The 72,089-nt window shown below is 41.9% G+C and overlaps 3 protein-coding genes and 1 long non-coding RNA gene across 10 annotated transcripts in view; 3 read left to right on the forward strand and 1 right to left on the reverse strand.

Annotated features, from left to right (window-relative positions):
• The window catches only part of LOC115156547 (uncharacterized), a 2,047-nt gene extending 1,823 nt beyond the window's left edge, over nucleotides 1-224 (reverse strand). Inside the window, exon 1 of the mRNA XM_029703994.1 lies at nucleotides 134-224. Coding sequence (XP_029559854.1) covers nucleotides 134-204 — 71 coding nt within the window. The 5' untranslated portion in view covers nucleotides 205-224. The remainder of the gene's footprint in view (nucleotides 1-133) is intronic.
• Nucleotides 225-3,425: 3,201 nt separating this feature from the next.
• Nucleotides 3,426-7,671, forward strand: LOC115156549 (uncharacterized). Of its 7 annotated transcripts, none has more exons than XR_003868282.1 (4): nucleotides 3,426-4,540; nucleotides 5,425-6,389; nucleotides 6,688-6,958; nucleotides 7,223-7,671. It is a non-coding gene; the product is annotated as an uncharacterized LOC115156549 (long non-coding RNA). The 7 variants fall into 7 exon arrangements; XR_003868278.1 differs by having other exon boundaries at nucleotides 5,425-6,152; nucleotides 6,251-6,958; XR_003868281.1 differs by having other exon boundaries at nucleotides 5,425-6,084; nucleotides 6,251-6,958.
• A 14,825-nt stretch (nucleotides 7,672-22,496) lies between these two features.
• LOC115157704 (uncharacterized) lies at nucleotides 22,497-25,763 on the forward strand. The gene is made up of 6 exons (XM_029706159.1): nucleotides 22,497-22,668; nucleotides 23,729-24,169; nucleotides 24,890-25,107; nucleotides 25,214-25,270; nucleotides 25,375-25,474; nucleotides 25,564-25,763. The coding sequence occupies exons 1-6, from the start codon at nucleotides 22,497-22,499 to the stop codon at nucleotides 25,734-25,736; spliced, it is 1,161 nt and encodes a 386-aa protein (XP_029562019.1). The 3' UTR covers nucleotides 25,737-25,763.
• A 4,294-nt stretch (nucleotides 25,764-30,057) lies between these two features.
• crfb16 (cytokine receptor family member B16) lies at nucleotides 30,058-43,200 on the forward strand. Its single transcript, XM_029703998.1, has 7 exons — nucleotides 30,058-30,635; nucleotides 31,981-32,104; nucleotides 32,956-33,146; nucleotides 34,015-34,139; nucleotides 38,583-38,736; nucleotides 41,341-41,492; nucleotides 41,664-43,200. The coding sequence occupies exons 1-7, from the start codon at nucleotides 30,572-30,574 to the stop codon at nucleotides 41,844-41,846; spliced, it is 993 nt and encodes a 330-aa protein (XP_029559858.1). The 5' UTR covers nucleotides 30,058-30,571; the 3' UTR covers nucleotides 41,847-43,200.
• Nucleotides 43,201-72,089: the final 28,889 nt, after the last annotated feature.

Below are 72,089 nucleotides of genomic sequence, written 5' to 3' on the forward strand. Positions count from 1 at the left end.
ACAAAAAGGAGAAGACAAAGCTAAACGATGTGCAATGTGCTCACAGAGAACACTGTCTTAGTCTGTTTCTGCGTAGTTCCAGATGTGTAGATAAATGGATCAAGTCATATGCAGGGCAGTACATGGAACTCACATGTCAGCTGGCGAGGTGGAGTGCATGGAGCGGCGGAGCTTGCAGAAAGCCTCGTGCTCTATGTCCATCATTTTTAGGCAAGTGTTTACTGCCCAGGCCTGCAGAATGAAACAGTAAGTCCCATTAGTGTAATTTCACAACAGATCTATCCTGCTGTGCTAACTCGTTGTTGAAAGGCTAGTAAAGAGCTCACTAACTTGTAGTATGTCTCTAACTCTCATTCTCTTACCAGCCGAGCGAGGTCGTTTCCCTCCTCCAGGGTTTCCTTCCACACCCTTCAAATAAAACACAGAGCAATTCAACTTTCCTGGCTTGTGATTTTTCTGTTGTTTATTTTACCCACACCTCCTTTAGTGCTGCTGGTGGCAGGGAATGGCAGTGAAGGTGAGTGCTGACGTGGTGCTCACCTCTCCCTAAGGGATTTTTTGCCCTGAGACACCAGCCAGTTGCTCATGTGCTCCGTGGTGACATGGGGCGGGACCTGGCCTTGACTCTGGAGCAGCAGATAATGGACCATGAGCTTCTTCTGCAAGATGAGGTAAGGTGTGAGACCATGCCACGAAATACCATATCATGTGCTTTCAGAAGGGCCTCTCGCAACATTTCACCACTACTCATGCCTGACAATTTGCAAGTTATATTAAGAACTCTTATGACCAACTTCTCTAAACTGTCTTGAAATACAACTCTCTTTCTGTTGTTTATGTTTTTGTGGGATGAATCTTACCTGTTTATTGTAATATGTTTCCTCCCAGCAGGCCTGCAGAGTCTGAAAATAAAGGCTGCTTCTACAGAATTCATTTGAAGATAATGAAAATAATGATGCTTTGTTATGCACATTATGCACAGGCATTTACACTATGCTAAAATGAATTTGTCCTAAGATTACCTTTGTGGGACCATAAGTGAACTCCGGAATGCACCAAACCCTATCCATGGTAAGATGGGAAAGAAATGCAGCGCTGTAGATATACGGGATGCTCTAGAGATAACAGGAATGACTTAAAGTCGCGAATGATCAATGACTGTGGCGTCGTCCAATATGCTGCACTTAGAATTGAGTTGTAGGCGATGTTTGGCGCAAAATAGAATGTTTACATTCTATTGCCATGGAGAAATGGAATGTGTAGAACCTGTATAATTGGGTATGCTTCTATGTCTTTATTTCGTGAAAGATTAAGCTCTTTATTATGTCATAATGTGTATATGAGGACGTAGGAGCCCGTCCTGATTCATGACGTGATTATCCAGGTGCATGTTTCAGGTCTGGGGAACGGGCGGGCCAGTCCATAGCATCAATTCCTTCCTCTTGCAGGAACTGCTGACACACTCCAGCCACATGAGGTCTAGCATTGTCTTGCATTAGGAGGAACCCAGGGCCAACCGCACCAGCATATGGTCTCACAAGGGGTCTGAGGATCTCATCTCGGTACCTAATGGCAGTCAGGCTACCTCTGGCGAGCACATGGAGGGTTGTGCGGCCCCCCAAAGAAATGCCACCCCACACCATGACTGACCCACCGCCAAACCGGTCATGCTGGAGGATGTTGCAGGCAGCAGAACGTTCTCCACGGCGTCTCCAGACTCTGTCACGTCTGTCACATGTGCTCAGTGTGAACCTGCTTTCATCTGTGAAGAGCACAGGGCGCCAGTGGCGAATTTGCCAATCTTGGTGTTCTCTGGCAAATGCCAAACGTCCTGCACGGTGTTGGGCTGTAAGCACATCCCCCACCTGTGGACGTCGGGCCCTCATACCACCCTCATGGAGTCTGTTTCTGACCGTTTGAGCAGACACATGCACATTTGTGGCCTGCTGGAGGTCATTTTGCAGGGCTCTGGCAGTGCTTCTCCTGCTCCTCCTTGCACAAAGGCGGAGGTAGCGGTCCTGCTGCTGGGTTGTTGCCCTCCTACGGCCTCCTCCACGTCTCCTGATGTACTGGCCTGTCTCCTGGTAGCGCCTCCATGCTCTGGACACTACGCTGACAGACACAGCAAACCTTCTTGCAACAGCTCGCATTGATGTGCCATCCTGGATGAGCTGCACTACCTGAGCCACTTGTGTGGGTTGTAGACTCCGTCTCATGCTACCACTAGAGTGAAAGCACCGCCAGCATTCAAAAGTGACCAAAACATCAGCCAGGAAGCATAGGAACTGAGAAGTGGTCTGTGGTCCCCACCTGCAGAACCACTCCTTTATTGGGGGTGTCTTGCTAATTGCCTATAATTTCCACCTGTTGTCTATTCCATTTGCACAACAGCATGTGAAATGTATTGTCAATCAGTGTTGCTTCCTAAGTGGACAGTTTGATTTCACAGAAGTGTGATTGACTTGGAGTTACATTGTGTTGTTTAAGTGTTCCCTTTATTTTTTTGAGCAGTGTGTATGTATGTGTATATATATACACAATCTCGGCTATTTGCATATGTACGACCGTCCAAACTTGACTCCACACACATTAATGCTAATCCCTCACACGCTTTTGAACATTGCACAACCTGCAACAAGACACTGAAAGAGCATGTTATTCCAAGTGTGTTTGTGTTTGAATAAAGACCCGAAGAATGAAATCAATGTGTGGATGTTGATTAGACAATGTATATGTGCTTTGCAGAAGCCATTTTTTTTGCATTCCCTGTAGCATGTATTGTACGAGCGTGTATTTTACTTTATTTTACAGAATGAAGATTTGGTCTGAGAAACTATGCCGATTATAGCATGATAGCAATTTTTTTTTTAAATAAGGCATTGTTTATATGACCCTCTTTCAAAGAGTCGCTCATTTATCACTTTCTTGCAGATATACAGTGCCTTCAGAAAGTGTTCATACCCCTTAACTTATTCTTCATTTTGTTTTCTTACAGCCTGAATTCCAAATGGATTAAATTATAGTTTTTTTTTATCATCTCACCCAGCTACAGACAATACCCCATAATGACAAGGTGAATACATGTTTTTTGAATTTTTTTCAAATGTATTGAAAATGAAATACATAAATATCTCATTTACATAAGTATTCACAATACATGTTAGAATCACCTTTGGCAGCGATTAAAGCTGTGAGTCTTTCTGGGTAAGTCTCCAAGAGCTTTGCACCCCTGGATTGTACCATATTTGCAATATCACAATATATACAGTACCAGTCAAACGTCTGGGCATACCAACTCATTTAAAGGTTTTTCTTTATTTTTACAATTTTATACATTTTAGAATAATAGTGAAGACATCAAAACTATGAAATAGCACAATTGGAATCATGTAATAAGCAAAAAAGTGTTAAACAAATCCAAATATATTTTATATTTGAGATTCTTTGAAGTAGCCATGAAGTTCTTCATGGTCGAATTGCTGCATTGAAACCACTACTTATGGACGGACACCAATAATAAGAAGAGACTTGCTTGGGCCAAGAAACACGAGCAATGGACCTTAGACTGGTGGAAATCTATCCTTTGGTCTGATGAGTCCAAATTTGAGATTTTTGGCTTTCAATGTGTGTGTAAAGAATCAAGGGTGTTTAGTAGGGTCTACTCTTCATTATAAAACTATTTGTTGAATGGTTTAAAATCCGTCAGAAGCTGCTTTCAATTCATGGTGGCTCTGAATAAGTCTTGACGGAGACAGAGCTTGTTTTGCCAAGGAAAGTGAAAAGGACTGAGGGAAAGTAAAATGGAAAATACATGGAAAGGAACATGGAAGATCCTCAAAGAACATTGCATTTTCAAGATCATGTAACATCAAACATAACATCAAAATGCATCTTATATTCCAGCCCTTACAGAAAAACCACATGATTTCAACTGACATTTTATGTGAAATCATGTGAAAACCATGTGAAAATCATGCCAAAATCACATTTTCACATGTGTAGTTTAATGTAATCACATGTTGCTTTACATGTTATCACATTATCTTCACATAAGATTACATGAAAACATGTTTTTGGAACACTTCCCGTGTTCACATGTGAAATTGATGTGGTTTTTGCGTATCTGACTGGATAGGATGGGTGATTCAGCAGAGGACAGAGCGAAGCTGACCAGCCAACAGGAACTGTGTGTCCCTGACAAGCAGGCCACCAAACGCCCTGCAGTTCCACACTCAAGGTTCTTAATTATGCTTTAAAATGCACATGTACGCTTGTGTAATGGGTTGAAAACAAAGTCATTAAAAACGGACACTCCTTTATTATTTATTTCCCCCCCAATTTGTTTATGTATTTGTCTTAATTAATCTAAATTGTATTTTCTACATACTTTAGCGTTAGCAGTCCATCAGGCCAATAGATGGCGCTGTTGCACTGTTGTAGCAGGAGAAACAGCAAGTTCTGGCCAAGCGCTCACCATTCTGCTGAATAAGGATCAGAACTTTACTGAGCTAAACTGGGTCTGTTCTTTTTACTATTACAGGTATGTAACAGAACTTCCAAACGTTCAAATATATACACAATATGTAATAACATGCTATTTAACAACTCTGTCAAGGTATTATCACGTTAGGAAAGGTCTTGTTTTGGCTTTGTGTCGAACTGAGTGAGAGAAGAATGTGATTTACATTGAGTGAGAGTATATGTTAGCTTGATGCTAGCTGAGGTAAAAAACGATTTACGAGTCACAGAGACTATGTTTACTGAGTAGCTTACTTGTACTGGATTTTGTCTAGGAGATTTGTTATAAAGAATCCATTTGTTAGGGATTTCTGAGTTGGTTTTACATGTTATAGTTTTTTTTGTGTAAAATTGTGCTCACTAGCTGGTAAACTGGCCCGAGCACGCTCAGTCTGGTGGACTTTTAGTGCATACAGTGAGAGAGAGACGATTTTCTGGAGGTGCCACTATCTTAAAGCTGAATGTATTGTTGTCAGTTTTCTATAGAGGTAGCGGTATATAGAAAAACATTCAGTTATGTTTTCATATATAGGTGTTTCTATTGTATGAATGTGAAATACATTGTGGTTTTCATGTGAAACCATACACTAAGACAGGGTTATTTGTGGAACATTTTTGAGTTGTGCTTTAGGTAAAGTGCATTTATGTTGTGTAATTTAAAATGTGCACTTGTTTGATGTGAATATTTTCAAAGTACTAACAAGAAAATAGACAATTGAACAAGAGAAAAAAAACATTCTTCAGAATAAAGAAAGCGCCAGAACTTTGCAGACGTAAACTTGTGTCCGTTCTTTTTACTTTTGCAGGCCACCTCAGCTACACATGCACTCTGTCTGCACACGCATCCACGCATGGACATACACACGGACAAACACACACTAATGTTCTCTCTCTTGTGTTTGTCAGCAGTTCATTGTGGCCCTGTCGTTCGCCTCCTTCACCAAAGCTCTGTCAGGGACCTACATGAAGTGTGTCATCACTCAGAGAGACACTTTGACCTGTCCAGCTCTCTCATCGGACTCATAGACTGCAGCTTTGAGATGGGTATCAACAATAACATTGAGTTGCTTTAGAATTAATGTAGTAAAAACTAGATACAGACTACAGTATGATTCTTTTTTCTTGTGGTTCAGAGTCTGCTCTCAATATTGTCCAGTTTTCTAGTTGTTCCTATTAATTGATTGACTGGCGTTTGTCCATGACTCTACTGTCAAACCCCTAACATTGTTTTATGTGCTGCTATGTTGTTGCAGCCTAGTATCCAAACTGATATGCCATTTTTAGTAAAAAAAATAATAATTAAAACGCGCATGGGTGCAGTTTCTTGTCCTCCTCGTTCCGCTGTGAAAGGACCGCACCAGCTCCGGTGTCCGAGGCGTCCACCTCTACCACAAAGGGACGAGTAGGATCAGGATGAACGAGGATGGGTCCGGAGTTGAAACGTCCCTTGAGCTCTATGAATGCCCTGTCAGCCTCGAGATTCCAGCAAAAACCTGCTTGAGTGAGGTGGGACAGGGCCGAATGTGTTCCGGAAGGGTTTTTGGAGAAGATCAGGATGTCGTCGAGGTAAACAAAGACGAACACATTCAACATATCCCTAAGAGTGTCATTGATCAATGCTTGAAAGAATGCCGGTGAGTTCGATATTCCGAAGGTCATGACTAAATACTCAGTGACCACTAGGGGTGTTAAAAGCAGTTTTCCACTCATCTCCCTCCCTGATTCTCACCAGATTTTAAGCGTTGCGGAGGTCCAGTTTGGTGAAGAATTGGGCTCCTAGGGCCAACTCCAAGGTGGCGGACATCGGGTAGGGGATAACGATTCTTGATCGTAATCCTTTTCAGCCCTCTGTAATCGATGCAAGGACTGAGGTTTGGGTCAGAGACAGAGAGACAAGGGATGCGTTTAGACAGGCAGCCCAATTATGATATTTTTTCCACTAATTGATCTTTTGACCAATCACATTACATATTTTCGCATCAGCTCTTTTTCAGAGCATATCTGATTGGTCAAAATACCAATTACTCAAATAAACGACTGAATTGGGCTGCCTGTCTTAACGAAGCCATAGAAACATGGACATGCTCCAACTGAAATGTTCCATCCTGTCAGTATTGATGTTGAATGGCATTAAATTCTATTTTTTTTGTTTTCTCCCATCCCCTGTAGGTTTGTTGAACATGAGTGGAAATGAAACTCCAGCACACTGGCAGCACTAAAGACGTGTGAGTATAACTTTTCCAGGTGAGGTGAACCTGCCTGTGGGTGCGGTGGGGATATTCCTGGGAGGTCTACTGATGAAGAGGTATAAGCTTGGCGTTGTGTCTGGAACCCAGCTGTCTTTCGTCACCTCCTTCATGGCCTACCACCTCCTCCTTCTGCAGTCTGGCACTAAGTGTGACAACGTTAAGGTGGCTGGTCTGACCGTGTCCTACAACGGGTAAATATGACATCTGATTGGTTGGTTGGTTGGTTGGGGGGTGTGTGGGTTCATAAAAACAAAAGTTTTGATCAGTGGAATATGAGGGAGAGTTAGACCAAAACACACATGGGCCTCTTCCTGGGCTCCCTCTTGTGGGAATATACAGTATGGTTGTTACTGAGCCAGGATTCCTGGCTATTTTGTCACTGTGCCTATGTCAATGATAGTTCAGACACAATTATTTAAACATCATTATTACCAGCCATTTTCTCTGTCCCCCAGGTCCCCTGGTGTACGATGGCAGCCTGTTGACAGAGTGTAACAGAGACTGCTCCTGCTTGGCTGGGGAGTGGGACCCTGTGTGTTCAGACAATGACATCACCTACACCTCCCCCTGCCTCGCAGGCTGCTCCAGCTTTACAGGTTACGGCAAGAACACGGTACCAATACTATTAATGTACTGAGTGTACAACACATTCACAGGGATGCTGGCCCATGTTGACTCCAATGCTTCCCACAGTTGTGTCAAATTGTCTTTTGAGTGGTGAACCATTCTTCATACACACGGGAAACTGTTGAGCGTAAAAAACCCAGCAGCATTGCAGTTCTTGACACAAACTGGTACCCCTGGCACATACAACCATGCCCTGTTGAAAGGCATGTAAATATTTTGTCTTGCCCATTCACCCTTTAAATGGCACACATACACAATCCATGTCTCAATTGTCTCAAGCCTTACAATATTTTTTTAAACCTTTCTCCTCCTCTTTATCTATACTTATTTAAGTGGATTTAACTAGTGACATCCATAAGGGATTATAGCGTTAACCTGGATTCACCTGGTCAGCATATGTCATGGAAAGAGCAGGTGATCTTAATATTTTATACACTCAGTGTAACTCATTGGCACTGACATAAGTTATTTTCAACCATTAACTGGGGCCTTGTTGAGGCCTTATCTAAGTAAGTAATTGCTGATTGACAATAAAGTATTATTTTGATGTATGGGAAAAAATATGGTATGCAATTCTTATGTAGAGAAGGTTCTCTCTGGTAGTTGTTCAATATGACTTCAACTTTTACAGGGCACTCTTTTTTACTTTTCTTTATTAACAAATATCATCAAACAAAAGAGGAATAGTCACATGCAAACAAGCGTACTAACAAACTATTTACATTGCCAGGAATCCTAAACAAACAAATCATATTCATTAAGACTACAAGTTTTAATTGCCTTTTTGTTTTTCATTTTAGTTAGTGATGCCATATTGTTTAAACTCATTTATAAAGTGAAAAAGGTTAGGTTTTGAATTAGGCCATTTGCATTTGTGAATATGAAATGTACCTAGTATTATTAGCAGTTGAATTAAATATGCTACATCTTTATCTTCGTCAGAATTTCTGAAATAAATCATTATATCAAAACCATTAAATAGTGCAACCGGCCCTATTTATTTTGTAACAAAATTCTGTATGTCAATCCAAAACATTCTGCTATAAATACAGGTAAAAAACAAATGCAAAATGGTCTCCTTTTCCATTCGACAGAAATCACAGTTATATTCAATATTCAGCTTGTGTCACGCCCTGACCATAGAGAGCCCTCGGGGTTCTCTATGGTGTTTTAGGTCAGGGCGTGACTAGGGGGGTTTCTAGGTATTATATTTCTATGTTGGTGTGTGTATATGGTTCCCAATTGGAGGCAGATGATAATCGTTACCTCTCATTGGGGATCATACTTAGTGTGTCCTTTTTGTCCCACCTGCGATGTGGGATATTGTTTTGTGTGAGTGCCTATGTGCGCTACGTGTTTCACGATCGTTATAGCTTTGTTGTTTTTGGAAGTTTCACTATTATTAAAATGTGGAACTCTACTCACGCTGCGCCTTGGTCTAATTATTCATACGACGGTCGTGACAGCTTGAATCTTTCCAAAACATGTTTCACAGGATAAATTCTATGTAACATTTCAAATGAAACTTCCTTTACTTTGTTACTGATACAATATTTGTTAGCAATTTTCCATGCTTTCCCCCATTGTATATCACCATAGATATCTGACCAAAAGAATCTTGCTGAGAGAATTGTAGTATCATAAACAATATTCCTAATCTGTTTATTACTACATTTATTTTACATTTACATTTTAGTCATCTTATCCAGAGCGACTTACAGTAGTGAATGCATACATTTCATTTCATACATTTTTTATTTATTTTTTCTGTGCTGGCCCCCCGTGGGAATCGAACCAACAACCCTGGTGTTGCAAACACCATGCTCTACCAATACCAATGCCAATGAATATATTTTCATGTAAATCTGTTACATCAACCACAGAGGAATTTAAGAGAGACAACCCGCCCCTTGGAATCGCATCAAAAACAATTGCATATTCTTTCGGGGTAATTGGAATTTTAAACTTATCAAGAAATTCCCCATGTGAGAGTAGATATCCATCCTTATTCAGTAACTGACCAACCAAAATAATTGTATTCTCAAACCAGTTATAAAAAATACTTATTTTTAAATAATATATCTTTGTTCCATAAAAAGTATTTGTGTTTATACGCTAACATCCAATCTAGAATTGTCTGCTTATGGAATTTGGCCAACTTTACTGGGATTTTATCAATATCAAAATTACATCGAAGCAAAATTCTAAACCACCAACAGAGTCAAATAAATACTTAGGGAAAACATTCCAAATACTGTTCTGGTTCTTAACATACTTCAGAATCCATTTTTTTTTAAACATTTATTTTAAATTTATTTAAAAATATTATTTGGAGTATTGAAATCTAAAACCTCAAGACCTCCTTGTTCTTGGGTATTAGTGAGAATATATTTTCGTAGATAGTGAGGCTTGTTCCTCCAAATAAAATGATAAAGAATCTTATCTAAGGGGGTAAGCCAAGTGATAGCGAGACATAAACCAATATGGATAACCCTTCAGCTTTGGAAAATAAAACCCAACCGTATAACGAAATATCTCTCATCAACCAGAGGTTCAATTTCTTCTTTGTTTTCTCAATAATGGAGTTAAAGTTCAATTCACTCCTTTGTTTTTCATCCTTGGATATAACAACTTCAAAATAAGTAACCTTATCTTTAATTGGGATACCATATACTTCCTGTAAAACACAATCCATGAGTGGAAATAAGACTAACTTATTGATATTAATTTTCAAACCCGAAACTAAGGAAAAGTCTTCAATACAGGAAACTGCTTTAGAAACCTCATTCCTGTCTCTTAAAAATATGGTGGTATCATCAGCCAGTTGACATAGTTTAAATTCCTTGCCAAGTGCTGAAACACCATAAATTCCCTTTCTTGATATGAAAGGCCATAATTTGAATAACCAATAAAAATACAAATGGACTAATTGGGCAGCCCTGCCTAATGCCACGGCCAATATCAAATCTTTGGGATCTCCCGCGAGCTAATATTACAGAGCTAGTACAACCACTATATAAAGTTTGGACTGCTTTCAAAAAATAGTCACCAAACCCCAAAAAACATATTGCTTTGAACATAAACTCATTTTCTACAGTGTCAAAAGCTTTATAAAAATCAACAAACATAAGAAAACTATCATCAAGGATGAGGTCATTATAGTCAATCATATCTAAGATCAACCTGATGTTATTACTAATGTGTCGAGCATGCATAAAACCAGATTGTTCATCAATTATATGATGCAAGCCTCGTTTCAACCTCTTAGCAAATACAAGGGCAAATCATTTCCCATCATTATTCAACAGGCTAATGGGTCTCCAGTTGTCTATATAAAGAGTATCCTTATTATGTTTGGGAATCAAAGTAATTACACCTTGCTTTAAGGAAGCCGGTAACTCCCCTTTTTCTATTGATTCTTGAAACATAGCAAGAATGAAAGGAATCAATTTATCATTGAATGCTTTATAAAACTTTCTTATTAAACCATAATTTCCAGGGGACCTATTGTCCTTAAGGCTTTTAATACAGTCTTTTATCTCAATTTCAGATAACGCATCATCACAAAAATCCCTGAAATCATTATCTATCTTCTTAGCAATGTTTGCTACATTGTCTAAGAAAAGATCCATATTAGAAGTTGGCTGGGCTGATGTATACAGATTCTGATAAAACTGGGCAACATGCTGAGAGATTTCTTTTGGATTTTCATTGGGAGTATTATTAATCATTAATTTACATATGGAAGTCTTTTCGCCTGCCTTTTTTTCTAAATTAAAGAAATATTTTGTATTTTTCTCTCCCTCTTCCATCCATTTTCGTCTTGATCTTACAAACGCTCTCCGGGCCTTTTCCTCGTAGATACAGTCTAACTGCATTTGCAATGATGATAGCTCCAGAGCAATTTCTTTCCCCATTGAAATAGCTAAAAGCCTTAATCAAATTTCATTAGCTCCCAGTAACTTCCAAACGTATTGATAACACAGGCACAATTCCAGTATTTATCATTAATTCCTGCTACTTCCTTCTTAAATACTTAATTCTCTAGTAAAGTCTTGTTCATTTTCCAGTAACCTTTGCTAACTTTTTTTGTTGACAAACCATGCATATTTATCTTTATTGAGATCCCTTTGTGGTCTGTTAAAATCGATGGTTCAATCGAGACTGTATCAACCGTGTCAGCCATATCTTCAGATATCAGCCAGAAATCAATACGGGATGGTATAGATAAATCTTTAGTACACCATGTAAACATAATCTTATCTGGGTTCTTATGTCTCCAAATATCTAGAACACCTAACCTTAGACATATATTCCTTATCTCACAAACAGAATTGCTATCCTTAGGAGGCCATCTATCTAGATTATCATGTAATACTGTATTAAAATCTCCACCCCATATTACTTTAGCCAATGGGAATTTAGACATAATTGTACTTTATTTTCCTCTCAATGTCTCTAAATAAAATACAGTTACTTGACTTGTTATTGGCAGCATAAGTATTTGCAACAATGAATTGAACATGGTTGACATCTACCAATAGTATAATCCATCTCCCTGTATTATCTGCTTCATGACTCAATATATGACCCTTAAAGTTGCCTTTTAAAATAGCTTCACCTGCTGACCGATTAGTACCAAATGAAAACCAAATATCATTCCCCCATTGACACTCCCAAAACGCAGTATCTGTGGAACAGGCATGAGTTTCTTGAATGAAATAAAAGTCGGCACTCTTACCCTTACAATACAAAAATAAAGATTTCCTTTACAAAATATTACGGATTCCCCTGGCATTAATAGAAAAAACAGAAATGGACATTTACTATCACAGTGACTATATGAAGAATATTAAACTTGTATACGTTCACATGAATCAGGGTCTCACAAAAAGAAAAGTTCTTACTAGTTGCAAATAAAAACAGTCCTTTGAACCACGCAAGTGGTTGGCCTAAATTATATATATATATTTTTATATATATATTTTTTTATACAATTGCAAATAACATTGTACCATAGATTGGTAAAAACGAATAGCCATCCGTGAGGATGCGGACGATGTTGTCCTGTAGCTGGCTCATTGATGGTTCACTTCTCAGCTTCTTTGGAAGTTGCTCCTTGGTTGGGGTATTCGGGTATGAATCACATTCACCCCCCTTTTTTACACTGCAAGCGTATGAGTGAGTTTCAACAATGCCTCTTTTCTCCTTGGAAGTTTCAACATCCATTATCTCAGCAACAGTTTGGTCATGTCCTGATTACATGCTACTAGCTTAGAAGACGTTAGCAGGCTAACTTAACTACACACGCTGAAACTTTTCGATAGCTGAAGATGGCGGTCAGTGCTGATCATTTGTTTTGCGAGCTGAAGGAATTATTGGATTTCCTTACCCAATTATGACCATTGGATTATTTATATGGTCATAAAACCCTTTATGAATATGGTTTAGTTTATTTACCAAAGTAATTGATTACTTTCTGCAAGTTATTCACCTCTAAAACGAAGTTTGCGACAACACAACACTAGCCTGATAAGCTAGCTAGCTCAAAAACTAGCTTGTCGAACGTACATGGAAACTGCCACGACCGGAACCAAAAGGAAAGAAATGGAGAGATAGTCAGATGGACAATTAACCACTAAAGATAGTATGATTTTGGGTCCTCCTCTTCAGAATGTAACTGTGGGGGGAAATACTGCAATGGGTGATGAAAATGCGGTGAGCACGGACAACAATGCTCACATCTTGCGCCCCTCCAGTCCCCAGCTCAGGCCTTTACCTTATGACCCCGGCACTCCAGTCAAGCCCCAGGGGAAAAAGATGAGAGGCGAAGAGGGTATTTCACTTCTTGAGATGCAAAACAATATTGTAATGCTTTTGACAGCAACGATAGATGAAAGGGCAAATGGCTTGGAGGTCATGGTTAGGGTGAATACGATGAAAATTGAGGCCATTAAAAAATCTGTTGACTTTATCTTTGGAGAAGTGAAAACCCTCAAAAGTGACATGAAGAAAGTGGAAGTTATCTGCCAGGAAAATGAAAAGAAGGTGTCTGAACTCGAACAAAAGGTGAATGAGGCGGAGAGATACCAGCGCAGGTGGAACCTGAGGCTCCATGGAATTCCAGAGCAGGCAGGTGAGGACATCAAATGCAGAGTTGTTGACATCTGTGGAGCTGTCATTCCCAAATCAAAAGCCAAACTTCAGGAAAATGTAGACATCGTCCATCGTTTGGGAAGACTTAAGGATCATGACATGAGACCGAGGACAACCATCATCCGGTTCACCAAGAGATCTACGCGGGATCTTCTTTGGAGGGGAGCAAAGAATTGTGAATTCCTCATCAAACAAAAATTGAGGTTCACGGAGGATCTGACCTCAGCAGACAAAGTGACAAGAGAGAAACTGTGGCCGATGGTGGCTGCAGCTCAAAAGGCAGGGAAAACTGCATTTTTTATCGGTGCCAGAGTGATCATCGATGGGAAAGAAATGCGGCCAAATCAGAACATTTGAGTGAGAGCCAGAGTCTAACTCGGACAGAACTGTCAGGCCAAAAAACTGTTTACCAGGTGAAAAGCAGCCTTTTATTATAAAATGTACACAAACACTTGAATGAGAAAAGGCTGACCTGAGAACTGGTAAACTAAATACTAACTATAGGTGAATAACTGCTTATTGTAAAGTATACACAATGTGTCCCCCTTGTGGGAGTAACAATACTTTGGTAATTTTATGACCAATATTTTGGGGGGTTTGTTGTTATTGGAGAGGTTAATAATGGGATGGAAATCCTTTTGAGTTACATATCCTTAGGAAAAGCTTATATTAGCATAACAAGGTTGTTGGTTGAAGTTTATGTCTTTATCTCTTTGTTCAATTAATGTCAGGGGTATTCGTCATTTACTCAAGCGTAAGGCTATTTTCCTGTATTGCAAACGGTTTAATGCAGACTTTTACTTTTTACAAGAGACTCATGCTTGTTCTTCCGATCTATTTTTTGGGAAAAATCAATGGGGTAACGATATCTGGTTATCATATGGCAACAACCACTCTGCAGGTGTAGCAGTTTTAAGAGGTGCATTTAAAGGGAAGGTCATCAGTAGTAAGACTCACCACTCTGGACGTTGGTTAATGTTAACAGTAAATTTCAACAGTGAAATGTTTTTATTAGGGAGTATTTATGCATCCAACAACAAACCAAACAGGATATTATTTCAAGAATTTGAAGAAGAAATTAATAGAGTTATAGGTGTATTTCAGGATATCAAAATTATCTTAGGTGGAGATTTTAATTCTGTATCTAATGTGATGATTGACAGATATCCCCCTCCTAACAGATCCTGCATAGTTAATCCTGAGTTTAATAACCTATGTCTTGGTCTTGGATTAGTCGATATTTGGAGATCTAAATATCCTGATAAAAAGGAATTCACTTGGAGTAACAAGGACATGTCCAGACAGTCAAGAATTGACTTCTGGTTGATTTCTAATTCATTAGATAATTCTGTAATCAAGGTATCAATTGAACCATCAATTCTTACTGATCATAAAGTTATATTCTTATCTTTAAATATGAATGGATCTGAAGTTAAACCGAATCGGAGTTATTGGAAACTCAATAGTAGACTGTTGGAAGATGATCATTTCAAGATGGATGCCAAAGATATTATACAAGACAATTGGAGGAAAGCCCAACTATTTAAGTCTTTTGGTAAATATTGGGAATTAATGAAGTATGAAATAAGACAAACAGCCATGAAGAGAGGTAAAGAAATATGGACCGAATGTATGAAGAGAGAGCAAAAGGGGCATTTGTAAGATCAAGAAGGAGATGTTTGGAGGAAGGTGAAAAAAATACAAAATACTTTTACAACTTCTAGTGACATATCTGCCTTTCTAGACTCTGTCAAAGACTGTGCAAAATTCATAGATGAAGACTTCCAAAAGTCGTGTGATGAAATTATTTCTATTAATGAAATAAAAAAATGTATCAGCAAGTTAAAAGAGAACAAATCTCCAGGGAATGATAGCATTATCAGTGAATTCTATAAATATTTTCAGGAGGATATTATTGAATTTATACACACTGCTCAAAAAAATAAAGGGAACACTTAAACAACACAATGTAACTCCAAGTCAATCACACTTCTGTGAAATCAAACTGTCCACTTAGGAAGCAACACTGATTGACAATACATTTCACATTCTGTTGTGCAAATGGAATAGACAACAGGTGGAAATTATAGGCAATTAGCAAGACACCCCCAATAAAGGAGTGGTTCTGCAGGTGGGGACCACAGACCATTTCTCAGTTCCTATGCTTCCTGGCTGATGTTTTGGTCATTTTTGAATGTTGGCGGTGCTTTCAGTCTAGTGGTAGCATGAGACGGAGTCTACAACCCACACAAGTGGCTCAGGTAGTGCAGCTCATCCAGGATGGCACATCAATGCAAGCTGTGGCAAGAAGGTTTGCTGTGTCTGTCAGCGTAGTGTCCAGAGCATGGAGGCGCTACCAGGAGACAGGCCAGTACATCAGGAGACGTGGGGGAGGCCGTAGGAGGGCAACAACCCAGCAGCAGGACCGCTACCTCCGGCTTTGTGCAAGGAGGAGCAGGAGAAGCACTGCCAGAGCCCTGCAAAATGACCTCCAGCAGGCCACAAATGTGCATGTGTCTGCTCAAACGGTCAGAAACAGACTCCATGAGGGTGGTATGAGGGCCCGACGTCCACAGGTGGGGGTTGTGCTTACAGCCCAACACCGTGCAGGACAATTGCCATTTGCCAGAGAACACCAAGATTGGAAAATTCGCCACTGGCGCCCTGTGCTCTTCACAGATGAAAGCAGGTTCACACTGAGCACGTGACAGACGTGACAGAGTCTGGAGACGCCGTGGAGAACGTTCTGCTGCCTGCAACATCCTCCAGCATGACCGGTTTGGTGGTGGGTCAGTCATGGTGTGGGGTGGCATTTCTTTGGGGGGCCGCACAGCCCTCCATGGCTCGCCAGAGGTAGCCTGACTGCCATTAGGTACCGAGATGAGATCCTCAGACCCCTTGTGAGACCATATGCTGGTGCGGTTGGCCCTGGGTTCCTCCTAATGCAAGACAATGCTAGACCTCATGTGGCTGGAGTGTGTCAGCAGTTCCTGCAAGAGGAAGGCATTGATGCTATGGACTGGCCCACCCGTTCCAAAGACCTGAATCCAATTGAGCACATCTGGGACATCATGTCTCGCTCCATCCACCAACGCCACGTTGCACCACAGACTGTCCAGGAGAATGCTCACTTTATTATAATTAAATATTTAATGTTTTTAAGGAGGCAATTGATTTAGGGGTCCTGTCTGTTTCTATGACACAGGGCCTAATTTCTGTAATACCCAAAACAAACAAAGATTCTATGATAGAAAATTGGAGACCAATCACATTAATGAACAATGATGGAAAGATACTTGCATCCATCTTTGCAGAAAGACTTAAAAAATGTCTTGACCAAATCATTGACGATACCCAGTCTGGTTTTATGAAGGGCAGACATATATGTAATAATATTCGACTAGTATTGGACTTGATAGACTACAATGAGCACATTATGGAAGATAGCTTTATTTTATTTGTAGACTTTTACAAAGCATTTGATACAGTTGAACATAGTTTTTTTTGTTGAGACTCTTCATTTTTTTTGTTTTACAGTTAGCAAAGATCAGAATGAAAGGGCCAACTTAAATGTCTCTCCTATTGTAGAGAAAATTGGAAAGAGATTTAACTCCTGGTTATTAAGAGATCTTTCTTTATCTGGACGTGTACTTTTAACAAAATCTGAAGGTCTGTCCAGATTAGTTTATACCTCCCTTGCCTTGGATGTTCCTCTGTCAGTAACTAAAATAGTTGATACGAAATGATTTAACTTCATATAGAGGAATAAACCACATTATTTTAGAAAAGCGGTAATATGTAGCACCCAAGGTGAGGGAGGGTTGAATGCTCTGGATTTTTAAACCTCATAATATTTAAAATTAAATGGATGCAAAACTATTTAAGAAATAAGGATTGCATCTGGAATATCATCCCTAATTTAATATTCCAACAAATTGATGGTCTCGAATTCTTACTCAAATGTAACTTTGATGTGGGTAAAATCCCTATTAAGCTTGCAAACTTTCATAAACAAGTACTTCTAACTTCGAACCTCATGTACAAACACAATTTATCCCCTAATAGGTATACAATCTGGAATAATAAAGACATCAAATACAAAAACAAGTCTTTGTTTTTCCAGAACTGTTTTGACAACAACATCATTTGGGTTAAACAATTACTGAACAATGATGGACAACTATATGATTATCCAGAATTTATTAGAACACACAATGTTACATTCACTCCTGAGGAGTATCAAGTTGTTGTTAGAGCTGTCCCTAAAGGTGCTATTCTTCTTTTAGGAGAATATAACAATACTCCAAGTGCAACTGTTGAGGATTTTGTAGCCTCAATACAATTAGAAGGAATTGACATTGTAAACTATAAATGTAATAACATGTATATAAGGAAACTGTCAATATGTTACTATTCCCTCTGTTAAAATGTACTGGAATGCAGCCCGAGGACAAGTGAACTGGAACAAAGTTTCGTTGTTATCTGGTAAATATTGTATATCTAATAAGGTGAAAGAAGTATCATACAAACTCATTCATAGAATCTATTCTGTAAAGACCTTTATTATACACAGATTTAAAATAGCTATTGATAACAAATGTGTATTTTGTGATTGTGACCCAGAGACTCTTGACCATTTATTTTGGGACTGCTCTTATGTCAGAAGATTTTGGTGTTAGAAGATTTTAGTTTAAAAGAAACAACTATTAATGTAAATTTGAAAGACTATATTATGTTTTATTTTGAACCAAATGATATGGACCCTGATTTAACTTTCATTGTTAATTTGTTTATCTTTCATGGAAGATTCTTTGTCCATAAAATGAAGTGGGCAGAGAACAAACCCCTTTTCACATTATTTAAGATAGAATTGAAATATTATTTTGAAATGATCAGTAAATGTAAAAACAAAGCAATACGCACCATAAAGGTATTTAAGAAATTGAAAATGAATCTTGATATGTAATACCCCTGTCTTTTAGGTTTTGTACTCTTGTTTGTATATTTCATTTTTTTTTTTTGTATTTGTTGTGTTCATAATAAAAAATATATAATAAATAAAAAAAGAAGACGCATGCATATTGTCGGCCAGTCGGCCTACAAGTATTTTTGCAATAGAAATATAATCACTAAGATTGTGATTATAGCCAGTCCGTTTTACAAGTGTGTGCACAGTTAACAGGCATAGGCTGAATGCATTGCACTTCTCGTTGTGGCTGCACTTTGGATATTATTAATTTAATTTTGGACGTTGTGATAGCCATTTCATCCGAAACATTATTACCAATGCACAGTTGTCTGATTATGCATATGGAATAAATGCAGTTCTTGTTGGTTGTCGCATTTTGGATGTATTGTATTGTTATTGCTGAAAGACTTCAGTGCATGGGCGCTGCCCGATGCTGAAGTAAATCACCTTGGCACGTGAAAGGCGTTTTGTCATTGCCTTGTGGTCACTTGTATTAGGCTTATAGCTATTTTGTTGAATATTCTTTGGCCAAATTCAATTAAAAACGACATTTACATCGAAAAAGAACAACAACAAAAAAAACGTTATACTTTGTGAGAAAACACTAAAATTGTTCCTCAGCTAGAAATGTTCCACCCTCTCATGTCGCCATCTTGACCATGTCCCTGATTTCATGGAGCTCTCCTGCGCATCATTTACTTCACAAAATCCCGCAAACGTGAAAACGCCAGAAATAAACATCGCGAGAATGTAAATATGTGTGAGAGTCAGAGATTTGAAAGCAGACGCTTTCATCCCAAACGATGTACAGTAATGCGTACATACATTTTACTTTTGGGTGGCCCAGGGAAATGAGACTTTTTCGAGCTTTTCGGAGCAATTTTTGTATCTCTTTCTTTGTAATACTGTATGTATTCAATCATTTCGAATTGATCACTTCCCACTGGGCACATACATCAATTCAATGTTTATTCCACGTTGGTTCAACGTAATTTAATGGAAATTACATGGATATTGTGTCACGGTGAATTTTATAATCTGCAGTCAATTTAATGATGTTTTCATGTGCCATGATTCTGACATTTGACATATGATCCTCATAGGATTAGGCTACATAATTACAGTAAATGTAATCTCAATTCAATACGATGTGCATATACTGTACATATAGCCAATATAGCTATTAAACCCATGTTCAGTGACTGTACTGTGACGCAAGTGGCCTAATATGTTTGTGACGTTCCATGGAACCCACGGTATTGTTTAAACTAGATTCTGATTGGCTTGCAGGTCATTCTACAGTGTAAATTATAAATGAAAACGTGCTTTTATATCAGTGTTACAGATTCACATTACCGAGCGTGTCTCAACCCGTACCGCGCTTTTATCTGCCTAAAGGTATCTTCACGCACGACTGGATAGGCCTTTTGGATACGCTTGTCCAAGGTAAGGATATGCGTCAAGCTGTAGCATACTTTTAATGTTTTAGTTCCGAACTCAAGTTACTCCAGTCAAGTGATTAATCGTAAAAGTTAGTTGTTTTGACTGAGCAGTCCAATGGCCAATGCTGTTTTGGGACTATGAGATCCTCGGCTATATACTATGATGAGCAAATAACGTGCATAGATTATGCATAAGGCATTGCACAAGTCAGTGTTTAGGTCAGAATATAAAGTTGCTACTTCCGTCAACTCAAGTTACTCAAGTCAAGTGATTAATCGTAAGAGTTAGTTGTTTTGACTGTCAAAACAAATAACTTTGATGGAATATTCCAAATTTCAATGGCAATAATGCATCACAACTTCACAATATTACTTGTATTTATTTCAATGATTCATCCAGGCCCAAGACATAAAGTCGCCTGAAAGCTGTGTAGCAATCATTCCATTGCTGACCCATAGGATGGTAATCACATACATGATTGGCTTAATCTAGAATCATGGATACCTTTCATGTGAGTTCTCACACACCAGATTTTTTTACATACCTCAGAAGGAAGATACCTCAATATCTGGAAGCACTGTCTCATGTACAATTGTTAATGCTATCTCTGAAATGTCTAACAAAATGTTGACCTGATCATTTCATCAAGACCTTCTCATCAAAAGTTGGAACTAGTGGTCAACATTGGGGCAATGCAGCCCAAAATAACAGGGGCCAATATTTTCATGGAGGTAAGCACTACACTTCTGATGGGTTTAAAGATTGTATTACATTATCTAAAAGTGAGAAAGTAAACCCCAGCTGTTGTTATTCTTTTCACAGGGAAGGACAATCCCCATTATGACATGAACGTTTCATTGCTGAACAACCATAGATATTTTTCTTCTAATTTGGCTCCCGTTCCTCCAACAGGGAGCAAGACCTGCCAGCAGAGCTCACTGGAGCAGGGAGACATCCCGTCATCCTTTTGGCGCCTGACAAAGTACAATTTTTTTCTTCTAAATAACTCTATAGTATCATCTTCTGCACAAAGTTACATTCCTAATAAGATTGGTGTTAAGTGAGAAAGAATCCTATAGATGGTCCTATGGGCATGGTCTGAAGCCTCTCTTCATCTCAGTATGCTGAACCACCTGATTTCTTGCAGGCTTGAGATTCAGATCCTGCTGAACGATGTTAAGCAGTCGATTAACCACATGCAGGGGACACTGAACACCTTGCAGGGGCAGTGTATTGAGTTGCAGACTGCCATATCTAAGGTAGTGTCAGATGAGTCTCAGATACAGAAGAATAAGTCTATGATGTTATGGTGATAATGATTGAGATGGTGATTATAATAATGATGACTAGCGGTACCCCACCCTACGGGCGGTAAATCATTGGATCTGATTAATTCAATTCAATGCAATTCAATCTTAGAGGACTGCAACCATAGAAATACAATGTATTTACACTAATAATAAGCTATTGTCAACTTCCCGTCTATGCTTATCTTGCTCATTGCTCACTGTCAATTGCTGATTGTTACCCTATGTGTGCAACTATTATTGATTTCTCACAGACAAATTATTTGGTTGCAAATGTACCTGGGGCCATGTAAATAATTGTTAGGCTACTCATTTTGAATCCACCGGTGGCAACTTGTGTGACCATAAATGTCTGTGTGCGACTGGGCACAGTAAAATAATTTGGTTACTGACCTGCCCTACATCATAGAAGGCCCTTCAAGTCGGAACTAGGAAATTCTGACATTTCTGACTCTGTAACTCGTTATGGAATGATGATTTCAAGTTTCCCACTTGTGAAGTATGAGAATCAACCAGTAGGAAGCTCTACACTAATAACTTACATTCATTTCAAATCTGAGGTTCCAAGTTTCCGATGGCATGGGAATTTTTCAATAGTTGCCATGGTAATTTTGAATGTTCAGTCAGTGAGCATTATGGGTAATTGTCCTACATACTTACATGAAATGCTGTAGTAACAGTGCCATTCCAAACACAATAAATGTGAAAATTAACAAATATACAAAATATTGCTTAAGTGAAGAAAATCAGCTCAAAATTGTAGGAGGAAATGCCCCTGCAGCAGGGAAGCTTACGGTATTATAATATATTGTAGATAACGTTAATATAATTTGTGTATTTACATTATCAGTACACATACCAATTAAAGTATATGCTAGGGATACACTGAGTGAACAGTTCTTGCAGTTCTTGACATAAACTGGCACCTACTACCAGACTCTGTTCAAAGGGACTTAAATCTTTTGTCTTGCTCATTCACACTCTGAATGACACACATACACAATCCATGTCTCAATTGTCTGAAAATCATTCTTTAACCTGTCTCCTCCCCTTCATCTACACTGAGAAAAAGATTTAACAATTGACATCAATAATGGATTATAGCTTTCACCTGATTAATCTATGTCACGGAAAGAGGTGTTCTTAATGTTTAACACACTCAGTGTATGTGTCAATGATGTTATAGATTCCAAGTGGTTGATTTTTTAGGGAATTACTATATGCTCTATGTTATACCTGCAGATCATCACAGCAGCCGAAGTTGCTGTGCAGAGGGAGGAGATCGTCCAAGCATCAAGCCTCATCCCGTCACAGAGGGAGGGTATCCTACAAACAGCCAGTGTCCCTGCACAGAGGGAGGGGATCCTCCGAACAGCCAGTGTCCATGCGCAGAGGGAGGGTATCCTCCAAATAGCCAGTGTCCCTGCACAGAGGGAGGGAATCCCTCAAACAGCCAGTGTCCCTGCACAGAGGGAGGGGATTCTCTCAGCAGCTAGCATCACTGCACAGAGGGAAGAGGTCCTCCAAACAGCCAGTGTCCCTGCGCAGAGGGAGGAGATCCTCCGAACAGCCAGTCTCCCTGCGCAGATGGAGGGAATCCCTCAAACAGCCAGTGTCCCTGCACAGAGGGAGGGGCTTCTCTCAGCAGCTAGCATCAATGCACAGAGGGAAGAGATCCTCCAAACAGCCATTGTCCCTGCACAGAGGGAGGGGATCCTCCGAACAGCCAGTGTCCCTGCGCAGAGTGAGGGGATCCTCCAAACAGCCAGTGTCCCTGCACAGAGGGGAGGAGATCTTCCAAACAGCCAGTGTCCCTGCGCAGTGTGAGGGAATCCTCCGAACAGCCAGTGTCCCTGCACAGAGGGAGGAGATCCTCCAAACAGCCCAGTGTCCCTGCACAGAGGGAGGGATCCTCCAAACAGCCAGTGTCCCTGCACAGAGGGAGGGGATTCTCTCAGCAGCTGGATCAATGCACAGAGGGAGGAGATCCTCCGATCATCAGGCATCCTCCCTGCACAGAGGGAGGGGATACTCCAAACAGCCAGTTTCCCTGCACAGAGGGAGGGGATTCTCTCAGTAGCCAGCACTCAATGACACAGAGGAGGAGATCCTCCGATCATCAGGCCTCATCCCTGCACAGAGGGAGGGGATCCTCCAAACAGCCAGTGTCCCTGCGCAGAGGGAGGAGATCCTCCAAACAGCCAGTTTCCCTGCGCAGAGGGAGGGAATCCTCCGAACAGCCAGTGTCCCTGCACAGAGGGAGGAGATCCTCCGATCATCAGGCCTCATCCCTGCACAGAGGGAGGGGATCCTCCAAACAGCCAGTGTCCCTGCACAGAGGGAGGGAATCGTACCAATGGCCAGCGTCCCAGCGCACAGCGAGGGGATTGTCCTAAAGGCTAGTGGTCCCTGCTGAGAGGGAGGAGGTCTCCGAGCATCAGGCTATCCCTGCACATAAGGAGGGGATCCTCGAGCATCAGGCCTCATCCCTGCCACAAGGGAGGGGCATAAGGAGGGGATCCTCCGAGCATCAGGCCTCATCCCTGCACAGAGGGAGGGGATTCTTCCAGCAGCTTCTATCACTGCGCGGAAGAAGAAGATCCTCAGAGCATCACACGTCACCCATGCACAAAGGGAGTTGATCCTCCTGATGGCCAGTGTCACTGCGCAGAGGAAGGGAATCTTCCCAAAGGCCAGCGTCCCTGCGCACAGGGAGTGGATCGTCCCAAAGGCTAGTGTCCCTGCAGAGAGGGAGGAGATCTTCCTCACAACCAGTGTCCCTATGAAGAATGGAAACAATCATCCACAACCACCTCCCATCATCCCCATGGTGGCACCACTGTGGAAATGGGATGGTGGAGCGTGTACTCCACCTGTGGATTTCTATTCCAAGAGAAGAGGTCACTTAACCTTACCAAATTAGTAAAGAAATTACCATTGTGATAGCGTGAGAATAAGTTGTGATAGATTAAATGTATGGCTCATGTGAGTATATAGCTGTAATACTTTCATGCATTTTCTACATACAACAGGTTTAGCTCCATTTTACTTTTTCATTTTAGTCATTTAGCAGACGCTCTTATCCAGAGCGACTTACAGTAGTGAGTGTATACATTTTTTGGATATTAGCTGATAAATATGCTAGATTTTGCAGCGACAATTATGACATTTTGCATAGCAATATGCAATTGTTTTGTCCAATTTGTTGCAAAAATGCGCTGACATGGGAAAAAACTGTGTTGACGTCTGGCTTGATTGAACCATATTATGCAGTAAATGTGCGGTGATTGGTTGAAATTGCGAGCCCTCTTTTTGTACTGTGGTAATGGGTCAGTTCTATGCGATAATATTGTGATGACGTGACTATTTTATTCAGAAATAGTTTGGTGATTGGTCAAATTTGTAAGCCCTCACATAATTTGCAGGGAATTGTTGATTTTGCAACCAAAACAATGCGATCGCAGAGTCCTGGAGTAACCTCCCAGTAATCCCTGTGACTGAGTGTAGGTTAAGATTGGGTTGTAACAGAGTATCAGAGCGAGACGTTTCTACCTGTCAGCTAGTAATTGTTCTGTGTGGTGACATGAGCAGAGAGGCCTGACTTCTCCCACTTATTACAGATGTCCGACTTAGATATGTTGAGCATCCTGCTATGATGTCCATCACCAAGCCGGAACATTCCGATGCCAACCCTCAGTGCCAGACTGGCAGCCGGCCGGTGGCTGAGCCCGAGACCCCTGCTGTTCACAATAACAGTGGAGGCTGGCTCAGCTGGGTCTTTGGGAGTGGAAGAGTTAATAAGAAGGAGGTTCATCTACCTGAGGACAAAGACAGATCTGTAAGGAACTGGTTATTAACACTTTATTCTATGTAGAGACAATTGAGTGGATTAAAAAAAAGACAATTTGTGGCTTGCTTCACATTGCTAATATCTTCTTCCTCAGATTGTCTGGGATCCAACTCTGCACAGATGGGTTAACAAAACTGAGCCCAAGGCTGAGGTACACACTTAAATTCAAAGAAATTAAAAACAGTGAACAACCATTGTATTTCAACTGTGATAATATTACTAACAATTTGGAAAATGTGTTGATGTGTTTTACAGAACAAGTGTGTACCACCACCTCCACCGATGGGGACATATGGATATCAGGGGAACACTGGCAGTGTCCCCAAAGGAGTGAATCCTTACTCTATGAAAGCAGGTGAATATTGCTTTAGAATACATGTGGTTTAACCAAGACTGTGTCAGCCAATCATAGATGTCCCCTGCTAACACCTTTCCCACTACCAGCAGGTCTATGGGGCAGCAGATACCCTACAATGCATGACAATGATGGGACCAACTCAAAGCCTCCAAGCCATGGTCCTGGACTGCTTCCTAGACAGCTCTCTGGCTTGCTCCCTCCTTCACACTTTGACCTCATGGCACCAATGGTTGTGCCACCTGACACTCTACCCTACTGAGGTATGACTCTGGAAAATCCTTCCAAATTGTATCGATTTTGTAATTAATCAAACCATTGACATGTTTGTTGTGGTGCCATATTCTTTCCCTTTTTTAATAATGGATTTAATGGTGCTCCGTGGGATGTTCAAAGTTTCGGATTTTTTTTTATAACCCAACCTTGATCTGTACTTCTCCACAACTTTGTCTCTGACCTGTTTGGAGAGCTCCTTGGTCTTCATGCTGCCCCTTGCTTAGTGGTGTTGCAGACTCTGGGGCCTTCCAGAACAGGTGTATATATACACTGAGATCATGTGACAGATCATGTGACACTTAGGTTGCACACAGGTGGACTTTATTTAACTAATTATGTGACTTCTGAAGGTAATTGGTTGCACCAGATCTTATTTAGGGGTTTCATAGCAAAGGGGTGAATACATATGCACGCACAACTTTTATTTTTATTTTTTGTTCTTTTATGAAACAAGTCATTTTCTTCACTCCACCAATTTGGACTATTTTGTGTATGTCCATTACATGAAATCCAAATAAAAATCCATTTAAATTACAGGTTGTAATGCAACAAAATAGGAATAACGCCAAAGGGGGTGGAATACTGTTGTAAGGCACTGTACACACTGGATTTGCTTACCAAGACGACATTGAATGTTCCTAGTGACAGTTTTGACTTCAATCGGCTTGAAAATGTATGGCAAGACTTGAAAATGGCTGTCTGGCAATGATTGACAACCAACTTGACAGATCTTGAAGAATTTTTAAAGAATAATGTGCAAATATTGTACAACCCAGGTGTGAAAAGCTCTTAGAAATGTACTCAGAAATACCACAGCCATAATCTCTGCCAAAGGTGATTCTAATTCCCTGTGATTCTATTGACTCAGGGGTGTGAATATTTATGTAAATTAGATATTTCTGTATTTCATTTTCAATACATTTGCAAAAATGTCTAAAAACATGTTTTCACTTTGTCATCATCATCGTGTGTAGATGGGTGAGAATTCCATTTTGTATTCAGGCTGTAACACAACAAAATGTGGACTAAGTCAAGGGGTATGAATACTTTCTGAAGGCACTGTACATGACGCTACCTCTTCGTTTCCCCTGGCCAGAGGGGATCAGAGCGCATATGCTTCTCTAGGCTACCTGCAGCTGTGGTTGTTATCAGTAGGCTCCAGTTGATCAGACTGAAGCACAGATTAATTGTGCACGAGTTGACAAATCATGAGGCATAGTGTGATCACTGCATTATGTTTGTAATATAGTCATCGCATTGTCCATTGATCGTTCCTGTTGCGACCATAACATTACCACTGCAGACTGTTATACCAACCGTACTATGTACTAAGACCCCAACTGTAACTTAAACTTTCCCCAGACCGGAGTGGGACCGCTCCTATGACTGTGATTCTAGCACTCTTCTCGGTCCTTGTGATGGTTCCTCTGCCACACTCCCTTTGCTTCCCACTGTGTCTCCTATAAAAGACATGCAGTGTAATATGACCTCTGAATGTGTTACAAATGTGTGTTTTTATGTGAGAGACATATCAATTACATTTTATGATCCGTATCGTGTATGTGTGGGTGTGAGTAAGTGTCTATGTAGGTAAAGCTGTTTTATAAAAGTGTGTTAAAGAGAGGAAGGGTGTGATGTGCTCATGTGTCTAAAAGAATAACTGGTATGGCTTGAATGGATGCTGAATGTGAAATTATGGTTAAGCCTGTCAGACTGGTTATGATCACACCCTCCCATGACTGTACTGTGTGTGTGGTCTTGTTTTGCTGACCCAACGGGGACATTGAACTGTTTGTACACCTTCCGTATGGGGACGTCATGACTAACTGGGGACAAAATCTTGGTCCCCACAAGGCGGACCATTGGAACTGATAGAAAATGGTATGCTAATATGCCTACTCGTTATTTGGGTTTGGTCCCCAGAAGGTGGTTTTTTTCGGTCACAGTGTGTGTAAGTGTGTATCCGGACAGCGCCCCCTGTACCTGGGTTTTGGGACTGGAAGTGTGCATATTTAATGAGGCGCCGCCTTCATTTGCATAACATTAACATATTTGGGGGACTTGAGGAAGGGGTATCAAGGAGGACCTTTCTCACTCAACATTTTGAATTTCTTATTTTAGTGTTGATTTGTTTTATGCATGTCAGTTTTACATAAAAGTAAATTAGAAAAATATAAATTATACCTGACCAGAAGTGTTCTCTATATAAAATATGCTGACCAATCTAATCCTATCAGACAAACATATTATATTTTATTTTAGGTCTATATTATATAGTAAAACTAAAACACTAGCTAAATGCATTGTAAGACCAACCAAAGAATATCAGATAGATTTGCAAAACTCCCATTTATTGTTCGCAAGCATTATTGGAGTACTATACATACACTGAAAGCATTGTATCATGCCTAAAACGTATAGATTTATTGATAAAAACAAAAGTAGAAAGACAAGTCCCCTTTCCAATGATTCCACGACTACTACCTTAACCCCAAAACCACTTTTTTATTAATCTAGTCACTGGTGCTTCCTGCTTTAATTTTTGCTTGTAAACAGGAATCAGGAGGATGGAATTATGGTCAGATTTACCAAATGGAGGGCGAGGGAGAGCTTTGTATGCATCTCTGTGTGTGGAGGATAGGTGATCCAGAGTTATTTTTCCTCTGGTTTCACATTTAACATGCTGATAGAAATTTGGTAAAACGGATTTAAGTTTCCCTGCATTAAAGTTCTCGACTACTAGGAGCGCCACCTCTGGGTGAGCGTTTACTTGTTTGCTTATGGCGGAATACAGCTCATTCAATGCTATCTTAGTGCCAGCCTCTGACTGTGGTGGTATGAGAACAGTTACAAAGAATATAGATGAAAACTCTCTCGGTAGGTAATGTGGTCTGCAGCTTGTCATGAGAAACTCTACCTCAGGCGAGCAATAGCTTGAGACTTCCTTAGATATCGTGCACCAGCTGTTGTTTACAAAAATACATAGACCGCCGCCCCTTGTCTTGCCAGACGCTGCTGTTCTGTCCTGCTGGTAAAATCGTATAACCAGCCAGCTGTATGTTGATATTGTTGTTGTTCAGCCAGGACTCCGTGAAGCATAAGACGTTAAAGTTTTTAATGTCATGTTGGTAGTTTAATCTTCCCAGTAACTCGTCCATTTTATTGTCCAAAGATTGCATGCTTGCTAGCAGAATTGAGGGAAGTGGGGGTTTATTCGATCGCCTCCGACTTCTCAGAAGGCATCCCGCTCCCCGACCTCGCTTTCTCTGCCTCCTCTTCAAGCAGATCACTGCGGTCTGGGGGCCTGTTCCCGAGGGAGCTGTATATTAGTATGTCATACCTTCCTACTAGGGTCCGCAGTTTTGCCTGTTTAGGTTAGCCCAATGGTTCTCAAACCTCTCATCAGTGACCCCCAGACATTTCACAATTTTGTTTTAGCCCTGAAATAGTCCCCCTGTCTGTACAACACATATTGCAGGAAACTATGAAATGTGAGATGATGTATCCATGACTGTTTATTGAAATACCCACCCTCTCCCTCACCACATCTTGGACCTGTAGTGCCACCAATGAAATCACACAATGTTACAAATTAAGAAACGTATCCTATAAGTATGCTCTACTATCTAAAAATGTTGAGTTATTGTCTCAAAATTTTAACTTAGTATCTCCAAATTAGTATATTTTTATTACATTTATTTAACTAGGCAAGTCAGTTAAGAACGAATTCTTATTTTCAATGACAGCCTAGCAACAGTGCTTGTTCAGGAGCAGAACAACAGATTTTTACCTTGTCAGCTCAGGGATTCGATCTTGCAACCTTTCGGTTACTAGTCCAACGCTCTAACCACTAGGCTACCTGACACCCCAAAATCAAAATGTTTTGATAGTATCTTGAAATTCTGACTTAGTATCTCAGAATTCTTTAACATTTTTAGATAGTAAAAAAAAAGGTGGGAATGGGCTTCCATACATATCTTTTTAACTGTTTGGGCTAGAAACTAGCTGTTTCCTCTGTAGAAATGGTGCAACATTGACGCTAACGAATCTGTGTTTGTTTTTTCATTACAACAATCATTATCTGGGTGATTTTCTTTCTAGGTGCACTGCCCCCCCCCCAAAATTAGAATTTCAGGTCGCACCAAAAAAGTAATTAGGAGCATATGCGACCAAAATGGTCACACTTTATAGCCCTACGCGCACGCACACACTCACACACAGTTATGGGATCATAACCAGTCTGACAGGCTTAATCATATTTTCACCCTCAGCATCCAGCCAAGCCATACCAGTCATTCTTTTAGACTCGCATCAGCACATCACACCCTTCCTCTCTCAAACACACACACACTTTTATAAACAGCTTTACCTACATAACCACTCTCTCAGACGCACCCTAAAATGCAATTGATATGGCTTTCACATAAAAACACACATTTATAACAACACTATTTATGTATTTTCACAAACACATTCTGAGGTCATATTACACTGCGAGCCTTTTATAGGAGACACAGCGGGAAGCAAAGGGAGTATGGCAGAGGAACCATCACAAGGACCGAGAAGAGTGCTAGGATCACAGTCATAGGTCCGAGGAAAGTTTGAGTTACAGTTGGTATAACAGTCTGCAGTGATCATGTTACAGTCGCAACAAGAACGATCAATGGACAACGCGATGACTATATTGCAAACATAAAAGCAGTGATCACACTATTCCGGGATTGTTTGTATTACGATCAAATTAGTGGTGAGAGACGGGCAACACAGTGATTGCACACTTCATCACAGCAGTGCTCCTACTCTTCTCCATACAGAGGGGCTATGAGACTGAGAAGGAGCTTTTTTGACAGCCAGTTTTTACTTGTCCTCAACATCGTCACAAACTGTAAGTACTGCAGCAACACACACTGTCCTGCTGTTTAACAGCATAGGAAGAAGTTGCCCCAAACTGCTGATGTAGGATCAGATATTATTTTCATCCCCCAATGGTTAAGGTTAGCATTGGGGTAGTGTGATTTGATCCTAGATCTGTTAGATCACAGTTATCCTATTTACAGTATGTTCATTTCTAAATGTTATACTGTACATGGAACCAATGGAAAAGAAAGTAATAGACAGCAGAAGCAGAAAAGTGAAGTATAAGGTGTTGTATCCTGATATGGGTATGTCATCCAAGGTGGTGGACGATGACCATGGGAATACATTTATGTTCTCATGTGCCAGATTCATTATTTTGATTTTTTTAAAGTATCATTATTTAACTAGGCAAGTCTAGGCAAGTCAGTTAATAACAAATACCATTAGCATAAGTGAAACCAGAAACATAGGTGAGAACTGCTGTAGGGTATATCAGTGGAGGCTGCTGAGGGGAGGACAGCTCATGATAATGGCTGGAACGGAGTGAATGAATGCCATCAAATACCTGGAAACCATCTGTTTAATGTATTTTATACCATTCCACTAATTCTGCTCCAGTCATTACCACGAGCCACGTCCTCCCCAATTAAGGTGCCACCAACCTCCTGTGGTGTAAATATATATAACACGTCCATCAAAGGTAGATGACAATTAACATGTTCTGAAGGAGAAAAACTGAATTTTGCCTGAGGGAGAGGGTGCAGCACACAGTTAATGCCCTGGCTGACATAATTGGAAACTTGAGATTCCTCCGTGTGTGTGTCACAGGATATCTAACACTTTTTACCCTAGGCTAAACCACTTGCAAGTGGGTTTAGAATGCTGTGAATGTGTTTACATGTGTGCTAAAGCATTTGTGCACTTAAATCTACAGTATGTGTTTGTGAACAAGACAACAGGGCTTCTGTGTGCTTAGAACATGTATTCATCTAAAGACTGGATTCTGTCAAACTTGCACTGATCAAGGAAAGATAGACACATAGCACTCACTCATACCAAAGACTGTAAAAATGGGAGCTGATGCGTCTTTGCTTTGCACTCAGCATTCCCGTCCTGTCCAGGGGGTGTACTTGTACATCCAGCTGCCTCACGCTACAGAAACAGGAGATGGGTTTCTGCTACTACGAGCTGTTCCGGCTTGCACAAGCCAAAAGTTTGACACTTAATCAGCTTGGAATATTGCAGATCGTTATTTTTTAGCAAGGGGCTATGTATTAATAGTGGACTTGATCACTGTTGTAGGCATGTCTGTTTGTCAAACACCTAATCACATTGCATAGTTTTATATTTACTGTTTATCTGTTTAATTTCAGATGCCTGGCTGCTGCCATCCCCGTGGAGAATTTCCATGGAGTCTGTAAACATGAGGCACTTGCTCAAGTGGCGCCGTCAACAGTCTCCTTGCAGTTCTATCACCTACTCTGTGCAGTTCCAGGGGTGAGTCAATCACTTCTGAAACATCACAGGAATGTTCAGACACATTGACGAGAATACTGCTGTTCCCAATTCTGCTACATGGACTTTCTCGGACTTTTTCACTTTCATCCTTTTACTCTCGCTGATTGGCGGTGAACTGTACACTGAGAATGCAGCCCAGGCAGTGGGCTAAAAACCTGTAACAATTGAATTAGATGAGACACCGTCTCATCTAAATTACCACCCCCTGTTGCTAAATAGCACCAGTTGTGACATTTGTCTCTTCTTAAACCAGACGCAACGTCCTCTAAAATAGTCATAAATTGTGTGATGTCTCAAAAACGTCAGTTTTATCAATGCCCATGAGAAGGAGGCAATTATACAAATATTAGGTAAACAGCGCAATGTTACACTTGCTAATTGCGAGCTGCAGTATTTTTTTATTTACAAGACACTTTTATCCAGAGCGACTTATAGTTTAAGGTAGCTAGATGAGACAACCACATATCACATTCATAGTAAGAAAACCTTTTCCTCAATAAAGCAGCTTTCTTACTATGACTGTGCTATGTGGTTATCTCACCTAGCTCTGGATAACAGCATCTTCTAAATGACAAAAATGTCAAATGTAAATAAAAAGAATGGAGACGTCACACTATTTGTTATTACTTTTTTAGAGGACATTGCGTCTGGTTTACGAAGGGGGTGGTAACTGAGAAGACGTAAAGGGTAGTTAACCACAAGCATGTGAAAATATGAAACATTCCTGTCAAAAATATTTATCATGCAGACAAACAAAAGGACAATAAACACTGGCTCTGGGTATAATGTGTCAATATGAGCTGGCTAATGTATTTCCATGTGTTCTGTAGGGAATTTGAGCTGACGATCTTGAATGGAAGTTGGGAGGACGCGGTTGGTTGTCAGCAGGTCACACGGACGGAGTGCGACCTGACCTTTGACCTTGGTTCTGACTCAGACTACAGCATCCGCGTGCGGACAGAGTGCGGAAGGCGTGTGTCACCGTGGGCTGAGCTCGGGAGGCCATTCAACAGGAGAGAGAGTGAGTCATTGTGGGATATCTACGTCCATATACTCTCTTTTGATGCCATGGCAATAGTTGATTTTATGATTTTTACATTCATTTTTAGCATTCCTTCATCCATCCAAGGAAAATAAGACAAACTGGAGATATTATAAACATGAATTAATCTATACAGCATTTGTACTAACATTAGCTGAAGACAAAACACTTACCCAAGTGCACAACAGCCATACAAAATGCCAAAACATTTAAACAAGCGGCCTTCTGGTCATCATTATGACAATACAGTGTCCGATTAGTATGTGAAAATTAAAAAATGTTGTGCGTCTTAAATCCAGGATATAATACTTATTTCCAACCCTGTATCACAAATGATTGTGAATTAGACACAAATTGCTTATTGGAAATGGGTGTAATGTACACAAATGCTTTATGAAGAAAGAAAATTGCGTTGTGATGAAAATCCTGTAACACACACGAAAAAGTGGACTTTTTCATGTGCCTGTCACGAATTTCAAATAAGTAATTTGTGTCTATTTGTGATAGTGTGTTGCTTATTTCGGCTTTTCATCTAGGATAAATTTGCTGCACACTATTGAGGAAGAGAGTTGTCTTTTCAGACCAACATGTGTTTGACTACAGCTGATAATCAGATAAGGGAATGCTGACAGGCTGTACCAAAATGAAGGAATGGCGGGGAACAACCTAATTTCACATTAGATGAAGCCTTCTCAGTATGCATGAGCGTAGTATGTTTCTATTTCTTCCGTTTTTACTAAACAGTATGTTCTAGGTTGTATGGTTAGCACACAGTATGTATTAGGCAAGAACAATTTCAGACACAGCCTATGTTTGTAACGTACTATGACTTTCATCTTCCACACAGCAATCCTGACAGTGCCAGCTATAACTTTGACCACCATGGGTGATGCCCTTCAGGTGACTTTCAAAGGCCTCCCCCTGACCGTGGGAGTGACTGTGACTATCTGGAAGAGAGGCGAGTTGGTCAGGGTGAGGATATGACATGTACAGTATATTATAGTCTTGCAGGGATTTTTCTGCCATTGAAATCCTTTGGCGGGCCTCTAAGCGTTTTTTTGGGTCACCTAAGTTCAAACAGTGTAAAAAAAAAAAAGATACAAAATAAGATACAAAAAAATACAAATAATTACCAAAATAAAAGCTAGACAGTCAGGGAGAATTGAAAATTCAAAAAGCAATGAATCTTTTGATTTTGTTGTTATGTTTGTGCAAAAGAACACAATATCGGCCATGGAAAAATGCATAGAATTGCAGGAAATTAGCTTTAAAACAGCAAAAGAAAAATGCTTTCCTCTCCATGGCAGAATATGTAGTATTGCAGGAAATTAGATTTAAAACAAAAAAAAACTTATCTCAGCTCCATGGACAAATTTGTAGAGTTGCAGGAAATTGCCATAAAAATGTTCAAATGTATCTACACCACCAAGACGGAGACCTCAAAAATGTTCTCTAAAATTCATCCGCCCCTACGGGACAACAGTGGCCATTGCCACGCCCCCTGCCACACCTAACACCTAAGCCCCTTTTTGATCTAGAGCAGTGGTTCCCAAACTTTTTATAGTCCCGTATCCCTTCAAACATTCAACCTCCGCTGTGTATCCCTTCAAACATTCAACCTTTGCTGTGTATCCCTTCAAACATTCAACCTCCTCTGAGTATCCCTTCAAACATTCAACCTCCTCTGTGTATCCCTTCAAACATTCAACCTCCTCTGTGTATCCCTTCAAACATTCAACCTCCGCTGTGTATCCCTTCAAACATTCAACCTCCGCTGTGTATCCCTTCAAACATTCAACCTCCGCTGTGTATCCCTTCAAACATTCAACCTCCGCTGTGTATCCCTTCAAACATTCAACCTCCTCTGAGTATCCCTTCAAACATTCAACTTCCTCTGTGTATCCCTTCAAACATTCAACCTCCGCTGTGTATCCCTTCAAACATTCAACCTCCGCTGTGTATCCCTTCAAACATTCAACCTCCGCTGTGTATCCCTTCAAACATTCAACCTCTGTGTATCCCTTCAAACATTCAACCTCCGCTGTGTATCCCTTCAAACATTCAACCTCCGCTGTGTATCCCTTCAAACATTTAACCTCCGCTGTGTATCCCTTCAAACATTCAACCTCCGCTGTGTATCCCTTCAAACATTCAACCTCCGCTGTGTATCCCTTCAAACATTTAACCTCCTCTGTGTATCCCTTCAAACATTCAACCTCCGCTGTGTATCCCTTCAAACATTCAACCTCTGCTGTGTATCCCTTCAAACATTCAACCTCCGCTGTGTATCCCTTCAAACATTCAACCTCCGCTGTGTATCCCTTCAAACATTCAACCTCTGTGTATCCCTTCAAACATTCAACCTCCTCTGTGTATCCCTTCAAACATTCAACTTCCTCTGTGTATCCCTTCAAACATTCAACCTCCGCTGTGTATCCCTTCAAACATTCAACCTCCTCTGTGTATCCCTTCAAACATTCAACCTCCTCTGTGTATCCCTTCAAACATCGAACCTCCTCTGTGTATCCCTTCAAACATTCAACCTCTGTGTATCCCTACAAACATTCAACCTCCGCTGTGTATCCCTTCAAACATTCAACCTCCACTGTGTATCCCTTCAAACATTTAACCTCCTCTGTGTATCCCTTCAAACATTCAACCTCCGCTGTGTATCCCTTCAAACATTCAACCTCCGCTGTGTATCCCTTCAAACATTCAACCTCCGCTGTGTATAACTTCAAACATTCAACCTCCCCTGTGTATCCCTTCAAACATTCAACCTCCGCTGTGTATCCCTTCAAACATTTAACCTCCTCTGTGTATCCCTTCAAACATTCAACCTCCGCTGTGTATCCCTTCAAACATTCAACCTCCTCTGTGTATCCCTTCAAACATTCAACCTCCTCTGTGTAGCCCTTCAAACATTCAACCTCCTCTGTGTATCCCTTCAAACATTCAACCTCCTCTGTGTATCCCTTCAAACATTCAACCTCCGCTGTGTATCCCTTCAAACATTCAACCTCCTCTGAGTATCCCTTCAAACATACAACCTCCTCTGTGTATCCCTTCAAACATTCAACCTCCTCTGTGTAGCCCTTCAAACATTCAACCTCCGCTGTGTATCCCTTCAAACATTCAACCTCCTCTGTGTATCCCTTCAAACATTCAACCTCCGCAGTGTATCCCTTCAAACATTCAACCTCCTCTGTGTATCCCTTCAAACATTCAACCTCCTCTGTGTATCCCTTCAAACAGTCAACCTCCTCTGTGTATCCCTTCAAACATTCAACCTCTGTGTATCCCTTCAAACATTCAACCTCCGCTGTGTATCCCTTCAAACATTCAACCTCCTCTGTGTATCCCTTCAAACATTCAACCTCCGCTGTGTATCCCTTCAAACATTCATCCTCCAGCTGCGTACCTCCTCTAGCACCAGGGCACTTTCAAATGTTGTTTTTTGCCATCATTGTAAGCCTGCCACACACACTATACGATACATTTATTAAACATAAGAATAAGTGTAATAATAAATAATAAATAAATTTGCTCTTTATTTAACCATCTTACATATAAAAGGTGAGCCTGGTTTGGCATATTGGGTTCACCTGGTGTATGACTATTTAGGTCCTCTGGGAACTGGGCTGGTTGCTCAGGTCTCTTGTTTTGTTTAGTGATTATTGTGCCAGTGCGTTGTTTTTTAAATATTTTTTTATATATATTTATTTTTGTATTTTTTTTGACTGTGTAAGCTTCAGTAAATGTTCTGGATTTATCCTCACCTCTGCCTGCTGTGTTTCTCTGGACCTGGGTCCAAGTTTGTACGAGACTTATTGTCACAATTTCGATGAGGCTCTCTTGTTCAGATATCGGTAAGTGGACTGGAGGCAGGGCATGAAAGGGATAATGAATCCAGTTGTTTGTGTGGTCCGTTTCAGGAAAGTACCTGCGTAATTGCACACCCAACTCACTCAGGTGCTTCGCTATATCACATTTGACATTGTCTGTAAGCTTGAGTTCATTTGCACACAAAAAAATCATACAATGATGGAAAGACCTGTGTGTTGTCCTTGTTAATGCAGACAGACAAGAGCTCCAACTTCTTAATATAGCCTCAATTATGTCCGGCACATTGAATATAGTTGCGGAGAGTCCCTGTAATCCTAGATTCAGATCATTCAGGCGAGAAAAAACATCACCCAGATAGGCCAGTCGTGTGAGAAACTCATCATCATGCAAGCAGTCAGACAAGTGAAAATTATGGTCAGTAAAGGAAACTTTAAGCTCGTCTCTCAATTCAAAAAAACATGTCAATACTTTGCCCCTTGATAACCAGCGCACTTCTGTATGTTGTAAAAGCGTTACATGGTCGCTGCCCATATCATTGCATAGTGCAGAAAATACACAAGAGTTCAGGGCCCTTGCTTTAACAAGGTTAACCATTTTCACTGTAGTGTCCAAAACGTCTTTCAAGCTGTCAGGCATTCCCTTGGCAGCAACAGCCTCTCGGTGGATACTGCAGTGACCCAAGTGGCGTCGGGAGCAACTGCTTGCACGCGCGTTCGCGTTACCACTCCACTATGTCTCCCTGTCATGGCTTTTGACCACCAAAGTCCATTTGATGTCACAAAACTGTCCAGTACTTTAAAAATATAATCTCCTGATGTCCTGGTTTCCAGTGGTTTGCAGAAGAGGATGTCTTCCTTAATTGACCCCCCAAAAACGTAACAGACATATACCAGGAGCTGCGCCCGGCCCGCCACATCTGTTGACTCATCCAGCTGTAACACATAGAATTCACTAGCTTGTATGCGAAGCAGTAATTGTTTCAAAACATCTCCTGCCATATCACGGACGCGTCGTGAAACAGTGTTGTTTGATGAAGGTTTGTCTGTATCGATTTTTTTTGGCCTTTTCCCCTGCATTTTCCCAGCCGTATCTGCGGCAGCAGGAAGAATTAAGTCCTCCACAATAGTATGGGGCTTTCCTGTCCTAGCCACTTCTTATTAATGGTATCTGTTTTTTTATTCATGTCTTACTACTCGAAAGTCGTTTTATTCTCACTCAAAAAACTCCTGTGGCTTATAAACGGACTGTTTGAAAATGTGAAATAAAAGTTTTACATGTGAATCACATTTTTATTTAGCGTACCCCCGATGGCGTTGCACATACCCCTGGGTTGGGAATACCCCCAGTTTGGGAATACCTGATCTAGACAACCCTGTCATGTATTGTGTGTTGGGAGAGATTGGAGCTTGTTGTGTGGGGGATGCCTAGGGATTGGAGCAAGGGATTGGTTTGGAATTGGTCCTAAAGGTGACCCGCTAGGTAGAACGATAATGACCTCCTCCTATAAAACTCACTTCAAGCAGTGTTTGAGTTCTCTTCAGCAGCGTCTCACTGTGCTCTGTCTTCTAGGGCAAGTCCTCCTTGCGTGTGATCACAGTGCAACAGAATCCGCTCCACATCGACGCCCTGCAGGAGGGAGCAGTGTACTGCGTCAAAGCCCAGGCCCATCTAGACACCCACAGCAAAAGCAGCAGCACTGACACACAGTGTGTCTCCATCACAGGTGGGCTGCAAATGATAATACACACTCATAGACACACACATACAGTACATCTGCATGTGCTCACATATTCTGTTAAATTTATTGATCATTTATTGATCCTTCAAACCAGATAGACCTTTGGCAATTGGTCCTTCGAGACACATATGGCCTTTTTTAACACACACACTGATCGGTCAACGGTATACTTTGCCATTATGTGTACCATGGAAAGAGATCCAAAACATAACGTCTTGTATCTATTTCACGTGCGCATACATTTCAAACACACACCAACCACACACACATATGGATTCTCGATCATCTCTGTGCACTTTGTAACTGTTCTAGCTTTATACTGGAAGAGTAATGCATACAAAATCTGCAAATCATGGAAACATAACCTTGTGATGGATACAGATGCCTTGACTTTTTCCACATTTTGTTACCTTAAAGCCTTATTCTAAAATTGATTAAATCGTTTTTTTCCCTGATTAAAAATAAAGAAAAGAAAAATAAATACCTTATTTACTACTACTTTGCTATGAGACTCAAAATTGAGCTCAGGTGCATCCTGTTTCCATTGATCATCCTTGAGATGTTTCTACAACTTGATTGGAGTCCACCTGTGGTCAATTCAATTGATTGGACATGATTTGGAAAGGCACACACCTGTCTATATAAAGTCCCACAGTTGACAGTGCATGCCAGAGTCAAAAACAAGCCATGAGGTCGAAGGAATTGTCTGAGTGGAAGGGTACCCAAACATTTCTGCAGCATTGAAGGTCTCCACATTCCTGCAGTAAGTCTGGTGTGTTTGGACCATTCTAGTTGTTGGTGATGTGGACACCAAGGAACTTGAAGCTCTCAACCTGCTCCACTACAGCCCCGTCGATGAGAATGGGGGCGTGCTCGGTCCTCCTTTTCCTGTAGTCCACAATAATCTCCTTAGTCTTGGTTACGTTGAGGGATAGGCTGTTATTCTGGCACCACCCGGCCAGGTCTTTGACCTCCTCCCTATAGGCTGTCTCGTTGTTGTCGGTGATCAGGCCTACCACTGTTGCGACATCTGCAAATGTATTGATGGTGTTGGAGTCGTGCCTGGCCATGCAGTCGTGGGTGAACAAGGAGTACAGGAGATGACTCAGCACACACCCCTGGGGGGCTCCAGTGTTGAGGATCAGTGTGGCAGATGTGTTGCTACCTACCCTCACCACCTGGGGGCGGCCCGTCAGGAAGTCCAGGATCTAGTTGCAGAGGGAGGTGTTTAGTCCCAGGATCCTTAGCTTAGTGATGAGCTTTGAGGGTACTATGATGTTTAACACTGAGCTGTAGTCAATGAATTGCATTCTCACATAGGTGTTCCTTTTGTCCAGGTGGGAAAGGGCAGTGTGGAGTGAAATAGAGATTGCATCATCTGTGGATTTGTTTGGGCGGTATGAAAATTGGAGTGGGTCTAGGGTTTCTGGGATAATGGTGTTGATGTGAGCCATTACCAGCCTTTCATCATTCTTAAATCCATCATCCGTCATTCTTAAATGGAAGAAGTTTGGAACCACCAAGACTCTTCCTAGAGCTGGCCGCCTGGCCAAACTCAGCTGCAGAGTTTGGCCAAGAACCTGATGGTCACTCTGACAGAGCTCCAGAGTTCCTCTGTGGAGATGGGAGAACCTTCCAGAAGGACAACCATCTCTACACACTCCACCACACAGGCCTTTATGTTTGAGTGGCCAGACGGAAGCCACTCCTCAGTAAAAGGCACATGATAGCCCGCTTGCAGTTTTCCAAAAAGCACCTAAAGGACTCTCAGACCATGAGAAACAAAAATTCTCCGGTCTGATGAAACCAAGATGGAACTCTTGGGCCTGAACGCCAAGCGTCACATCTGGAGGAAACCTGGTGGTGGCAGCATCCTGCTGTGGGAGGGACTGGGAGACTAGTCAGGATTGGGGGAAAGATGAACGGAGCAAAGTACAGAGAGATCCTTGATGAAAACCTGCTCCAGAGCGCTCAGGACCTCAGACTGGGGCTAAGGTTCACCTTCCATCAGGACAATGACCCTAAGCACACAGCCAAGTCAACACGAGTGGCTTCTGGACATGTCTCTGAATGTCTGAGTGGCCCAGCGAGAGCCCAGACTTGAACCCGATCAAACATCTCTGGAGAGACCTGAACATAGCTGTGTAGCAACACTCCCCATCCAACCTGGCAGAGCTTGACAGGATCTGCAGAGAAGAATGGGAGAAACTCCACAAATACAGGTGTGCCAAGCTTGTAGCATCATACCCAAGAAGACTCGAGGCTGTAATTGCTGCTAAAGGTTCTTCAACAAAGGACTGAGTAAAGGGTCTGAATACTTATGTAAATGTGATATCTGTTTTTTTCCCATAACTTTGCAAAGATGTCTGTAAAGCTGTTTTTTCTTTGTCATTATGGAGTATTGTGTGTAAATTGATGGATAAAATGTTTTTAATCCATTTTAGAATAAGGCTGTAACATAACAAAATGTGGAAATATTCAAGGGGTCTGAATTCTTTCCAAATGCACTCTATTGCGCTCTCATGCTACATTAAGGCTGTATACTTCACCTTAATAACAGTAAGACAAATATTGTCACTGTGTTCAAAGGTCCTGGACCTACCTGGCTGAAGCCCACTACAGTGACTGTTATCGTGGTGATATTGGCCGGCCTGGTGTTTTTTCTCTCTTGGTCAGTAACCCACTGTAGCCCAGAGGCCTGCTACGCCTATTTCCGCAAGGAGCCACAGCCCACTGCACTGGTGAGTCCTGCAATGATTGGTCATTATCGCTCTCTCTCTCTCTGCCCATGCAAGGCACTGTTGAGCATGAGTTCAGTGCCTGTAGACGTATTGTAAACATTTATGTTTTCAAAGGAGACCCAAATACAATTGCAATCTCTCTCTCTTTTTCTCGGTTCCTGGTATCTGTAGCTTCTTGATTGGCCGCTCACAAGAGTCAAGATCTATCCCCAAGATGAGCTTCGTGAGCCAATCCATGCCGTCCTTTTAACTGCGCAGCAAAGAGTAATGAGCAGCCGTGAGCCATCCAGTCAATTGGATAAGTGGACACAATCTATATGTTCAGAAGGCACAGACAGACCATATCAAGTTTGATTGATACTGTAGGTTAATAAGAATGGTCAGAAGTGATGAGTCTGGATTGGAGAAGTCAGGAGGCCGGCAGTTGTTCAGAGGGAGACAGAAGGGTCCTGTGTGGCTCAGTTGGTTAGGGCAATGACGCTTGTAACTCCAGGGCTGTGGGTTCGATTCCCATGGGGGACCAGTATGAAAAGTGTATGCACTCACTTCTGTAAGTATGACAAATGTCAATGTAAAATGTAGTATTTGTGTTCTAGATAAGTCAGAGATGTATATGGGTGATTCTACAGAATTGGTGCAAATTGTAGTCCCACCCCAAAAAAACTTAAGTCTCCAAATGCCCCCTATCCTAAACAGGTTAGGAACTTTGTTTACATCATGATATGTTCTACTTCAGTCTAAGACCATAACAAAGTCATTGTTTATATACTATTTCTATTAACAGGTGGCTATTCCAAATCATGACTCCTAAACTCCATGTTTGAAAATAAAGCAATGAAGGATTTTAGTAATTTATTTCAGTAGAACATCTTGACTTGTTTTATTGAAGATACTGATCTAATTATTAGTTAAGTTTTAAAGTTTAAAAATAAACACATTTTCAAGTGATCTCACTACCGAAATACACACTAAAAGCCTGTAGAATGAATGTGCCTTAAGCCGCACCCCTACAACTATCACCAGGTGATGGGATTGCACCCCTCTACGTGGCCACATTGTGAGTAGTGTGTTTGCAAAGATTTGAGAAAACTAGTGAGCAAGTTGGTAAATCTTCATGTATTTTTAAGAAGTGTCACTACCTATCTAATATATCAACAAATATGTAAAGTACGGTTTTGGGACAAAAATATACAGTATGTTTGCTGGGATGTACATCTGTCCAAATGAAAGATCGCCCTCCATATGTTAGCTATGGGGATTCTTTATTGAAGTCCAAAATAAGTCACAATTGTCCAAACTGAAATGGTCACAACCCAAACAATTGACACCATTAACGATGCGTGGGTCAGCTGTTTGTTCACTTACACCAGCCCGCAATTGGTAATAACCCTATTAGACTATATGTGACAAATGTACCTTTTTAGATAGGCCTATGTTTCTGCTTATAATTTTAGACATTTTTGTAGGCATTTTGGGAGTCAACTAGCCTATATTTAGATACATGCAGCTTCTCTTCTATCATTACTTGTTGCCCTAGAATACTAAATAAACCCTTGCTCACCTGAAGTTCTCTTTCGTCTCTTCTCTCACGCAAAACGTCCCCAAAGATGTTTACGGACCAGGGAGAAAATGAAATAAGATTGTCTGTGCAAAATGTTCAAATGACATCAGTTGGACAGTTTTCAGGAATTAAAAGCTGTGAAAACTACCCAACATGTTTCTGATCAAGTGTCAGTTTGGCTTGGATGCATATTTTGTGGTTGAAATACAATCAGCTTTTATGATGCTGATAAAGATGGCACCTTTACAGACGGTATCTAAGCGTGCGTTCATTCTCTCAAGATACTGAAATAAATCATATTTCTTGACTCCATAGTCAAAATGTACATTTGGTATATAATTTTACTGCAAGAAATGCTTAATTGTGCAGGAGTTAACATTATGTTAGGCTACGTGAGAGGTTATAAACCTACAGTCAGTGTCCAGACTTCAGTTACTTCTATTGAACCCATTTGAACAGTAGCCTACAGTTCCCTTGATGTGCCATTTTGAAGTCCCGTCTTGTGACTGTCAAATGTGTATAGCGCCTCACAATCATCACACATAACATAGCCGGTCGGCACTGCTTTTACCACTTCACCAAATCTTTCCCAAACATCAGGCTGCTGTTCCAGCCCTCCCTTTCTATATATTTTAAATTCTCGATTTCGCAGCTTTTCTCTTATTGAATTAAACGCCAACATTGTCCTTATTGCCTCAGTGGATTGACCTTAACCTGTTCTGCCCAAGTTCCCAAAAGTATTAGGCAATTGGTGTTTATTTGGCGAGTGTACAGATAGGCCCTAAGCTTAGGTTACACACTAGCGCAAGGGACTGAGGGTTTTCAGTCAATCTGTGCATCATTAGACACCATAGAGATATATAGAGGTCTCATCTTTGTATCTGTGCCATTATGGCATTTATGACAGCCTCAATGGTGGTACTCGTGCTATCTCCATTTTAAAGTAGCATGCACCATGCTCTACCAACTGAGCTACAGAGGACCACCATGTGGGTAGTGGACAAGTACATACTTCAGCAAAAGGGTAGAGTATTGAGATGCAAAAACAATCAACTCAGGATAATGTTGAACATTTACAGTGAAATTCTCCCAGAAATCAAAATGTTTAAACTATACATTTGTACATAAAATATATTTTTTTCAAATTGGTAACAACATTAACATCACGTTAACAACAGACTTGGCAATAGAAGCAAGAACAGTTAACACATATGTAACCAAATAAGAGCATAATTACAACCCTGATTCAGAGGGGTTTGGTTAAACGCAGAAGACACATTTCAGTTGAATGCATTCAGTTGTACAACTGACTAGGTACCCCCCTTTCCATGTCATTTTAAAACAATAGTGTTCCTGTGTGTGTGGGGGAGAGAGAGAGACAAAGAAAGGAAATGGAGTTAATATTGGGATTGTGTACAAACCTAGATGTATGATCAGGAGCAACACTATTCAGGGTAAGAGGGTTTAGAGGAGGTGAAACACACAACAGGACAGTTTGGGCAGGAGAGCATCCAGGAGAGAGAAGTCAGCGTGGCATCAGCTGTTCCCCATGGGGCTCTGTAAAAATCTTCCTTGGTTCTAATTTGTCAGCTTATCTCACCCCCAGCAGAAGCATAGAAAAATAATGAATATAATGAGAGACTGAGAGGACCAGGTCTGTTACTCTGTGGGTAAAAAGACAGGTGACATATCAAGTTGGGACATATCAAGCTGGTGTCGTGTGTGTACTTGCCTCACTGGAGGTCTTCAATCTAACTTAATGAGAATGGGGCAATGTAGGGGTTGAGAACAGCTGGCTTCCTCCGGAGCTTACGGACAATGTGATATAGAGATGCACCTGAGTGAGTTGGGTGTGCAATTACGCAGGTACTTTCCCAAAACAGACACAAACAACTGGATTCGTTATCCCTTTCATGCCCTGCCTCCAGTACACTTACTGATATCTGAACAAGAGAGCCTCATCCAAATTGCAACAAGCGGTTCTGTGAAAATTTAATTTAATCAGAAGCCACTGCCAGATTTCTGGATCGGGCTGCGCTCAGAGTATCCTCCCTTGGTAAATCGTGCTGTTAAGACACTGATGCCCTTTGCAACCACGTACCTATGTGAGAGTGGATTCTCAGCCCTTACTAGCATGAAAACTAAATACAGGCACAAACTGTGTGTGGAAAATGATTTAAGACTGAGGCTCTCTCCAAAACAACCCAACATTACAAAGTTGTGTGCATCCTTTCAAGCACACCCTTCTCATTAGCCTGTGGTGAGTTATTCACAATTAATGAACAAATAAAGTATTATATGTAAGATGGCTAAATAAAGAGTAAAATGATTGATTATTATAATATTATTATAATTTGTCACTTCCCACGAGCCAGGTTGTGACAAACTCACACTCATTCTTATGTTTAATAAATGTATCGTACAGTGTGTGTATTGTACAGTGTGTGGCAGGCTTACAATGATGGCAAAAAACAACATTTGAGAGTGTGCTGACCCTGGTGCTAGAGGGGGTAGGCAGCTGGAGGTTGAATGTTTGAAGGGGTACGGGACTATACAATGTTTGGGAACCACTGGCCTTCTCAATACCACAGACTATTTCACCAGAATCACAACATTTTCCTTTCTTTCTGTGCCACCCTATGTTTGCATAATACTGGTACAGTGAGCAGGTTTATTTAATACTGTAACATTATGGAACAATGTTGTTTAAATTAAAGAAACGGTTAGCCGGGAGAAGCTATACGTACACGGACATACACTGAGTGTACCAAACATTAGGAACACATTCCAAATATTGAATTGCACCCCCTTTTGCCCTCAGAACAGCCTCAATTCATGGACTGTACAAGGTGTCGAAAGCGTTCCACAGGGATGCTGGCCAATGTTCCCGCTCATTTTTTTCGGCACTGAGCAAATTTCAGGTCTGCCACTGCGCGAGTTTACTGTGAATACAGGCTGTATCCGCTTTAAGTTACAGTTTCAGACAGTGGTCAAGTAGGCTACTGTGGCTATTTGATCATAATGTCAGCCTACCAGGGTGGCGCTATCATCAAAAACAATGGAGAAAATTCATCCCATAACATTTTAACATTTTAAAATAGCTGTTCGAACATTCAGCCTACAGTAGCAACCAGTGTGTGGTGTTCAATGTAGGCTTACATCCCATGACACTTTTGACAAAAAAACATGCAGGGCTTTACATTAACCTCCTTATCTACTGGTGACTGAAAATGTTGTGTTGTTTGATGCAAGAAAGCACTTTACAAAATGAAATGCATTATTATCCCATAACATTACAACAGAGAATCAGACAAATAATTCTACCCTCTGCCTATTGGCTACTTAGCTCAGGAAGCAACCACTCCCTATTGCTGACTAAAAATGATTCATAACTGGGCTAATAACTCACTAAGTAGCAAAGGATATGAACAAATGTGCACACTTGGCTACATGCAGCTCTCGCTTTGATCTCAAAACAAGATCAAACATGCTGTAAACACAGTCCAGTTCAAAGTGAATGGCACAGATCCATGTACAGCAATGGTCTATTTGCATATTGCTCTTGCTGCTGGTGATTCTCTGATCCACCTCTACGCAGACGACACCATTCTGTATACTTCTGGCCTCTCTTTGGACACTGTGTTAACAACCCTCCAGACGAGCTTCAATGCCATACAACTCTCCTTCCGTGGCCTCCAACTGCTCTTACACGCAAGTAAAACTAAGTGCATGCTATTCAATCGATCACTGCCCGCACCTGCCCGCCCGTCCAGCATCACTACTCTGGACGGCTCTGACTTAGAATATGTGGACAACTACAAATACCTGGGTGTCTGGTTAGACTGTAAACTCTCCTTCCAGACTCACATTAAGCATCTCCAATCCAAAATTAAATCTAAAATCGGCTTCCTATATCGCAACAAAGCATCTTTCACTCATGCTGCCAAACACACCCTCGTAAAACTGACCATCCTACCGATCCTCGACTTCGGTGATGTCATCTATAAAATGGCCTCCAACACTCTACTCAACAAACTAGATGCAGTCTATCACAGTGCCATCCGTTTTGTCACCAAAGCCCCATACACTACCCACCACTGCGACCTGTACGCTCTCGTTGGTTGGCCCTCGCTTCATACTCGTCGCCAAACCCACTGGCTACAGGTTATCTACAAGTCTCTGCTAGGTAAAGCCCCGCCTTATCTCAGCTCACTGGTCACCATAGCAGCACCCACTCGTAGCATGCGCTCCAGCAGGTATATCTCACTGGCCACCCCCAAAGCCAATTCCTCCTTTGGCCGCCTTTCCTTCCAGTTCTCTGCTGCCAATGACTGGAACGAACGGCAAAAATCTCTGAAGCTGGAGACTCATATCTCCCTCACTAGCTTTAAGCACCAGCTGTCAGAGCAGCTCACAGATCACTGCACCTGTACATAGATGGGCTGTTTACAGATAGGCTATCTACCTACCTCATCCCCATACTGTATTTATTTATTTATTTATCTTGCTCCTTTGCACCCCAGTATCTCTACTTGCACATTCATCTTCTGCACATCTACCATTCCAGTGTTTAATTGCTATATTGTAATTACTTCGCCACCATGGCTTATTTGTTGCCTTAACTTACCTCATTTGCACTCACTGTATATAGACTTTTTGTTTTCTTTTGTTCTACTGTATTATTGACTGTATGTTTTGTTTATTCCATGTGTAACTCTGTGTTGTATGTGTCGAATTGCTACGCTTTATCTTGGCCAGGTCGCAGTTGCAAATTAGAACTTGTTCTCAACTAGCCTACCTGGTTAAATAAAGGTGAAATAAAATAAATAAATAAATATAGGCCTACTGCAGCTCTAATTGGTTATGCCTCACCGGTCTGTGTAGAGTATGGGCTGAGTTGTGCATGTCAATGGAATGGAATCCTATTCAGATGCATTCTGCCTACAGCAAAATATCTTGCATAGTTAGTTTAGCATACTAAGTCTTGTATGGTTCGTTTTGTTTTTGTAAAGTGGCTAATATTGCGTTGATTAGATCACAATTACCACAGTAAAGGGAAACGTTGACCTCTTAAGGATCGGACCCTTTTAAAAATGTTCGCCTAAAATGACATACCCAAATCTAACTGCCTGTAGCTCAGGACCTGAAGAAAGGATATGCATATTCTTGATACCATTTGAAAGGAAACACTTTGAAGTTTGTGGATATGTGAAAGTAAGGTAGGAGAATATAACACATTAGATCTGGTAAAAGATAATACAAAGAAAAAAACATGCATTTTTTTTGTACCATCATCTTTGAAATGCAAGAAAAAGGCCATAATGTCTTATTCCAACCCAGGCAAGTTTTAGATTGGCCACTGGGTGGCAGTGTATGTGCAAAGTTTTAGACTGAACACATGAACCATTGCATATCTGTTCAAAATGTTGTATCAAGACTGCCCAAATGTGCCTAATTGGTTTACTAATACATTTTGAAGTTCATAATTGTGCACTCTCCTCAAACAATAGCATGGTATTATTGTGCTGTAATAGGTACTGGAAATTGGACAGTGCAGTTAGATTAACAAGAATTAAAGCTTTCTGTCCTTCTCAGATATACAACCTCATGCTTATCACATTAGCCTACGTTAGCTCAACCGTCCCGCGGGGGGCAACTGAACCCGTAGAGGTTAACTTAGGGGGAAAACTCGAGAAAGTTTAGTGAAGTTCAACCTCGTGCATCTCTGTGCAGGTTAATATTTATTCTGCGCAGCAGTAGACCATTGCTGTACATGCGCAGCAGTCCCCAGTCCCTGGATGTCCTTTGGGTGGTGGACCATTCTTGATACACACGGGAAACTGTTGAGCATGAAAAAGCCAGCAGTGCTGCAGTTCTTGACACACTCAAACTGGTGCGCCTGGCACCTAGTACCATACCCCATTCAAAGGCACTTAAATATTTTGTTTTCCCCATCCACCCTCTGAATGGCAATCCATGTCTCAATTGTCTAAAGGCTTAAAATCCTTCTTTAACCTGTCTCCTCCCATTCATCTACACTGATCAAAGTGGATTTAACATGTGACATCAATAAGGGATTATACAGTGAGGGGAAAAAGTATTTGATCCCCTGCTGATTTTGTACGTTTGCCCACTGACAAAGAAATGATCAGTCTATAATTTTAATGGTAGGTTTATTTGAACAGTGAGAGACAGAATAACAACAAAAAAATCCAGAAAAACGCATGTCAAAAATGATTTGGTGGCAAAACCCTTGTTGGCAATCACAGAGGTCAGACGTTTCTTGTAGTTGGCCCCCAGGTTTGCACACATCTCAGGAGGGATTTTCTTCCACTCCTCTTTGCAGATCTTCTCCAAGTCATTAAGGTTTCGAGGCTGACGTTTGGCAACTCGAACCTTCAGCTCCCTCCACAGATTTTCTACGGGATTAAGGTATGGAGACTGGCTAGGCAACTCCAGGACCTTAATGTGCTTCTTCTTGAGCCACTCCTTTGTTGCCTTGGCCGTGTGTTTTGGGTCATTGTCATGCTGGAATATCCATCCATGACCCATTTTCAATGCCCTAGCTGAGGGAAGGAGGTTCTCACCCAGGATTTGACGGTACATGGCCCCGTCCATCGTCCCTTTGATGCGGTGAAGTTGTCGTGTCCCCTTAGCAGAAAAACACCCCCAAAGCATAATGTTTCCACCTCCATGTTTGACGGTGGGGATGGTGTTCTTGGGGTCATAGGCAGCATTCCTCCTCCTCCAAACACGGCGAGTTGAGTTGATGCCAAAGAGCTCCATTTTGGTCTCATCTGACCACAACACTTTCACCCAGTTGTCCTCTGAATCATTCAGATGTTCATTGGCAAACTGCAGACGGGCATGTATATGTGCTTTCTTGAGCAGGGGGACCTTGCGGGCGCTGCAGGATTTCAGTCCTTCACGGCGTAGTGTGTTACCAATTGTTTTCTTGGTGACTATGGTGCAAGCTGCCTTGAGATCATTGACAAGATCCTCCCGTGTAGTTCTGGGCTGATTCCTCACCGTTCTCATGATCATTGCAACTCCACGAGGTGAGATCTTGCATGGAGCCCCAGGCCGAGGGAGATTGACAGTTCTTTTGTGTTTCTTCCATTTGCGAATAATCGCACCAACTGTTGTCACCTTCTCACCAAGCTGCTTGGCGATGGTCTTGTAGCCCATTCCAGCCTTGTGTTGGTCTACAATTTTGTCCCTGACATCCTTGGAGAGCTCTTTGGTCTTGTCCATGGTGGAGAGTTTGGAATCTGATTGATTGCTTCTGTGGACAGGTGTCTTTTATACAGGTAACAAGCTGAGATTAGGAGCACTCCCTTTAAGAGTGTGCTCCTAATCTCAGCTCGTTACCTGTATAAAAGTCACCTGGGAGCCAGAAATCTTTCTGATTGAGAGGGGGTCAAATACTTATTTCCCTCATTAAAAGGCAAATCAATTTATTACATTTTTGACATGCGTTTTTCTGGATTTTTTTGTTGTTATTCTGTCTCTCACTGTTCAAATAAACCTACCATTAAAATTATAGACTGATCATTTCTTTGTCAGTGGGCAAACTGACAAAATCAGCAGGGGATCAAATACTTTTTTCCCTCACTGTAGCTTTGAACTGAATTCACCTGGTAGGGCTGTAATGGCAAAATAATGTGTTCCTAATGTTTTGTACACTCAGTGTATATTGGACATGTTATCCTTTATCACATGCCAGTATTTGTTTTATATCCAATGTATTTAGTTTACGTTAGGATGAAGTAGCCTGGGCTTTCTAATCTAGGTAGATTGCATCCTATCACCTTTCAATATTAGTTAAACAAATATAAAACCATGTTATCTTGAATATCAGTGTAATTTAATAATATGTCTGGGTGTGATAGTTGTATGAATTAATCAACATGCAATCCTACTCATTGGAAGAAAGCGGCAGCTCTAATGCAATATTAGGTTAACAGTGAAACACCACTATTCTGGCTATTAATCATTCTTAAATAGTCAGTAAAATAGCTAATTTAGCTATCTCAAAAAAACATAGCCTCTATGATATCATGCATGCAAGTTACCTGTCATGTCCACAACGATGGAGCAGCAGACCAAGCAATATGCGAGAGGAGGACTCCATACCGTTGGATCATTTTTTGGGGTCGGTTAAAAATTTATTAATTAACAGGTACTGAGAAGATCGATTGTTACTTGTTACTTGTGTCAGATATTTCAATTTTGTGATAGTTGCTCACTGAATTGCTAGCACTAGTTGCTCACATTGCAACAGTGGCTACAATGTGGCTACAAACATCTCACGCTCGGTGGAATGTGAATACGTTATTATGGGATGCTGCATTCGAATCCCATCCCAAATGGCAGTAACCTACTGGGAAAGTGCTACCTACTAAAGTAGGTGCCTTTGGAGACAGGTAGGCAGTAGCCTTTGGATTGGTTAAATAATAACAGTATGCTACACCAACATTAGTTTCCATTCATATAAATTGTCAAAACGGTTGCTCAGCACTGGGCGCGAACTCGTGATGAGGTCGGTTGGTTTCCAGAGCCTTCCCCAAAACATAGCCCCCTATGCTGCATTGTATAGCCTACAAACACTTCTTCCAGCTGCCCCTTGCGGCGATTATACATTTCTAATATTTATTCAAATGTATACAAATTCAGGATTATTTTACTCCTGCGACGAAATGGGTCATATTAAGATCCGACCTCTCTACAAGCAATTTAGAGCAGACCGAAATGGCTTGTGTCAACTTGAGCTAGGTAATGTTAGCCAGCTAGCTAGCTAGGTAAGCTAAGAAAACATGCAGTAATTCAACATTGGCTAGCAATAAAGACACTTCTAAACAAGTCAAGGTACCTTAACCAGCTGAAAATATCATTCCACTTCACAGCTGCGTCAAGGAGATATTTACTAAAATAGCCTGAGCTTCATGCATTTCACCTGACAACATGAGGTTGGCGCTTGAAACGGATAACTTGAATCTACAGTAGGCAGTAGGCATAAGCTATTACTGAAAATAAATACAGTATGTCAGTCATTTTTACAGGAGGCTTCCAATTACAGTTAATAACAGTATTTTCCAGAATTTTACCCATAATGCAGTGTAATCTACAGCAGCTGTAAAACACATTTACAGTTTTTTATTGTTGAAAATACAGAAACCTCTTACAGTGTAACCAGCATGAGGGTGCCAACCCTCCAAGAGCCCAAACATTGACATCTATAAATAAATAATGTTGCACCCTCTAATTATGCTCCCAAACGTTTCAGCACGCAGTGCTTTCTTCAGGGTAAGTCAACGCCTTTACAAGACATTTTTTGGTGCGTCAGCTTATGCCTTTTATTAATATAGTTGGCCATAACATAGACATATATAATGTGCTATGCTGTACTGTACTCTGTACTATGCTCTACTGTACTGTACTGTACTATACTGTACCCTACTCTACTGTACCCTACTGTACTGTACTCAAGTTTACTCTTCTTGAGTTTGTTACAATTGAAGAATGCATCTATGGACTCTTGATCTAGTGGTCTTGGTCTTGAGACCACTCAAGACCACATAAATATGTTTTTTAACTTGTCATGGTCTCAACTCACTGGGTTTGGAATGTATACATTTTGATCTTGGCTCCTGGATATTACCTTAGTCTTTGGTTTACAAACCATAGCCAACCCAATTTGAACAAGACAATGCTAGCAGAGACTGGAATATGTTTCGGGATTCATCCAATGGCATTGAGAAGTATACTACCTCTGTCACCGGCTTCATCAATAAGTGCATCGACAACGTCGTCCCCACAGTGACTGTACATACACATTCCAACCTGAAGCCATGGATACAGGCAACATCCGCACCGAGCTAAAGGCTAGAGCTGCCGCTTTTAAGGAGTAGGACACTAATCCAGACGCTTATTAGAAATCCCACAAGCCATCAAACATGCAAAGCATCAATACAGGACTAAGATGGAATCATACTATGTCGGCTCTGATGCTCGACGGATGTAGCATTCCTTGAAAACTATCTATGATTACAAAGGGAAACCCAGCCGCGAGCTGCTTAGTGACGCGAGCCTACAAGCTAAAAACCTTCTATGCTCGCATCGAGGCAAGCAAGACAGTTCCGGACGACTGTGTTATCTCGCTCTCCATAGCTGATGTGAGTAAGACCCAGGGCTGTGGCGGTCATGAAATGTTGTAAGCCGGCTATTGTCATGCAAAAGTCTGCCGGCCTCACAGTAATTTACCGATAATTAACATAAAAATGTTTAGCATCTCCAAAAAAAAAAAAAAAACTCCACTCATACAAGCAGCATACAAGCCTCTGAGCACCTTTGGAACATGTACATTTAAAAAAAGTTTAAGAAATCAATTGAATATACACCCTCAAAATCAATTCATTATTTATTTTAGGCAGGTCTAAAGAAACATTATAATATGAAGAAAATGTATTTCAGAAGAACAGAATATGAGTTGGCCTACAGCAGTGGTGATTTTAGAATGTAAATCTTGGTGGGGCAAAAATAAATGTAATGAAAGTGGGATGCATGCCAGCAAAGCCACTACACAACCCAACATTAAACAATACATTAATTGCGCTATAACGGTGACAAACGGTGCCCACAAACTGTTAGGGCCTACATCAAGCTGACCCAACAGCAGTCCCATCTTACGACTGCTATACCTCGCTATCAGCGAAGCCTTGTCGGGCAGCGAAACAGTTCATTCAGCCTCATTTACATTAAACATTTCTGATATGGCAGACTTGCTTAAACAAATTTGGTTTCTAATGACAATTGAGATGTACAAACTATGGCATAAGGGGATGACAATTGGATAAGAGGCAATCCGTAACTTCAATTAAGACATTAATGAGCGAGCTAGGACGGACGTAGTCGATATAACTATTTGTTTAACACTTTTGAAATGTTCAGCGACAGAATTCAGAATATAGGCTGAAACACCTGCATTTTGGAGCTGCCTTACTCAAGAATACAAAAAAGAGACTATTTGTATGCGGCTTTATTAACTAAATTATATATATATGTAACAACAGTTGTCATGGAGAGAAGACCAAGGCGCAGCAGGTATGTGAATACTCATCTTTTTATTACCAAAACAAAAGGAGTAGAGCATCCACAGGAACAACACAAAAGGGTGACACCAGTGACAGTTCTGCAGGCTATAAAAGCAGTGCAAAAAACAACCACCCACAACCCCACAAGGCAAAGTAGGCACCTTATGTGTGACTCCCAATCAACCACAACCCTCTACAGCTGTGCTTGATTGGAAGTCACACGGCCAAAATCAATGAAACAATAACAAACACACACTCCCTTCTGCCACGTCCTGACCCAACTACCCCCTCTACTGGTCAGGACGTGACAGTACCCCCCCCTCAAGGTGCAGACGCCGGGATGCACCTAAAAAAAAGGAAAACAAGAAAATCCCCAACAAAATTGAACACCTAAACAATAAGGGAGGGAAGGGAGGGTGGCTGCCGTCACCGACGGCACTGTGCTACACCCTCCCTCCCCAACCCACCTATCCTGGAGGTGGTTCAGGTGCAGGACGTGGACCTCGCTCCACCTTCGGCGTCGCCCACTTTGTTGGCGCCGATAGCTGCGCCGGGCAGACGGGCCACTCGGGCTGACCCTGGCAGACGGACCACTCTGGCTGGGTCGGAAGACATGCGGGCCACTCTGGCTGGGCCGGAAGGCATGCGGGCCACTCGGGCTGGGCCGGAAGGCATGCGGGCCACTCGGGCTGGGCCGGAAGGCATGCGGGCCACTCGGGCTGGGCCGGAAGGCATGCGGGCCACTCGGGCTGGGCCGGAAGGCATGCGGGCCACTCGGGCTGGGCCGGAAGGCATGCGGGCCACTCGGGCTGGGCCGGAAGGCATGCGGGCCACTCGGGCTGGGCCGGAAGGCATGCGGGCCACTCTGGCTGGGCCGGAGGGCAGTCTGGCCACTCTGGCAGAACAGGGCAGTCTGGCCACTCTGGCAGAACAGGGCAGTCTGGCCACTCTGGCAGAACAGGGCAGTCTGGCCACTCTGGCAGAACAGGGCAGTCTGGCCACTCTGGCCGATCCTGACAGGCCGGGCACCCTGGCAGATCAGGGCAGTCTGGCCACTCCGGCAGAACAGGGCAGTCTGGCCACTCCGGCAGAACAGGGCAGTCTGGCCACTCCGGCAGAACAGGGCAGTCTGGCCACTCCGGCAGTACAGGGCAGTCTGGCCACTCCGGCAGTTCAGGGCAGTCTGGCCACTCCGGCAGTTCAGGGCAGTCTGGCCACTCCGGCAGTTCAGGGCAGTCTGGCCACTCCGGCAGTTCAGCGCAGTCTGACCACTCCGGCAGTTCAGCGCAGTCTGACCTCTCCGGCAGTTCAGCGCAGTCTGACCTCTCCGGCAGTTCAGCGCAGTCTGACCTCTCTGGCGACTGTTGACTGGCGGGCAGCTCTGATGACTGTTGACTGGCGGGCAGCTCGGACGACTGTTGACTGGCGGACAGCTCTGACGACTGTTGACTGGCGGACAGCTCTGACGACTGTTGACTGGCGGACAGCTCTGACGACTGTTGACTGGCGGGCAGCTCTGGTGATGGTTGACTGGCGGGCAGCTCTGGTGACTGTTGACTGGCGGGCAGCTCTGGTGACTGTTGACTGGCGAGGCTGGGCTGACGCACTAGACTCCTGATGCGTGGGGCTGGTATTGGACTCTCCAGCCTGGAGACACGCACCTCCATGCTAGTGTGTCTAGCGGGAAACACCGGACCCAAAGGGCGCACTGGCGGTCTTGAGTGCAGGGTTGACATCACCCCTTCCGGCTCGATGCTCCCCTTGCCCTGGCACCTGCGGGGCGCTGGTACTGGGCGAACTGGGCTGTGCGTCCGTATAGGCGAGATGGTGCGTACCACAGCGTAACATGGCGCCCTCCACCTCATACGCACCTCCCTGTAGTCACGGGTAGCTGGCTTACGGCTCTTCCCTGGCCTGGCCAAACTACCCGTGTGCCCCCCCCAAAAAAAATCTTGGGGCTGCCTCTCGGGTTTGAACGCTAGTCGTGTACCAGCAAAACATTCCCGTTGGTTCCTCTGTCCAGCTGCCTCCACTCTCCTGAGTGCCTCCACCTGTTCCCATGGGAGGCGATCCCTTCCGGCCAGGATCTCTTCCCAGGTGTAGGCTCCCTTGCCGTCCAGGACGTCCTCCCATGTCCATTCCTCCTTTGGCTTCCTCCTCTTCTGCTGCTTGGTCCTGGTTTGGTGGGTGGTTCTGTAACAACAGTTGTCATGGAGAGAAGACCAAGGCGCAGCAGGTATGTGAATACTCATCTTTTTATTACCAAAACAAAAGGAGTAGAGCATCCACAGGAACAACACAAAAGGGTGACACCAGTGACAGTTCTGCAGGCTATAAAAGCAGTGCAAAAAACAACCACCCACAACCCCACAAGGCAAAGTAGGCACCTTATGTGTGACTCCCAATCAACCACAACCCTCTACAGCTGTGCTTGATTGGAAGTCACACGGCCAAAATCAATGAAACAATAACAAACACACACTCCCTTCTGCCACGTCCTGACCCAACTACCCCCTCTACTGGTCAGGACGTGACAATATATATATATATTTAACATTATTTGCAATCTGATATGTGACACGTATTAATGCCAAAATAACAAAATCCCCCAAAAATGTGGGGCTCAAGAGCAGCATCTGCACTGAATGACGGGTCGCCACTGGCCTACTGTATGTTTTCTGGCTATTCATCATGCCATAGGGCATAGTCTGTAGTCTTGTTCATTTAACAGGCAAGATATGCTTATAAGTCCTGTGCCTTTATTTTGTATTATATGATTTTATAGTAAGAAGAATATATTTGTGTGTGAGAGAGAGAGAGAGATCTTCAACCACCAACTTACTACCCTGGGACAAGGCCGAGTATAGCCCATGAAGATCTCACCCAGGGAACGAACCCAAGGGGGGCGCCAACCTGGACAGGAATATCACATCAGTGACTCAACCACTCAAGTGACGCTCCCCTCCTAGGGACGGCATGGAAGAGCACCAGTAAGACGGCCAGGCAGACACAGCAAGGGCGGTTTGTCGCTCCAGTGCCTTTCCATTCACCTTACATTTACGTCATTTAGCAGACGCTCTTATCCAGAGCGACTCACAAATTGGTGCATTCACCTTATGATATCCAGTGGAACAACCACTTTACAATAGTACATCTATATCTTTTTTTTAGGGGGGGGGGTAGAAGGATTACTATATCCTATCCCAGGTATTCCTTAAAGAGGTGGGGTTTCAGGTGTCTACGGAAGGTGGTGATTGACTCCGCTGTCCTGGCGTCGTGAGGGAGCTTGTTCCACCATTGGGGTGCCAGAGCAGCGAACAGTTTTGACTGGGCTGAGCAGGAACTGTGCTTCCGCAGCGGTAGGGGGCCAGCAGGCCAGAGGTGGATGAACACAGTGCCCTTGTTTGGGTGTAGGGCCTGATCAGAACCTGAAGGTACGGAGGTGCCGTTCCCCTCACAGCTCCGTAGGCAAGCACCATGGTCTTGTAGCAGATGCAAGCTTCAACTGGAAGCCAGTGGAGTGTGCGGAGGACCGGGGTAACGTGAGAGAACTTGGGAAGGTTGAACACCAGACGGGCTGCGGCGTTCTGGATGAGTTGTAGGGGTTTAATGGCACAGGCAGGGAGCCCCGCCAACAGGGAGTTGCAGTAATCCAGACGGGAGATGACAAGTGCCTGGATTAGGACCTGCGCCGCTTCCTGTGTAAGGCAGGGTCGTACTCTGCGAATGTTGTAGAGCATGAACCTACAGGATCGGGTCACCGCCTTGATGTTAGCGGAGAACGACAGGGTGTTATCCATGGTCACGCCGAGGCTCTTAGCACTCTGGGAGGAGGACACAATGGAGTTGTCCACCGTGATGGCGAGATCATGGAAAGGGCAGTCCTTCCCCGGGAAGAAGAGCAGCTCCGTCTTGCCGAGGTTCAGCTTGAGGTGGTGATCCATCATCCACACTGATATGACTGCCAGACATGCAGAGATGCGATTCGCCACCTGGTTATCAGAAGGGGGAAAGGAGAAGATTAATTGTGTGTCGTCTGCGTAGCAATGATAGGAGAGACCATGTGAGGATATGACAGAGCCAAGTGACTTGGTGTATAGCGAGAATAGGACAGGGCCTAGAACTGAGCCCTGGGGGACACCAGTGGTGAGAGCACGTAGTGCGGAGACGGATTCTCGCCACGCCACCTGGTAGGAGCGACCTGTCAGGTAGGACGCAATCCAAGAGTGAGCCGCGCCGGAGATACCCAACTCAGAGAGGGTGGAGAGGAGGATCTGATGGTTCACAGTATCAAAGGCAGCAGATAGGTCTAGAAGGATGAGAGCAGAGGAGAGAGAGTTAGCTTTAGCAGTGCGGAGAGCCTCCGTGACACAGAGAAGAGCAGTCTCAGTTGAATGACCATCCTTGAAACCTGACTGATTTGGATCGAGAAGGTCATTCTGAGAGAGATAGCAGGAGAGCTGGCCAAGGACGGCACGTTCAAGAGTTTTGGAGAGAAAAGAAAGAAGGGATACTGGTCTGTAGTTGTTGACATCGGAGGGATCGAGTGTAGGTTTTTTGAGAAGGGGTGCAACTCTCGCTCTCTTGAAGACGGAAGGGACGTAGCCAGCTGTCAAGGATGAGTTGATGAGCGAGGTGAGGTAAGGGAGAAGGTCTCCGGAAATGGTCTGGAGAAGAGAGGAGGGGATTGGGTCAAGCGGGCAGGTTGTTGGGCGGCCGGCCGTCACAAGACGCAAGATTTCATCTGGAGAGAGAGGGGAGAAAGAGGTCAAAGCATAGGGTAGGGCAATGTGAGCAGGACCAGCTGTGTCGTTTGACTTAACAAACGAGGATCGGATGTTGTCGACCTTCTTTTCAAAATGGTTGACGAAGTCATCCGCAGAGAGGGAGGAGGGGGGGAGGATTCAGGAGGGAGGAGAAGGTGGCAAAGAGCTTCCTAGGGTTAGAGGCAGATGCGTGGAAATTAGAGTGGTAGAAAGTGGCTTTAGCAGCAGAAACAGAGGAGGAAAATGTAGAGAGGAGGGATTGAAAAGATGCCAGGTCCGCAGGGAGGCTAGTTTTCCTCCATTTCCGCTCGGCTGCCCGGAGCCCTGTTCTGTGAGCTTGCAATGAGTCGTCAAGCCATGGAGCAGGAGGGGAGGACCGAGCCGGTCGGGAGGATAGGGGACATAGAGAGTCAAAGGATGCAGAAAGGGAGGAGAGAATGGTTGAGGAGGCAGAATCAGGAGATTGGTTGGAGAAGGATTGAGCAGAGGGAAGAGATGATAGGATGGAAGAGGAGAGAGTAGCAGGAGAGAGAGAGCGAAGGTTGCGACAGCGCAATACCATCTGAGTAGGGCAGAGTAAGTAGTGTTGGAGGAGAGCGAGAGGGAAAAGGATACAAGGTAGTGATCGGAGACTTGGAGGGGAGTTGCAGTGAGATTAGTAGAAGAACAGCATCTAGTAAAGATGAGGTCAAGCGTATTGCCTGCCTTGTGAGTAGGGGCGGGGGCGGTGAGAGGGTGAGGTCAAAAGAGGAGAGGAGTGGAAAGAAGGAGACAGAGAGAAATGAGTCAAAGGTAGACGTAGGAAGGTTAAAGTCACCCAGAATTGTGAGGGGTGAGCCATCCTCAGGAAAGGAACTTATCAAGGCATCAAGCTCATTGATGAACTCTCCAAGGGAACCTGGAGGGCGATAAATGGTAAGGATGTTAAGCTTGAATGGGCTAGTGATTGTGACCGCATGGAATTCAAAGGAGGAGATAGACAGATGGGTCAGGAAAGAAAGAGAGAATGTCCACTTGGGAGAGATGAGGATTCCAGTGCCACCACCCTGCTGACCAGATGCTCTCGGGGTGTGCGAGAACACGTGGTCAGACGAGGAGAGAGCAGTAGGAGTAGCAGTGTTTTCTGTGGTAATCCATGTTTCCATCAGCGCCAAGAAGTCGAGGGACTGGAGGGTAGCATAGGCTGAGATGAACTCTGCCTTGTTGGCCGCAGACCGGCAGTTCCAGAGGCTGCCGGAGACCTGGAACTCCACGTGGGTTGTGCGTGCTGGGACCACCAGGTTAGAGTGGCAGCGGCCATGCGATGTGTAGCGTTTGTATGGCCTGTGCAGAGGGGAGAGAACAGGGATAGACTGACACATAGTTGATAGGCTACAGGAGAGGCTACGCTAATGCAAAGGAGATTGGCATGAAAAATTAACTAAACAACTGGGGAAGCAAGAGAGCAGGGCCTCCCTCACTAACAATTCACTGAAACACTAAAACGCTAAAATATAACTTTTCTAGCTACCAATAGAAATTAAAATTGATGTAAACTACAGTGGTTCAATGTTTCCAGGAATAGGCTCAAACTTAGTTTATTCCGCTAGATAACTTGGTACAGTATTCTTCTGTGAAAACCCACTTAGTGCACCGTGTCCTATGACGCCGTAGCTAACTAGCTAACTAGCATGCTAGCATCCTATAACACACGGTTAGCACCAATACTTGGTAACAACAAGCTACCAATGGATCATTCGTGTCCGTGTCTAGTTCATAACGCAGAAGTAATTAAACGTTGGCTAGCTAACACAAAGTCAGTCCTGCTAGCTACACAAGTGGACTACACATCTCGAATGTTCAGAAAGTTAAGCTAACGTTGCAAAAATCTTATTGACTAAAAATGATACAGCTAGCTGGTAGGGTTAGCTAGCTAGCAGTGGGCGCGTTGTGACTATGTTAGAGAATGTAGCTGGCTAGCTAACCTCGATAGTTACTCTGTACTACACCTTTATCTTGATACAAAGATAGCAGATACAACTATGTAGCTAGCTAACAATACACTAATCAAATCGTTCCAATGTAATGTAATGTAATGTAATGAAATGTAATATAAGTTGGCTAGCTAGCTGTGGTGTTATGGTGTTGACGTCGTTTCGAAAACGGCGCGAACGAACGAATACAGCTGGCTAGCTAACCTTGTTAGTTCCTCAGAGCTACACCTTTATCCTTGATACAAAGACAGCAGATACAACTATGTAGCTAGCTAACAATACACTAATCAAATCGTTCCAATGTAATGTAATGTAATGAAATGTAATATTACCCACGGAGCGAGGTGCAGCACGACCACTCACTCCATACCCATAACCTTCACACCCCTGGGCCAGACTACACTCTATCATAGGACCAACTGAAGAGATGAGTCTTCAATAAAGACTTAAAGGTCGAGACCGAGTCTGCGTCTCTGACATGGATAGGCAGACCATTCCATAAAAATGGAGCTCTATAGGAGAAAGCCCAGCCTCCAGCTGTTTGCTTAGAAATTCTAGGGACAATAAGGAGGCCTGCGTCTTGTGACCGTAGCGTACGTGTAGGTATGTACGGCAGGACCAAAACGGAAAGATAGGTAGGAGCAAGCCTATGTAATGCTTTGTAGGTCAGCAGTAAAACCTCGAAATCAGCCCTAGCATTAACAGGAAGCCAGTGTAGAGAGGCTAACACTGGAGTAAAATGATAAAATTCTGGGGTTCTAGTCAAGATTCTAGCAGCCGTAACTGGAGTGTATTAGTGCTTTAGCCGGGTAGCCGGAAAGTAGAGCATTGCAGTAGTCTAATCTAGAAGTGACAAAAGCATGGAGGAACTTTTCTGCTTCATTTTTGGACAGAAAGTTTCTGGTTTTTGCAATGTTACGTAGATGGAAAAAAGCTATCCCTGAAATAGTCTTGTTACGGTATGTTCGTCAAAAGAGAGATCAGGGTCCAGAGTAACGCCGAGGTCCTTCTGTTTTATTTGAGACGACTGTACAACCATCAAGCTTAATTGTCAGATCCAACAGAAGATCTCTTTTAGCATCTCTGTTTTTAAAAGTAAAACATTTTCCGCTATACACTTCCTTATGTCTGAAACACAGGCTTTCAGGGAGGACAATTTTGGGGCTTCACCATGTTTCATTGAAATGTACAGCTGTGTATCATCTGCGTAGCAGTGAAAGTTAACATTATGTTTCCGAATTACATCACCAAGAGGTAAAATATATAGGAAAACAATAGTGGTCCTAAAACAGAACCTTGAGGAACACCGGAATTTACAGTTGATTTGTCAGAGGACAAACCATCCACAGAGATAAACGGATACATTTCCGACAGATAAGATCTAAACCAGGCCAGAACTTGGCCATGTAGACCAATTTGGGGTTCCAATCTCTCCAAAAGAATGTTGTGCGCGATGGTGCAAAAAGCAGCACTAACCTGTTATGGCTAGGGGGCAGTATTTTCACGTCCGGATAAAAAAACGTACCCAATTTAATCTGATTATTACTCCTGCCCAGAAACTAGAATATGTATATAATTATTGGCTTTGGATAGAAAACACCCTAAAGTTTCTAAAACTGTTTGAATGGTGTCTGTGAGTATAACAGAACTCATATGGCAGGCAAAAACCTGAGAAGATTCCAAACAGGAAGTACCCTCTCTGACCATTCCTTGGGTTCTTGGCTCTGTTTATTGAACATTTAGGATCTTTGCTGTAACGCGACACTTCCTACGGCTCCCATAGGCTCTCAGAACCCGGGAAAAAGCTGAATGATGTAATTCCAGCCGCTGGCTGAAAAACTTTAGCGCGTTTGGATGGTGGTCGATCAGAGGGCCATAAGACTGAGGCTCGTGCACGAGGGGATCCCATGTTTTTACTTTCTCCCTCTTTGAACGTAAACTCGCTTTCCCGGTCGGAATATTATCACTTTTTTACGAGAAAAATGGCATAAAAATTGATTTTAAACAGCGGTTGACATGCTTCGAAGTACGGTAATGGAATATTTAGAATTTTTTTGTCACAAAACGCGTCGGGCGCGTATCCCTTATTTACCCTTTCGGATAGTGTCTTGAACGCACGAGCAAAACGCCGCTATTTGGATATAACTATGGATTATTTGGGACCAAACCAACATTTGTTATTGAAGTAGAAGTCCTGGGAGTGCATTTTGACGAAGAACAGCAAAGGTAATAACATTTTTCTTATAGTAAATCTGACTTTGGTGAGTGCTAAACTTGGTGGGTGTGTAAATAGCTAACCCTGTAATGCCGGGCTATCTACTTAGAATATTGCAAAATGTGCTTTCACCGAAAAGCTATTTTAAAATCGGACATAGCGAGTGCATAGAGGAGTTCTGTATCTATAATTCTTAAAATAATTGTTATGTTTTTTGTGAACGTTTATCATGAGTAATTTAGTAAATTCACCGGAAGTTTGCGGGGGGTATGCTAGTTCTGAACGTCACATGCTAATGTAAAAAGCTGGTTTTTTATATAAATATGAACTTGATTCAACAAAACATGCATGTATTGTATAACATAATGTCCTAGGGGTGTCATCTGATGAAGATCATCAAAGGTTAGTGCTGCATTTAGCTGTGGTTTGGATTTATGTGACATTAAATGCTAGCTTGAAAAATGGGTGTCTGATTATTTCTGGCTGGGTACTCTGCTGACATAATCTAATGTTTTGCTTTCGTTGTAAAGCCTTTTTGAAATCGGACAGTGTGGTTAGATAAAGGAGAGTCTTTGTCTTTAAAATGGTGTAAAATAGTCATATGTTTGAAAAATGGAAGTTTTTGTATTTTTGAGGAATTTGTTATTCGCGCCATGCCCATCATTGGCTATTGGAGCAGGTGTTCCGCTAGCGGAACGTCTAGATGTAAGAGGCTAAGGTCTAGGAGGACGAGGACAGATGCAGAGCCTTGGTCTGATGCCATTAAAAGGTAATTTACCACCTTCATGAATGCAGTCTCAGTGCTATGATGGGGTCTGAAACCAGAATGAAGCGTTCCGTATACATTGTTTGTCTTCAGGAAGGCAGTGAGCTGCTGCGCAACAGCTTTTTCAAAAAAAATTGAGAGGAATGGGAGATTCGATATAGGCCGATAGTTTTTTATATTTTCTGGGCTTTTTCAAGACAGACTTTATTACTGCCACTTTTAGTGAGTTTGGTACACATCCGGTGGATAGGGAGCCGTTTATTATGTTCAACATAGGAGGGCCAAGCACAGGAAACAACTCTTTCAGTGGTTTAGTTGGAATAGGGTCCAGTATGCAGCTTCAAGGTTTAGTGGCCATGACTATTTTCATTAATGTGTCAAGAGATATAGTATTAAAAATTTGAGTGTCTCACTTGATCGTAGGTCCTGGCAGAGTTGTGCAGACTCAAGACAACTGAGCTTTGGAGAATTACGCGGATTTAAAGAGGAGTCCGTAATTAGCTTTTTAATGATCATGATCTTTTCGTCAAAGAAGTTCATGAATTTATCACTGCTGAAGTGAAAGCCATCCTCTCTTGGGGAATGCTGCTTTTTAGTTAGCTTTGCGACAGTATCAAAAATAAATTTTTGGATTGTTCTTATTTTCCTCAATTCAGTTGGAAAAATAGGATGATCGAGCAGCAGTGAGGGCTCTTCGATACTGCACGGTACTGTCTTTCCAAGCTAGTCTTAAGACTTCCAGTTTGGTGTGGAACCATTTCCGTTTCAATTTTCTGGAAGCTTGCTTCAGAGCTCGGGTATTTTCTGTATACCAGGGAGCTAGTTTCTTATGACAAATGTTTTTAGGGGTTCGACTGCATCTAGGGTATTGCGCAAGGTTAAATTGAGTTCCTCAGTTAGGTGGTTAACTAGGCAGAGGGAGTCTGGAAGGGCATCAAGGAATCTTTGGGTTGTCTGAGAATTTATAGCAAGACTTTTTATGATCCTTGGTTGGGGTCTGAGCAGATTATTTGTTGCGATTGCAAACGTAATAAAATGGTGGTCCGATAGTCCAGGATTATGAGGAAAAACATTAAGATCCACAACATTTATTCCATGGGACAAAACTAGGTCCAGAGTATGACTGTGGCAGTGAGTAGGTCCGGAGACATGTTGGACAAAACCCACTGAGTCGATGATGGCTTCGAAAGCCTTTTGGAGTGGGTCTGTGGATTTTTCCATGTGAATATTAAAGTCACCAAAAATTGGAATATTATCTGCTATGACTACAAGGTCCGATAGTGAGGAACTCAGTGAGGAACGCTGTATATGGCCCAGGAGGCCTGTAAACAGTAGCTATAAAAAGTGATTGAGTAGGCTGCATAGATTTCATGACTAGAAGCTCAAAAGACAAAAATGTTTTTTTTTTTGTTGTAAATTGCAATTTGCTATCGTAAATGTTAGCAACACCTCCGCCTTTGCTGGATGCGCGGGGGATATGGTCACTAGTGTGACCAGAAGGTAGGCCCCTTGTTATTTGTTTTATTTTTTAAATATATTTTGGGGGGTGTGTTAAAATAGCATTTATGTATTTTGTATATAGTTATTTGCTTCAAAATGTATCACTGTACAAATTCGGCCACTTGGGTACACCTGGGTGACTTCATGCTCAATGTCATGTAGCACGCTCATTCTTGAAGTTATCTGTCTGAAACTTTGCTCAACTATTGTTGCCCTCTTATGTTCTTCATTCAAATTATCCCCAGCATCCTATCTGAATGTTTGGCTGCTCTTGTTCATTTGAAAGAATATGCAACAACAATAAAAAACAGAAAACGTATGTTTTTTCCTTGTATTATCTTCTACCAGATCTATTGTGTTATTCTCCTACATTCAATTCACATTTCCACACAATTCAGAGTGTTTCCTTTCAAATGATACCAAGGACATGCATATCCTAGCTTCTGGGCCTGAGTAACAGGCAGTTTACTTTGGGCACGCTTTTCATCCGGAGGTGAAAATAGAAAACCTGGATGCCATGACCAAAATCTCCAAGTCTAACAGTATTTTTGAAATGTCTCCAGTAGATTTTCCGTTCCTCCTGAAAGCCCTAATCTGCTCACTTAAATTAATAGAGATCCTGGCAATGGTGCTACAGTATGTTGTTACAGCATGATCAAAGTGATGATGGACTATTATCAGGACAATAGACCCTTCAACCTTTACAAAAGGATAGCTCGGCTAGGTGTAAAAAAAATTCCCCCAATTTACAATGTATTAAGCACTCTAAAGTTTTACATTTCTAACTTCAAACCTCATGCAACCTGCAAAATGTCAGATAAACAACTACTGTACCGTATTTCTTCATCAACATCTTTATGCTTTCGTTAATAAAATAATAATAAAAATACTCTTTCAAAATTAATGGAAGAGGCAAGTGGAAGGGGAAAAAATGTTTTCAAACGCTTGTTTTTTTACAAGGGCTATTGAAATGATGTGATCCCAAAAACACCTCTCTGAAAAGGGTCCAGCATATCTCTTGATGATGTCATTGAATGTCTCGCCAGCTTTGATCCATATCTGGGCCTGCAGCACGCAAAGTTCTTTGTTTGGCAGACAAATCATTGGGTCGAAACTACAGAACAGTACAAAACAAGAGAAGACACATGGTTAATGTTCTGAAAAAAAAGAATATATATATATATTGGTCATGGCTCCTGAGTGGCGCAGCGGTTTAAGGCACTGCATCTCAGTGCAAGAGGTATCACTAAAGTCCCTGGTTTGAATCCAGGCTGTATCACATCCGGCCATGATTGGGACTCCATAGGGTGGCGCACAATTGGCCCAGCGTCATCTGGGTTTGGCCGGGATAGGCCGTCATTGTAAGTAACATTTGTTCTTAACTGACTTGCCAAGTTAAATAAAGGTAAAAAAAATACACTATATACTATATACTATGTACTATATACACTACTGTTCAAAAGTTTGGGGTCACTTAGAAATGTCCTTGTTTTCCATGAAAACATACATGAAATGAGTTGCAAAATGAATAGGAAATATAGTCAAGACGTTGACAAGGTTATAAATAAGGATTTTTTATTTAAATAAACTTTGCTTTTGTCAAAGAATCCTCCATTTGCAGCAATTACAGCCTTGTAAACCTTTGGCATTCTAGTTGTCAATTTGTTGAAGTAATCTGAATAGATTTCACCCCATGCTTCCTGAAGCACCTCCCACAAGTTGGATTGGCTTGATGGGCACTTCTTACGTACCATAAGGTCAAGCTGCTCCCACAACAGCTCAATAGGGTTGAGATCCGGTGACTGTGCTGGCCACTCCATTATAGACAGAATACCAGCTGACTGCTTCTTCCCTAAATAGTTCTTGCATAGTTTGGAGCTGTTCTTTGCGTCATTGTCCTGTTGTAGGAGGAAATTGGCTACAATTAAGCGCCGTCCACAGTGTATGGTATGGCGTTGCAAAATGGAGTGATAGCCTTCCTTCTTCAAGATCCCTTTTACCCTGTACAAATCTCCCACTTTACCATCACCAAAGCACCCCCAGACCATCACATTGCCTCCACCATGCTTGACAGATGGCGTCAAGTACTCCTCCAGCATCTTTTCATTTTTTCTGCATCTCATGAATGTCCTTCTTTTTGAACCGAACACCGCAAACTTAGATTCGTCTGTCCATAACACATTTTTCCAATCTTCCTCTGTCCTGTGTCTGTGTTCTTTTGCCCATCTTAATATTTAAATTTTATTGGCAAGTCTGAGATATGGCTTTCTCTTTGCAACTCTGCCTAGAAAGTCAGCATCCCGGAGTCGCCTCTTCATTGCTGACGTTAAGACTGGTGTTTTGAGGGTACTATTTAATGAAGCTGCCAGTTGAGGACTTGTGAGATGTCTGTTTCTCAAACTAGACACTCTAATGTACTTGTCCTCTTGCTCAGTTGTGCACCGGGCCTCCCACTCCTCTTTCTATTCTCTTTAGAGCCAGTTTGCACTGTTCTGTGAAGGGAGTAGTACACAGCGTTGTACCAGATCTTCCGTTTCTTGGCAATTCCTCGCATGGAATAGCCTTCATTTCTCAGAACAAGAATAGACTGACGAGTTTCAGAAGAAAGTCTTTGTTTCTGGACATTTTGAGCCTGTAATCGAACCCGCAAATGCTGATGCTCCAGATACTCAACTAGTCTAAAGAAGGCCAGTTTTATTGCTTCTTTAATCAGAACAACAGTTTTCAGCTGTGCTAACATAATTGCAAAGGGTTTTCTAATGATCAGTTAGCCTTTTAAAATGATAAACTTGGATTAGCTAACACAACGTGCCATTAGATATTCCATAAAAAATCTGCCGTTTCCAGATACAATAGTCATGTTATTCTATATTATTTATATAATATTCAGTTCTCTGCTGCCAATGACTGGAACGAACTACAAAAATCTCTGAAACTGGAAACACTTATCTCCCTCACTAGCTTTAAGCACCAGCTGTCAGAGCAGCTCACAGATCACTGCACCTGTACATAGCCCATCTATAAATAGCCCAAACAACTACCTCTTCCCCTACTGTATTTATTTATTTATTTTGCTCCTTTGCACCCCAGTATTTCTACTTTGCACACTCATCTACTGTCAAATATACTATTCCAGTGTTTTAATTGCTATATTGTATTTACTTCGCCACCATGGCCTATTTATTGCCTTTACCTCCCTTATCTCACCTCATTTGCTCACATTGTATATAGACTTATTTTCTACTGTATTATTGACTGTAAGTTTGTTTTACTCCATGTGTAACTCTGTGTTGTTATATGTGTCAAACTGCTTTGTTTTATCTTGGCCAGGTCGCAGTTGTAAATGAGAACTTGTTCTCAACTTGCCTACCTCGTTAAATAAAGGTTAAAAAAATATATACAAATAAATAATAATAATATTACAATATTAACAATGTCTACACTGTAACTCTGATCAATTTGATCAAAAAAATTGCTTTTCTTTTAAAAACAAGGACATTTCTATGTAACCCTAAACTTTTGAACAGTAGTGTGTATAGTACATATAAATAATGTCTTACAGAGATTTTCCATAAGTCCACTCAAGTTTTTTCAACTGTCTTCTGACTGTGATTAGAGCGATACTGATGTTGTGTTGTGATGCCAGCAGATTCCAGACTACATTTGCCGATCGCTCATCACCTTCAACCATCAGTGAGTTGATGGCTTGAATAGTCTCGCTGGAAATGGAATACAATGTAAAAATGTGCAGCATACAGTAAAGACCAGCAGTCGATTTATTTAAGCATTATTTTTTTGTAATTTTAGGCCTACTTTACAGTACTGTAGCCTACTGTACCTGTTCATTTTCCTGTTTTTTCGCGTTTGGCGTAACACAGGCGAATAGCACTGTCCGTGACCATAATCCCCAAGTCTAACAGTATTTTACCGACATGTTTAATTATTCATGGCTCCTTTCTCTTCTCTGTGCTGGAGTTCTTTTCAGAATGCTTACTGGAACACCCAAAGTCATCCAATTGTTATAATAGGATTTGAAGCAATAGCCTACCAACGTGTGGTCAACTATTTCAGCACCGCTTCGCGCTGCTCTGAGACAAGCATGGGGACTGGTGTTGATAAATCAATGAGGTTTTTATTTTCACTGAATCTCCGTTTGGGTATTGGTTAGTCTACAATTAGGATGTGGAAATGGTCACGTTGTACTGTACAGCACCATATTTTCTTAACTGAAACCCTGAGGGTTTTGTTTTTCTTGGAATAGAAACACCATAATATTAATCAAATGAATGAAGCTACATTTCTTAAAATCAATCCCATATACTATGTTCTTACAAAAAAGGTTTTAAATGATCTTGTACAGCAAAAATTAAAGGAGACAAATGCTTCTCAAAGATGCCCTCTGGTGGTCAAACTAGCACTAACTAGCATTAATGGCAACAATGGGTGACACTTCAATAACGTGCCATAGAATTCTGCGGCAGCCCGCAAGGTGTGCTGCAGTATGACGCAACTTTTAAAGGAAGAACCACTGTATCAACAGGGGGGCAGTGAGACACATGTAGAAAATACCCTATGAAAGTCCTGCCTACTTCCTGGTACAAGTCTCGTACTGTTTTTGAATAGGTGTCAAGCTAATAACATGAAATTCATGAAAATGGTGTCATTTAAGATACAGTATATGTAAAATGATATTCGTATTTGTGGATTAATTTAACATTACCCAATGCCTTTCATGAAGGCTTTCGATTCCGAAAAAAATTATATGCAATCGAAAACCTTCATGAAAGACGTCAGGTAGAAGTAAATTAATCCAAGAAAAATGTATTATAATTTTACATACCCATGTTTTTATGAATTTGATTATATCAATTGGAAGCTTGCACCAGGAAGTAGGCGGGACTTTCATGGGGTATAGGAGGAATGAAACTCAGACCCTTTCCTCTCTCCTTGTTATTATATCCTTCACACAGATAAAAAAAAGGACTGGATCAGTAATAAGAGTCATTTTGAGAGAGTTAGGAAGAGTGGGATGTAGGATGATAGGACAGATGGATAAATAGGTGGTGTTTTTTGGTATTGTAGAAGTATTTGGTTGCATTATTGGCAATGGATGTCAATTATTACACTACATTATGTATGTGTAGGACATTAAGGGTTGTGATTATTTGCGAACACATACATTTTAGTTCCTCTCACTATTTGTTACATTTTTGATTTCAAAGAATTGTTCCAATGTACGCAATACCAATAGTAATAGATTATTTTCAGCACGTTTCACACATTTAGCTGAAAGCATTAACATGATATGTGTGAATGTAATCCCACATCTCATGATTGTAGTAGTGAAAAGTACCCTATAACTGTTTGAATTTTTATTTAAAAGAGAAACAGCGAGAGAGAGAGAGAGGAACAACACAGGAGACTTTGGACTCTGATGATTATCAACCATTAACTAGAGCCATGAATCTATAAAGTCATAAAAACTCACAGCCCATAAACACACATTCACCGTCTGCCTACAGCAGATTTTTACCGCGAAACTAGTTTGAGAGGCTGGGTTGCGTCTCAAAGGGCACCTTATTCCCTACATAGTGCATTTTGACCAGGGTGCCATGGAGGGACACAGACAGGAGGGTGGGATGTGTGGATGAAAGTGTCATAAGTCACCTCCTCCCTGTTACCTAAGTGCAATCACATGAGTGATGAACGAAAGTATGAGCTGTTGCTGTAAGGCATCAGTTTTCTGGTCTCCTGAATGACTCATATGTGTCTCAATCAAACTGTGTAAAGAATGAAGGGGGAAATAGAAAAGTAAGTTTGTTAGTTCTGAGACACCTGATTTGTAATACAATATAAATAGATTATAGGTATGTACGCATTATAGGAGTGGCTTCGTGCACACCAATTAAATCTAATCCTGGACCAATCCAAACATTGAATCACTGGCCACTGGAACACTAGTCACTTTAATAATGTTTACATACTGCTTTACTCATATGTATATGCTGTATTCTATTCTAGTCAATGCCACTCCAACATTGCTCATCCTAATATTTATATATTTATCCCATTATTTTAGATACTACTGCACTGTTGGAGCTAGGAACACAAGCATTTCACTACAATATATTTTTTTAACTGTTATTTTACCAGGTAAGTTGACTGAGAACATGTTCTCATTTACAGCAACAACCTGGGGAATAGTTACAGGGGAGAGGAGGGAGATGAATGAGCCAATTATAAGCTGGGGATTATTAGGTGACCATGATGGTATGAGGGTCAGTTTTAACCAGGACACTGGGGTTAACACCCTTACAATAAGTACCATGGGCTCTTTAATGACCACAGAGAGTCAGGACACCAGTTTAACATCCCATCTGAAAGACAGCACAGTGTCTCCAATCACTGCCCTGGGGCATTGGGATATTCTTTTTTTCTTTTTAGACCTGAGAAAAGAGTGCTTCCTACTGGCCCTCCAACACCACTTCCAACAGCATCTGGTCTCCCATCCAGGGACTGACCAGGACCAACCCTGCTTAGCTTCAGAAGCAAGCCAGCAGTGGGATGCAGGGTGGCATGCTGCTGGCTAATATCTGCTAAATATGTGTATGTGACCAATTTTATTGGTCACAATTTTTGATTTGAAAAGCATTTTCAATGGACATTCTCCATTTAGCTTGTTTTTTAGTCCAGGATTAGACTTAATCTGGAGTCATGAGCTAT

Source organism: Salmo trutta, chromosome 21, assembly GCF_901001165.1.
Source record: "Salmo trutta chromosome 21, fSalTru1.1, whole genome shotgun sequence".
NCBI lineage: Eukaryota > Metazoa > Chordata > Actinopteri > Salmoniformes > Salmonidae > Salmo > Salmo trutta.

Excerpts from the sequence above, each read along its gene's own strand:
- LOC115157704 (XM_029706159.1), top strand. The coding sequence starts at position 22,497 with ATGTTATACCTGCAGATCATCACAGCAGCCGAAGTTGCTGTGCAGAGG. Across the intron at positions 25,271-25,374 it reads AAACTGAGCCCAAGGCTGAG|AACAAGTGTGTACCACCACC; the intron begins GTACACACTTAA and ends TGTGTTTTACAG. Across the intron at positions 25,475-25,563 it reads TCCTTACTCTATGAAAGCAG|CAGGTCTATGGGGCAGCAGA; the intron begins GTGAATATTGCT and ends TCCCACTACCAG.
- crfb16 (XM_029703998.1), top strand. The coding sequence starts at position 30,572 with ATGAGACTGAGAAGGAGCTTTTTTGACAGCCAGTTTTTACTTGTCCTC. Across the intron at positions 34,140-38,582 it reads AGAGAGGCGAGTTGGTCAGG|GGCAAGTCCTCCTTGCGTGT; the intron begins GTGAGGATATGA and ends TCTGTCTTCTAG. Across the intron at positions 41,493-41,663 it reads AGCCACAGCCCACTGCACTG|CTTCTTGATTGGCCGCTCAC; the intron begins GTGAGTCCTGCA and ends TGGTATCTGTAG.